This window comes from Diadema setosum, chromosome 3 (assembly GCF_964275005.1).
Source record: "Diadema setosum chromosome 3, eeDiaSeto1, whole genome shotgun sequence".
Lineage (NCBI taxonomy): Eukaryota > Metazoa > Echinodermata > Echinoidea > Diadematoida > Diadematidae > Diadema > Diadema setosum.
This window is the reverse complement of record NC_092687.1, coordinates 25,919,074-25,976,707: the sequence shown is the minus strand read 5'-3', so window position 1 is coordinate 25,976,707 and position 57,634 is coordinate 25,919,074. Positions and strand designations below refer to the sequence as shown.

Sequence of the window (57,634 nt, the reverse complement as noted above, 5' to 3'; positions counted from 1 at the left end):
AGAAAAAAAATAAAGAAAAAAATAAATAAAAATAATTAAAAAAAAAGGTCAACAAGTGTTCCAGATCAAAATCTCGAAATTATGCTCTTTGAAAGAGAAGAAAGACAAAGGAAAAAGAAGAAGAAGAAAAAGAAGGAGAAGAAGAAGAAGAAGAAGAAGAAGAAGAAAAAGAAGAAGAAGAAGAAGAAGAAGCTAGAAAAAGAAGAAGAAGAAGAAAAAGGAAAAGAAGAAGAAGAAAAAAAGGAAAAGAAGAAGGAGGAGGAGAAAAAAGAAGAAAAAGAAAAAGAAGAGGAAGAAGAAGAAGGAGAAGAAGAAGAGCACATAACCCTCATGATTCGCTAACCCCACTTTTTTATGCTTTCTCTTTTTTGTTGTTGTTGTTGCATAATATCACCTACATAGGTTGGGTCGCATTACTTGGGCCCCCACTGATTTGTTTGCTTGTTTCGTAGGGAAATGGCACCAGAAACAAAAAAAAGTTAAGCCTTTTTTAAATTTCTTATCTATTTATCTATCAATTTATCATTTTGGTTTTGGTTCTTTTCTTTTTTTGTCAGCCAACATCTGGACACAATAAGCTGTCATCCCAAACGTCTCAATCCCTAAATCCTCGAAATGATCTGACGTCTCTATTCCCATAACCTCTCCTCCCCCCCCCCCCCCCCCATCACTTAGCGTCGGCGATGTTACAAATGTATTATCATTCAATAATTATACCATTGTCATGTTTGCAGGCTTCGATTTCGGTAAACTCTCTCTATTGCGAAGCGTTTGAACGCAACAGGACTTCATTCCATTCTTTAATTTAAGATATTTGTGATAAAAGTTGCAAACACACGCACGGGCACACACACACACACACACACACACACACAATCACAGAGAGAGAGAAAGTGATAAGAAAAATAAGTGGGATTTTTCTATGACTTTTAAAACATTGATTTATATACAAGTTGTAGAAGGTTTAAATCCTGCGCTATGTGATGATTTACTTAGTAATGTTTGAAAATGGCGTTTAACCCGGTTTGTGATCAAACTCTTCTTAATGATTGAATAAATGTGTGATAATGGAGTGGTATATATTATTTACTCCTCTATTTTTACACATTTATTCAATCATCTGCTTGTTTGTTGTTCTTCACATGATAATGCTACAGAACAGGACAGATATAACCATAACATTTAGACTTTGTAGTTCTATTTGTGATTTATAAATTAGTATTTGAAGTTTAGATTAGGCAGGTGTCATGTTAATATTTGCTGCCAATAATTATTCATTCACACAATCCGCATGTCCCAGTGCGCATTTCAGATTTTTTTTTTTTTTTAGTTTTTGACTGTTTTCCATCCAATGTTGTCTTTGTTGTTGTTTCTCTCTTTGTTTTGCTTTTTCTTTCACACTATATCTACGCAGGTAAGGAAACCTTTTCTGTTCGGGCATGATTCAGTCAAGAGCATTTTCACACTCATTTAAGACACGGAAAAAAAGCAGCAAATGATAGAAGTTTTTTTTTTTAGTAATTCGTCACTGAGTAAGAAATCTAAGGAATTTTACACCTCACGTATTTTCACAGACAAGAAGTTGGGAGATGTTGTTGTTGTCATTGCTGTTGCTGTTGCTGTTGCTGTTGTTTTAATTCATCAAACAACCATCAAGTTGGGCAATTAATACACTGTAAAAACATCGGTGTTAGATTTAACACCATGGGTGTTAAATCTAACACCGATCAAACTTCAATAGAGGACCACACCCACAGGTGTAGAAAATGTATTGTGACGGTGTTAAAAAGTGTTCGCCTGGCACTTCGTGGTGTTAATTTGATACTGTGGCTGGTGATATTTTTGACACTGCGCTAGAGTTAATTCAACAATGACACCGCATGGTGTTGATTTGATATTGGTGGTGTTAATTTCAATGGTATAACGCCCGTCCAACTTCAATAGGGGACCACACCAACTGATGTTACTGTGGTGTAAATGTATTTACAGATTTTTTCAGAAATCAAGTACTTTATCGGAAAATTCTTTATCGTCTTGTTGAAGTTCAAAATTAACAAGAAATGCAGTAACTAAGAAACTATTCAAAAAACAATTTTGAATTTTGAAATGACACCCGAAACACCATGAATGAGCACCGGAAATTTAACACCAGCTCAGTGTTTCATATTTAACACCGGACTTTTTGCAGTGTACCCATAGAAAAGTGCTGAATGTTTTTGGTCCCTTGCTGGTTGATGATTTAGCAATTACAGTGTCCTCTTTCCTCCGATAATTCATTGTTACTACATTGGGTATGTTAATCTTCCACAATCATTCGACACAAAATGTCCATTCATTTTCATATACATGTATTGATTGAAAAGATGTTCAAAAATGTTTTTTGAACAGCTTGAGGTACTTGTGAAGTCACAACACATTAATATTTATAGCTGTATGACAACTCAAGTACCTATAGGACCCTTGCCTTGTTGCCACTAATACTACAGGTCTGTTATATATATAAAATATACATAATACAGTGGAAACTCAGTATAACGAGATCCTTGGGACCAAGATTATTTGTTCTATGTCTGATATTTTGTTATACAAATGAACAATAAACAATACAAATCGAAGGAAATAAATTCATTGGGACCGGAGAAAACAATTTGTTATATCCAGTATTTTGTTACGCTGGACCTTTTTATATCGGGTTTCCACTGTAATAAAACAGTCTAAAAGCACACGCAAAAATCAAGAACTCCACAACAGCCATCCAATAATAATCGAGCTGTATATAGTGACTGTCAAACATTTCAGGAAAGAAACTGCAGACACAATTTCAATGAGAATGTATACATCTGCATTTATTACTGTTGCACGGATATATACATTTAAAAAATGTGTTTGTTATTTTTTTCTTTTCATAGAAACAATTGAAAACATATACAGAATATGTACATAATCTTTCAAAGTAGCTGGAATATTCTTGCAGTGCCATATGCAAGCTTCATTTTTTTTCCCCTTATACAACATGATAAAATATATCACACATGATCAGAAGAGAAATAGAAAAAGAAAAATATAAGAACACATATAATGGCAGAACATGGATTGCCTTTAGCAAAAACGAAAACAACAAAACACAGTTGTTGCTGCAAAACAAATAAGCAAACACACTTCTTAATCAATTTTTTTAGAGCTGTTTAGGAGAGGCAAAAAAAGAGAGGACTGTCCAAAGTTCCCTCCTCCTTCTGTCCCTCTCTCATTGTCTTTCTTTCTTTCTCTCTCTCTCTCTCTCTCTCTCTCTCTCTCTATCTATCTTTCTCTCTCTGTTAATAACTTTCATGTTATTATGACCATTGGACTAAAGGATGGCATCACCAAGTTTGTCAAAGATGGTCTGCACATGAACAATCACGTGGGAAAAACGTAATGTAAAAGGATAAGAAATCTGAAAGTGAAACTCAGGTGACAAAAACAATACATCAAGAATGACAGAAAAATAAAACAGTTCTCAAACATGGATTGGAAATGGCAACACACAAACAAAATAAGCCAAAACACATACATACACACACACAGTTTTGCAAACATGTACAGGAAACCCCATGTGAGTCAACATGCACTGGACAGCAGAAAATCTCTCAACTTACATGAATGTTGACATACACAAATGTCAACTTACTGTACTTGGATGTCAAGAAAATAACAAAAGAAAAATAAACGTTTAAAATTGTGACCCTATGTTGACTCATGTGAGGTTTACTATACACTGTACATGCACGCATGTGATTTTGAGTGTGACCGAAGGTTCTAAACCCTACAAAATTCTAGGAAGCCCGAAATACAATGTCTCATTAATATAAATCACTAAATGACAGAAACTGCCAATTCAATGTTTCAGCCGCTTGATCATGCTCAGTACATCTGTTTCCCAACTTCGACATGCAAAATCAAAACCTGCAATAAGACTTAATGGTACACGCAGGTGCTCATGATAAAGATAATACCATTACAAAAGAAAATATTTGGCTTTAGAGTTTCTCTGATTTTTTTTTTCCCCCTTCCTTCCAATTTTCAACTGCAGCTTTCATTCATGTCTAGCCATCTCTGCAGAGAATATTGTCTGATGCGGCTGGGGACAGAGGTTTTGTCTCCGTCTGAGAGAAGTAAGAGTTGAAAAGAAACAAAAGCAAAACAGCTCGACCTAAACATGGTACAATACAACTCAGCAATCTTCCCTCCCCCCCCCCCCCCTCCCTTTCACCTCAAGGCTTGTGCAAGAAGCAGGATCATCATACAGTGGACTTTTGTTATAAGCATTTGCTCTATTGCAGTCTGTGAAAAAATAAAGATATATGTTGAAGAGAAAACTTTAATTTCAGAAAAGAGACAATACTTTACAACAATGAGTGTTTCTTGTAGGGGCGTTCTTTAAAACAAGAGACTAGTGTACGTTGAATTAATTTACACCCGATATTCCAAGGATGGAATTTAATGGATCCAGCTAAACTTTGTTTGTTAATTAGTCACACAGTATTAGTACTTACATGTACCCATTTCAAATAAAAGTAATATTTCTCATTTGAAGACAACCAGGGGCAAATCAGGCTAACAAACAAAAAAACAAGCAAGCAATATGTGAATTGATGCAGTTTGTACTCTAGGGTCTGCTTTCTCAAACCTCACGATCCATGTATATTAACAGTCCATTATACATGAGCAGTACTACATTGTAACTCCCCAGATACACACATTCACATCTTTCATGTTTGCTATAAGCTACCTAATACATCACAGTGATTATTGATGTTTGAAAAAAATGGAAAAATATAAAAAATAATTTCATCTAAGTGATTATAGAAAGTATAATCAATGTCCATATCTTGATCAGTAATCAGTATTTGAACAACCATATTTCCAAGATGAATACCAAATGACTGAAACTCAATTCATTCTCATCTTTTTTATTTCAACATTTCAATGCAGTAAAGGAGGGCAACTGTTGAAAAAAAACAAAAAAACAAAACAAAAAACAATTTGTGTGAATTCAAAGCATTTATCTCAACTTCCTGAATGAAGAGCAGTAGCAGAAGATTGACTTAAAACCAGAAACGAGAACAAACAACGGAATCATGTATGAGAGCATTGCTCAATGCCATATCAACTTCAGAGGAAAAGAGAGGACATTACAAAACAAAGAAAATTATTATTAAAAAAAAAAAAAAACCCTGTGGCCAAAGATAACAACCAACACCTGGCTGCGACTGCACCTATCATTTTAATTAATCCAACTAGACTGAACCTGATGGTAGACAAAGTCAAAGATATATTCAAGAGTCCAAAGAAGAGAGGACGGAATACATTGACTTCCTGCTGTCAGATGGGAAGGCAGTTTTAGCAAAGGGAGTAAAAGAGAATAAGAATGAGAGAGATAAAAATATGGGTTACGCTTGTGCAGTAAATTCTCAATGAATGAGACATGCCTTTCAAATGCCTTTCAAAACAGTTTATCTTTGTATCACTTCATGATTGCTAGTTAAGTTTTCCGATGGCTAGGATAGACTTTGGGCACCAGGAAAAGACAAGGGGAAAGGAGGATATTATGAAACTGCAGGAAGATTCAAAGTTCGGGTTTGTTTCTCTCTTTTGCCTTCAGACTAAAAATATAAGTTCGGTTGGCAGAAGAAGAAAAAAAAAATGGAGTAATTGCCTTTTTAATGTCTTCAATGGGGTCTGGCTCTATGGTAAGTGAAGTATTAAAGTTAGAAATAATACATTGTACTATGTCTACTGTTAATATTTTTGTGCCACTGTGACAGTTGAAAGCATATATAAAGAGACCTGAAGAAATAATTTCTAATGACCACTGGCTCTGTCTGTGGAAAAACACAAAAATTATATATGTAGGTGAAAGTAATACACTTGTAACATATACATGGCTTACTATACAATGGATGGTACGTTTGATAGCTTGATATTGTTAATGATGATGGGGCTTAATAATTACATCCTACACTCTCAGGAGCTCATATAAAGCGCTGTACTCCGCACAACTGGAACAGTGCCATACAGTTTGTGGCACAGGGTCACATGAAACATGGTCGGAGTTCAAGCACAGCGTCCAAATTTGTGAGAAGAAGGGACATAGAAAATAGCACCATCAGAGCGTTGCGTGGCATTTTTCAAAAATGCTCCACCAAAAGATGGTGAGAATAAGTTCCAACGCTTGCTCCAAGTATTATGATTACCATCCAATACTGCAAACAAGTATCAGACTGCAATGGCAGCGAACTGCCTGTCGAGTGGAAGGCAGCAGGCGCAACTTTCTGTGCATCAGTTCATGACGGTTCTGGCATACAGAATCGGGACAGCTGCCAAACTCTCACAAACAAATCTCCATCGGAGTTAATATGTCTTCATTTTTTGTTGTCTTTTCAGAGTATATAAACAAGAGGAAGAAATGCCCAAATAGATTGTTGCAGACGCGGCGTTCGCTAACTGACTGAGTCGTAGAGTTCTGAAAACTGCTTCTTCGGCTCGCGCTGCCTGTTCGACTTGCGGATGCTACTCCTCATGTCCCTGCACTGGGCGCAGACGAAGACGTCGGGGACGTTGGACTTGCGGATCTTGGCACACGAGAGGTGGACCCACGTCTCGCACTCGGAGCACTCGATCATCGGCCGACCAGCGAACGGCTTGTTGCAGTAGCAGGTGATAAGGTTCCAGTCTTCATCTGTATCGCCTTTTGTGGGTGACAGAAAAAATAAAAAATAAATTTCATACATATCTAACGGAACAAAGTAACTGATAATACAATAACATTTGGTTTACAAGTGGCCTGTGGCTTTCATGAATATCAAATGTTACAGCGATGTATGTACAGTAATTGCTTTATAGCTGTGGGCTTGTTTATGTTCACCCAAAGAAAGAAAAGAAAAGAAAATCCTATCATGGTCATGCTTATTTTTCTCCATTCTATCCACACTTAGCCCTGCATTGTGTCTGTATTTTAGATACATGCAATGGATTTCATGGGGGGGTGGGGGGGGGGGGGAAGGGTGATATTTGAATGGCAAAGTTCTCTATACAACATACTTTGTCCACGCTCATCCTGGTAAGGTCATTTTCAGAGACAATTTCTGTAAGGTTGTGGAAGATGCAAACTTAAATTGTGACATCTGTCAAAAATAGTGCTGCAACACACACGTCATGACTTATATTCTTTCACAATTTGCCACAAGTTCTTTTGTTTGTTTGTTTGTTTGTTTGTATCTTTAAAAGGACTTCATCCCTGCATGCAGCTCAATATGATTGATACATATGGATTACTGTTTGATATCTGTATTGCCGCAAAAAAAAAAAAAAAAGAGCGTCGAATGAGTCAAGATTGCTCTCACATCAAAACAGAAAAACAAACAAACAGACAAAATCATATGGATCCACAAGCAAACCTGTTTCGGAACTGTTTTAGATTTCCAGATGTACATCCTGTAATTTTATCGCATAAACAATGTATGGAACTGGCAAGTGGGATACTTACTGTGTGATTTGTTGCTTGGATGCTGGTACGTTGGCCTCGGACTGATGTCAGAGTCTGCCCCACTGCCAACACTGTTCCCTTCACTATCCAGTGGACTGGCACTTCTCTTTTTCACTCTCTCCTGGACATTCCATTTTTTTTTTTTTTTTTTTTTGGGGGGGGAGGGGTTGGGTTGGGGGAGAGAGGGGAGGGAAATATAACAAAAATTAGATGAATAAATGAATAATCAAATAATATGAAGGTGATAGATTGCATGATACATGAGATTTCTTGTGTCTTACTAGTACAGTGCACTCCCGTTATAGTTATAACGAAATTCTGGTTACAACGAAATAAACATTTAGGCCACAACACTATACCCTCTATGTTTTATTTTTTATTTTTTTATTATTTATTTGTTCGGTTAGAAGAAAATTTCAATATAATGACAGAAAATCGCCGGTCCCAAGGATTTCACTATAACAGGAGTCAACTGTATTCGAGATTATTATTGAAATCTCATTACAGCCTGCTGCAAAGTGATCTCAATTTTCAAATCAAACATTGACCAGATCCTGGAATTATTTAGCATTAGAAATAGAATGTCAGTCATGAAGTTGGTTCTGATCCGCACATGTGGAGGCGAGTTCCATTAACTATATACAAAATTGTATTCCTTGAAAATACAAGTATATCCCCAACTTTTTTTAATAATGAATTAATGAATTTACGAGGAAAAACCACAAAGTACCAACATTTCAAGAACTTTCAAATGTAATCAAGGAAATGATCTTCAGTCAACTTTTATGAATTTACATGTACTATTAAGTAATTTATAATAACATTGATATCCAAATGCACAATTTATTACGTTTGAATACATTCTGCCAGTGATAAAATAATGCATGAATTAAAATAAAATAAGATAAAGGTAATTAACAAAAATATTAAAGCCACAAATTCCCTTCTCTTTTGTGTGTGTTTACATTATAGTTTTGTTGTTTTTGGGGTTGTTTTTTTTTTTTTTTTTTTGTTCCTCGCCCAAAATTATCCACTGGCTTTTTTATTAATCACCAGATTTGTAACCTAGCACAGCAATACATTCAGAACAGTAAAGTACTATAACCCGCCAATACAAAACTGGACAAAACGTGGTTACACATGGATCACAATAATCAATTCAACTACAAATCCCCCAACACGGTGAACATTATGCATAGCCCAACACTGCGGAAGGGCACATTACACTCGTCCTGATGAAACCCCCCTACTGCCGAAATGGAATCATCCAAACACAACGATGACATCACGACCCCATTTCCAAATACGGACGCAGTGACCCTGTGCGTGGGTGAGAGAGCTATGTACACATGAGAGTGGTGTCAACACCAACCATCGCACTGATCCCATTCAATCTGGCACACCGTGATCACACAATCGGTTCACCAGTCTCCGGTGATGCTCCAGGCGGGTGAACTTATTATCATAACCATTGATTCTTGCTTGCGCGATTGGTCCAGTAGTATGTTAATAACTGTGATGTTTATGAAAAAAGCTCATGAATATTCACAAGTTCCTGTGAACTCGCTGGAATTAGAGAGCAAAGGAAACATCGCTGTTGTGTGCCTACTGTATGTATTGTACACAACGGTAGCAGCTAAAAAGCAATACCTAAGGGGATTATTGCACTCGTTTGATGAGTAATCAGAGTTAGATTTTTTTCTCTCTCTCTTTTGACGACCCTTCTAAGAAACACAACTCGTCCTGAACCCTTACACATTTACAAACATTTTGCTTTTGTTAAATACAATCTGTAAAGTGATGTGGCAGCTTTCTGGGAGCTGTGATAACCAAAGATCTTTGGTGATTAAACTCAGTTCAGCTTCAAAGTCAAAATCTCCGGTAGCAGACGGCTCAGATGAGATGTAAAAATCAATGTCACATGTTTTGAGCTCAATATTACCACACTGAATGTTACAGCTGAATGAAACTAGCAACCTGCAACAGTACAATTTCCATCGAACAGATATCTAGTTCTATAAGGGCATAACTGTTTTGAGGACTACATACACATGGCCAAAACTGTTAAATTCCTTCCCTACATGGTTGTTTTTTTTTATTTGTTTTGTTTTTTGCTTTTTTGTGTTTTTGTTTGTTTTTTTTTGGGGGGGGGGGTTGGTTGTTTTTTTACTTTTTTTTTTTACTGTTTTTACAGAAAACCATAGACATAAAAAAGGCAGTATTGCTTAAAATTTAACGTGACAGAGGTGAATGGAATTTGAAAAGACACAAGTCACAATTTTTCCTCACCAGCAAAAGCAGGGGGTTTTTCTTGAAAGATTCTATGAATCGTTGAAATGTACTTTTAAAAAGCACTGATCTGCACATTAGATCCTGTAGCCTATGGGTTTATGCAGATTGGAATGCTGCTTGTGTCTATGATACGGGGTCACTTTTGACGGAATTATTCATATATTTATGCATGATTGGTGTATTAAAGATCACCTAGTTATGAAAGAATAATCTAAGAGAAATTATAAGTACAGCTAGACTGTGAATGATAGGCCTATCGTTACAAGTCACACTGACCAGTCTCGCAGCCTATGTTCAGATGGCAAAAATTCCAAATTCCACAGCTCAGATTAAAGTGTTTTGATGGCATATTTCACATGCTTAAGTCTTTCATAAACAATAATTCAGCAGAGGGAAATCAATAAGAGTCACTTACAGGTGTTTTGGGGACATAGGGGATTTCGCCGTTATGGAGCGAGGCTTCGTAGTCCAGCACCCACGTACAGAATGTGCTGAAGTCAGTCATAACTGTTCTCTTACTTGGCAGCTCCTGCAAGAGGGTAGAAGGAAACAATCACACACTATCACAAACATGATTTGCAATGGATGGGACTGTTGTAGAGAGATCTCCACAACTGGACCCATCGTTGAGACCACACTCTGATACTGTACGAGCTGAAATTTTCGCGTACAGATATTTTCGCGAATTGGTACTGCGAGGACTTTTTCGCGTGTTGTTAATTTCGCGGTTGCGAGGGTCTAACTGAACTTATTTATTTGCGCGTTGTAATTTTCGCGTGTTGTTATTTTCGCGATTCAAAGGCGATTCGCGAAATTCGCGAAAATTTCAACTCGTACAGTAGGTCATTTTGCAGAGTGAAGGAGGGAAATATTTAGACGGAATATCATTGGTTAGCTCTTTCTCGAATGACTGGCAGAAATATCAATGCAAGAAAGTCAAAGTATCGCTTCACTGTTTTTTTTTTTTTTTTTTCTGTGGGCACCTGGATCCAGGTAGCATCGAAGTTGAAATCATAAAGTCAGAAAATTAAACATTTCTCTGAATACTCATCCTGATTTGCCCATACCTTACTTACGTTTGATTATCTGACCTACATGTATGTTTGGTTACATCATTTTATGCAACAGGAGCATGGTGTACGCACACTTTGTAACGTTCCATTTGAACGTGCCGCTCTCCAGTATTTGAACTACAAGTATGTATGACAATTCATAGCTGTTTGAGGCACTGCTGTTTTATCTGGTGCTTCTATTGAAAAAAAAAAAAAAAAAATAAGTGATAGCACCACTACAACATACTTGTAGTTGTGCATTTTGACTATTACCCCCAAATTCTCTTTTACCAAAATATCACAATTGATACTTACCTCCTTCTCTGATTTCTGCCTTTTCAGTCCTCTGGCAGGCATAGGGGCTGTGGGAAGCACAAGAAGGGATTAAAATTCATTTTGAGTTGATACTAACATGTAACAAGTTAGCACTAACAATATTTAGCACAACTACGATAGGGGGGAAAGTAATGATAAAGCTGTGGTTACATTTCTATTCCCACCGCAAACAAAAAAAGAAAAAGAAGTCATTCCTCAATCACAATTTTGCAATGAGGAAAAAAAAGAAAAGAAAAGTATAACAATGCAAGCTACCTAAGTTCAACCGTAAAGAAAAGGTACAGCTGCTGAGATTCATATCTTGCAACCGCATTTACCAATCAGCATTCCATATTACACATTGCCACAAGCGGATTATAATCATCACAGTATCAACTAAATTCATCGACACATTCAACAACCAAATTTCACTCAGTCAGCGCTTTATCCTATTTTGATGAGGTTTGAGCAAGATGGCTAAAAATTTAATTGATGGAAACAATGACGCATTTTAGTAAATTACGTCATCAGCTAACCTTAGAAAATTCAGTAGGGATGAGGTTAGCCAGCCCTTTTTTATCAATTACAGTTGTACAGTGAAGCAAAAATTAAGCACTTTACAAGCTAGCATACGGCATGCACTGTGATGTAGGTTCATGTGCATGTACAATGTAACTTTTATCAGTTAAATTTCTTGTTTTGTTTCATCCTGGCTCAGGTCCCAAGCGTTCAGACCTGTTGATTCTTAACCGTCACTCTATTATAAAAGTGCTCTAGCACATTGCTGGACCATTATCCGACACTACAATTTGTACTCAATTGCAAGTAGCTAGTAGTAGAATGGTGTCTTGCATCCAACTAGTAGTAGAATTTACAAACTGAAATCATGACATGGATCGTGTGAGCATGAAAAACTGCTTGGGAAATCTAATAGAATTGTGTCATCGACATCGATCTCGTGTCTGACATCCACGCACGCTGCACACAAAGTTAAAGTTTATTTTTTCGAGACGACATCTGCATCAAAGCCGTTCGATCGGGAGAACTACAGCTCACACTACAGGACACCCTAAACTACCGTACAGATGATGATGATGTCATTGATGATCATGGCGGTGGTTGGAATCAACTTTGTCCTGCTTCACACTAATCACAGAATCACAGTTCAGTTTACAGATCTAGCCGAGGCCTAACTAGATCTAGTGCAATTTTACTTGAATATGCATTCTGTAGGAATCTACTCCTGTGAATTTACTGCTTTTATGGTAGGGATGGGGATGCGGATGGTGGTCGGTATAGTGACAAATAGTATAATGAAGAAAATGTAATTTCTGTTTAATTTGTGTTGTTTTAGTTCTGTGGTGTCATTCTGACTCTGCCGTCTGCATGCATGTTTTAATGTATTACTGTAATAGCATTTTATTACGATGCCTACATTGTACAAATGTAAGTAAAATTAGGTCCTAAATTTAAAATGCAACTTGGACACGACACCGCACCGCAACTGTCTAGACCGACCGTACACGTACCGTCGCCGTCCTGAGAAATGCTGACCGCGTCAGACTAGACCAATTTTAAACCTAGAAAAACGTCTTCAGAAGGAAGTGGGACACATAGTTTTACATGCCGTTTTAAAACTGTTTACAGTCAAATATACGGCAGTTGATAAAAATAATGCATTTGGAAACATGATGGGTAGCTTGCTTTGGAGAATGATTATCACCATGACCACTTGTCACATTAAAAATCCTCGTTCAATTTCGGCTTTGATGCAACGTTTCCTAATCGCGTCGACGCCAACCACAAACCGCCGCATTGAATCTTCGTCCGACACAGATCACAGATAAAAACACGCTGCAGGTAGGAATTTGGCGAAATCTAGTCGAAAAGTAGTTCATGATTCTGAATATCAACAAATGCGCTCGTCTTTTTGTGATGACAGAATGTCAGTTGAATATCAATTTGTACCAGAAAAGACGAAATTTATGTTCATATTCACTTCAGAAATGAAAAGAGAGCCGGAGTTACGCTCCCATTGGCATTGTACAGTGCGTGCCGCGGGTGGCTAAATTTCCTTGGATTCTAGGTCAACAGTGCGAACGAAAACACTGTTTTCAAAGTAACCCAATTCAGAAAACCGACAAACTCACCGGTGAACAAATCTGCAGACATCCTCAGTCCTGTTTTCAACGGCAGATCCTATAATTAATCATCTGTTTTCAATTTAGCAGTGATTTTAGACACAGGTTAAGTTCAGCTCACAACCAAAACTGACAGCGAGAAAGCTCACAAATACGCGTTGAGAGTCAATTGCTCGAGTTCAAAGGGCGCGACCTGATCTAATTTGCATGCATAATTGAGCTCACCCATTCCATTCATCTCGAAGGGGATTTCAATTTGGTTTCCCTCAGGATGGAAGTCGCTGGCAGTAAAAAAGTTAGCACCAATTCACACTTTTGCACCTTAACAATTTTATCGTCGCTGATGCATTCTTGACTGAACAAAAATCAATGTTCAGTGGTATCTACTGTAAAACGAGGAATGTTCGCGTGGATTTTAATTTCGCGAATTTCGCGAGCGCAAAGATTCGCGAAATTAAAATGCACGCGAAAGTTCTTGTCTGCACTATGCATTGAATGCCAGTGGCAGTTCGCGAAAATTTCATGCCGCAAAAACGACAGCCGGCTCCAATTCGCGAAAAATTCATGCCGCGAATATATCATGTTTTACAGTATACAGTGGCGTATCGGGTGGTGGGGGAGGGGGGGGGGGCAAGGGGGACACGTGCCCCGGGCGCGTTTTTTTTTTTTTTTTTTTTTTTAAGACGGCACAGATTGGGGCATGGCGCGTGTTAAACCTATGGGAAAAACGTTGGGTTAGGGTTTTTGGTTAGGGTTAGGGTTAGGGTTAGGGTTGGGGTTAGGGTTAGGGTTAGGGTTTGATGGTTAGGGTTAGGATTAGGATTAGGGTTAGGTTTAGGAATAGGGACCCACTAGATTTTTAGTTTCCCCAATCTGTGCCGTCTAAAAAAAAAACCATGCGCCCCGGGCACTACTCCTTGGGGCGCCAAAACCGAAAAAAAAAAAAAAAAAAAAAAAAAAAAACGAAGAAGAAGAAGAGAAAAAAAAAAACGAAGAAGAAGAAGAGAAAAAAAAAAGAAGAAGAAGGAGAAGAAGAAGAAGAAGAAAGAAGATAAGAACAAAACGTGATGATGACGCGGACAAAATGACAATGTCTATTGTGTTCACAATGTTATTTCATATTTAGCAGGCAAAATGTTACACGGAGCAGCGGCTGCAATTTCATTCGTTCTGAAGCGATCGCCGATTGGATCTAAAGAGGGTGCCGACGGTTTATAACATACGGGGGGGGGGGGGTGCGCAAAAACCCCCAAATCAAACAAGATAAGAACAAAACGTAATGATGACGCGGAAGTATACAAATTTCGGCTCACTCGCTCGTACTAATTTAGAGTATTTTTTTTTTTCAAATCCTCATGTTGTTGGTATAAATCGTTATCTATAAGGCCGTCACTATATTATTGTAAGATTTAATAACAAAAAAATGACAAGAATTCCATGTTTTGTAAGCTGAAATACAAAAAAAAAAAAAAAATCTGTTCGCTCGCTGCGCTCCTCGCCAAAATTTACCAAAATTTATTACATTTAAATCACCCTCAAAAGCATATCATGTGGACTTTTTTAAAGGTCCCTACCGGGATGGGGTTGGGGTTGAACACTTTTTCCGAAATTAGGGGCGCAATTTTCGCGCCTCCCCCGGGCGCCGTTTTCCTTAGATATACGCCACTTTTATATGCATTCTAGATGAAGGAGTTATGTTGTATGATGATGTTCAGTATTCATTGCTGTATTCTCAGGCAGAGAAGACACTGAACGCCCTATAGGTTGATGTAATTTTACTTTGTTTCTTCATGAATTCATAAGAAAAAGAAATCAGCATACAGTCACACTGATATCATTTTCATAGGCCTTGAAATATTTCTAGTACGTGGATCATCATTTTTCCTTTGTTTTTAACTTTAGTTTTAATGCAATACAATCTGAGGTTTTTTGAAAGCCTATGGGGAAAAAGTAGTGAGTGAATAATAGAATGATCAATTCATGAATTCATTTATGCATATGAATTATGTAAATGTATAAAGATTGATTCTACCACATTTGATTCATAAGGATTAAAATAATGGATAGAAATAGAAGCCTACTAGGGCCTACAGTCTTCAGGTAACAAACGTCAAGTAATTGAGTAGAACTATGATAATGGATTAATATTTCCAATAAGAATTTGCTCTCCTTAAATAAATTTCTGTCTTTCTTAGCGGGCATCCATAGTAGTTCGATCCATTTTCTAACATCATAATAGTATTAGACCCATGCATTTTCATAATCATTATTGTTCAAATTCTGCAACTTGCATCTGCACCCCAACAAACAAAACAAAAAAGAATGTAGAAGACAATAGAAACAAAATACATTTCAGGATACAGCACATGTCGTTGAAGGAATGAGATCTTGAATGTCTACAATTTTATTCACTCACAAGATAAACAGAGTAAAATGACTACTAAGTATGATTATATAATAATAAAATAGGTAGTATGGATGGAAAGAAGTTATCTTCAATTTGGCGTAGAGGGCGTCCGACTAACTTGCATCGTGGACCGCCAAGTCAAACAAGTAGCGGAGGTCCGACCGTTACCTGACTGCAGCAGAGCAGCTCAGCTGGTGGCAGGGCGAGGAACTGTTCAAACCCAGTCCCTATGAGACGTATCATAATTATACTAGTATTACGTATCAAGACTATTACCCCCCTCCCCCCGCCCGGACATTATAACCCCCCCCCCCCCCCGGCTAAATACTGGTTTTAATTGTTAGAGCAAGGAGATGAGCTCTTAGAGTTAGGCGTACATAGGTTAGTTGGGTTAGGGTTTATAGGGTTAGGATTAGGTTAAGGATTAGGATTAGGGTTAGGTTCAGCGTCTGGGGTTATTGTCCAGGGGGTAATTGTCCAGGTGATAATTGCCCTAGACCCATCTTATTATCATTCTCTAGTGTTCAGACCTGGCGTCTATACTAAGTACATTATCACACACAACATACTGTCATTTAAAAAAAGAATAGATAAATAAAATGCCTTGAGCTCGGCTGATATTACAGAATTCATTTTTTTTTTTTTTTTTAGTTAGTGTCAATAGGAGCACAAAATACATCATAACAGGTTCATTGAAAATTATTGTTTCCTATCATCTGATGTTTGCAAATTGAGGGTAGATTGGATGTGACGTCACTTAAAGAGGAAATCCAGTCCAAAATTAATGTAAGTTAGTCTGATAAAAAAAAGAGTAAAAATTTACGAGTTAAACAGTAAAAAAAAAAAAAAAAAAAAAAAAAAAAAAAAATGACTGAAATCAAATGAAAAATAAGGAAGTTATGAAATTATGCAGTTTTGATGATGGACCTCCCAAACAGTTCTTGCACAGTGGGTATTGATATGCAAATGAGTGAGCAAACCATGTCATACTCTCACAATTTTCATTGATCGTGAAAAAAAAATAATAATGACGAAAACTAAATGTTTCTGTCATTGAAGTTCTGAAATATGACGTCATTTCTGGTTGAATAACTTCAGAATAGTGATCAGTTAGAATTGAGGATTTGAGCCTCGGGTATAATGGCGTTTGTCATGAATGAAAAACAGGAAATTTTAAAATTTTATGTGCAAACTATTTATATATGGTAACTTGTTAGGGAATGGCATGCTCATTTGCCATTTGCATTATTGATATTATTGACTGTCCAAGAACTGTTTCCCCCCCCCCATAAAAGCAAAACTTCAAAATGTCTTAACTTCTTTATTTTTCATCCGATTTCGATGAAATTTATACTGTTGAACTCTTAATAATTATCTTACTCTTTCTTATCAGACTAACTTATATTTTGGACTGGGTTTTTCCCTTTAATACCAACTGTAATGCGAGCTGGGCTTTGCGAATGACTAACGCTAACGCTCCAGTGAAATTCCCGTAAACCTATCTCCCCCCCCCCCCACCTCCTTCGCTCTCCCTCTCCACCCCCTCCCCCCCCCCCCTCTCTCTCTCTCTCTCTCTCTCTCTCTCTCTCTCTCTCTATCTAGCTGTTTCTCTTGTTCATAGTTGTTCAAGCATCGTTTATGTGTGATGATGAAATACATGTAGGTCAGATTTATTTGTTATTTACGCATTTCTCATTGAAAATGCATATAGCAAGTCATTAATTGATACAATATCCAGCCTAGATGTACCAGAAGATATTACCAAGACAGATCATACTGGCCACTGATCATGCAAATAATAGGCCCCTAATACCAGACTTTCAATCTTAGTCAGTTGTTAGTAAAAAATGCTATAGAGAAATGCGATGGAATCTGTTTAAAGCAAGCTTGTTAAGCGTTTGATTTAGCTCCCAATAGAAGTCTAATGTGTTGAACAAGTAAAGGAGCACAGTACTGCACAGATACAACTTGGGAGCAAACTAAGGAAAAACATGTGGACACAAGCCTTCAGGCATTGTCGAGGTCATCGCCAAGTTGTGAGGCAAAAAACAAGACAAAAATTAAAATGTAACAAAAACAAAAATGTAATGTTTGAACTTAAGGATGTAGAGAATGTGAGATGAAAATACCAAGCAAAATTGCTTGTTTCTTCATTGTTTATTTGTTTGTCTTTTTAATAAAACGTACCCAATTTTCGACGTCAGTTTAATTGTAATGCTACTCTGCTTACCTTGGAGGTAGGAAATAACAGGAGTTTAATCAAAATGTCTTGGATTATGACAGAAAAAAAAAAGAAGAAAACAATGGATTATACGCCCCGGTATTATACACATGATCATGATGATTGTGAACATGAAGCTGTATGCATTCGATGTTGTAAAAGATAGAATAATGCTTGCCCATTGCTGAGCGTTTTCATTCATGAGTTCGCATTTTCTCTTTCCTTTGGTTCAAAATATCATTGATGTGCATGATGCTAATTTGAAATGAACAACAACCAGTTGCCTTCTTAAGGGCATTATTCGTGATTTGCAGGTGAAACAAAAACCCAGTTTTAGTGCTTTAAAACAGGTCTAAATGAGAGTCAGGGATGATAAAAAAAAAAACAAAACAACCAATGTAGGCGAAAAAAAAAGTAAATCAGCATTAAATACGAAACGTGAACAGTAGTTTTAATAAAATTGTTCCTAGAATAAATCGTCTTCAGTTATGATTTATTGAGTAAAATAGTAATATCTCCTAATATATCTTAGGCTTTATTGCGAAAATCATTATGTTTAGTATGTTTTGTGATACACTTGACCTACATACATATGCATGGATTAAATGTGTTGACCAGAACATTTTTAATCACTGCTTCCTTTGGTATACAATACCTTTAAATGAATAGTAAATAACAAAAAAAAAAAAAGAAGATAAGACCACTCATCACTGGAGAATCCAAGAGAGGGCGCACTAGGCGCCAGCGTCCGCGCACTAGGCGCCAGCGTCCCCCCCCCCCAAGTTTGTTTTCTGTTTGATGAATGTATGTGTGTTTGTTTGTTTGTTTGTTTTAAAAAATGAAGGAGAGTAGGAAAAATGTACTGTTAAGGTTTTTTTTTTTTTTTTTTTTTTTTGCTTGTTAGCTGAATAAACCCGGAAGTGACACCAGAAACTGTCGCTTTCCGCCCCCCCCCCTTTACGGAATTCCTTGATCCGCCCCTGCTCATCAACACGAGAGTATAACATATCGTGCGAGCGCCTTGATTTCCCTTTTCATTAGATGTTTTATTCATGGTCATCGGGCTTTTTTTTTTTTTGTATCTCACTGCGTTGCAACATGTGCACCCTCTTAACAGTCCTCCAACATAATGACTGTTAATATCGTTGCCATGGTGATAACAAGTGCAATCCATGGCGGGATACAGTCAGACCGCAACACCCTGAAAAGCCTTCTCATTTATCGTACGCGTATGCATGGACCTTGCGGACATGAATACGTAATGAGCTGGAAGACCATATTTTTAGAGTCCCTGTAAATCTAAACGACATTACCAATCTTCCTGATTAATACATCGATAAAAAGCTGAAAAGTTGTACTTTGATGACATCCGACTACTTGAAAGGTTGTGACATATAAAACATACTGAACAAGGAAATTTTAAAACATAAAATTTGCATATTTTTCATTTTTCTTAGGGGGTACATTAGAACAATGAAATAAACGTGGACCAAAATCGAAGAGGTATGAAATGAAAGAGGAAATATCATACCATGGAAATATGATGACTTCATGTGGACTGATTATTGGAACGGGTCAGGTGATCGAATAAATCATTGCGTCGTACAGTTAATTTTTGACGAGATTTCAGTTTGCCGCGAATACGCGTTTCTGATTGGTTAATTCCCTCCGAGTGGAGAGTTGAAACAGTTGGTCAGCGCGGAAGGACAGTAAACGTGTGCTGTACATACAGTAATACTCTGTGTGTAGATAAAAGTGTAGGACCCTGTGAGTGTGTGTGTGTGTGCGCGCGCACGATGTATGTATACGCGCTCGGGCTAAGATCTCCACGTCAACAACAAGAACAACGCTCCACTCTGATCGACAGCTCAACTTTGGCTTGGACTTTGTTAACTCAGATAGCAGTAACTGTCGCATTAATGAATGGCTCATTATTAATCAATAATAAAAGATCAAAAACTTATTGTGCACACATAGTTCTTTGGGGATCTCTATTGTGAATTACAATAATTATTCCATCTAATTCCACTGTATACATCGCTGAGTAATTTAACTAATGATACCCTGGGAGCGCATGATTATGCATGTATCTCAAATTGCCACTCCACGATTTTCACTCGACGAGACTTTCAATTTTCATAGTTTTCTAAGCGAGGGACCAATTCAGTTCTTACTGTGCTATTATAACAAGAATCTCTAGAACGTTGGATATCAGTAATGAGTTGATTCAACTTTGGAACGGGTCGGGTGATCAATAAATAGAAAGCCTTGTCATAATATGTTCTAGGATCGTTTTAAAAAATGTCAGCAGGATGCGGTGATAAGAATAGCGGTATCATAAGTTCATTTCACATGATATAAGCATTAAAAAGTCTGATTAATATCAAACATTCACAAATCATGTCAATTAGTCACGGAGAGTAGATCTTCATGTCGTCAATAAATGAATCTCGTAGACCATGCACTTTGTCTCTGAATTATCTCGCAAAATCTCGGGTGTTGAGAAGGACATGCGCAAAAACCTGCGCGTACGATAAATGTTTGATTTGAGCTCATTAACAGCAGCGTTGCGGTCTGACTGGATAAACAGCACCGCTGCGTACCAGCATGGCTCAATCATAACAAGGCAAAGGCTTGATGAATTTTGTCCACCATTGTTCTTCTTCTATTGTGTCCAATGTTTATCTCACACCTGAAATTGGCTGCCAATATTAAGAAAAATGCATTGTGTGTGTGTGTGTGTGTGTGTGTGTGTGTGTGTGTGTGTGTGTGTGTGTGTGCGTGAGTGTGTGTGCTTGTATTTCTCATTAATGCCGAGATTCTGAAAAATGCCGTAGGTCGATCCCTATCATACTCGCGTCATATTGCGAATATTATAGGCTACATAGGAAACACGGTTGTGAATCCTTGGCTCCTTTTTTTTTTTCTCCCGCCATGATAGCAAACCAAATTGCATTCATTCCATGAAAAAATGAATTTGCGTCTTTGAAGTGATTTTTTTTTGTCCTTTTGTTTTTTGTTTTTGTCTCGTCGAACGTAATATAGGAAATTCAGAAAGTGCAACTTAAGTTCAAGGAGATTTTTTTTTTTCGTGTTTATGTGTTGGGATATTGCAATCTGCACATTCGTCTTGCCAATCAGGTGCGCCAATGCGGTCTGCGTTCGTATTTGCGTGTGCCAAATCATCATTAGACCTACTATTGCTTTGGTTACTATCTTTATCATGACTGCCATCGATCACATTGATTTCAGCGGTATCGACAATACCATCGTTTCATATTTCATTAATGGTGATGATGATGAGGAGGAGGAGGATGATAATGATATTGAATAGTAATATGGAATTGTAGTAGTAGTAGTAGTAGTAGTAGTAGTGGTAATAATAATAATAATAATGATAATACTAATAATAATAATAATAACAATAATATTAATGATAATGATAATAATAATAATAATAACACTAATAATAATAATAATAACAATAATATTAATGATAATGATAATAATAATAATAATAACACTAATAATAATAAGAAGAAGAAGACGAAGAAGAAGAAGAAGAAGTATAGGGGTATTTATATATTGCCACTAAACACTCAGTCCGAGTGCTCAAAGGGTATGAAAAATCACTCACATACCATGAAAGAGAGAAAGAAGTAAAGAAAAGAAACAAAGAAGAAATCACAGTAATAATTGACCGATCATTTGCTATATACCGTGAGATAGGTTTGTTTTCAATTGAAAAGTTAGTACGAATGTGTAAAGGAAGCTTGTTCCAGAGAGCAGATCCTGTTTGAACAAAAGAACTGTCGCCCAACATGGTTTTTTTTTTTTTTTTTTTTTTTTTTTTTGTCTGGGGAACTGTGAGGAGGCCGTATTACCATGATTACTACAACGGAATGATCTTGAGGGAGGGTATACTGATGAAACAGATAAGTATTATACTGTGAGGCAGATCTACTGTATTCAAACAATGATATACAAAAAAAAATAACAACTTAAATTGAATGCGGTACAGATCGGGTAATACCAGTGGTACTGATTTAAGTGCCGGAGTAGTATGAGTCTACTAGTCAGTATTTTGATTTCAAAGTGATAATTCTGACTGCATGATATCAGTAATTACTTCTTGTCCAGGTGTCATTTTCTGATGTGGTTTAGTGCTGTATTCCAACAACCTCATTTTTTTTTAATAATTATCTAACGTGTCATTATAGGTAGAGTAAGTATTCTCCTTGTCACATTGTCACATATTTTATCCATATCAAAATTGATCGTTTTTATAGCATTGTTTTCGAAATCTTTTCTAACATACATTACTCCTAACAAGTCAATGAATTGCTAAGGCAATTTTAAAAGATAATAATTTGATTGTCTGTCTCTCTTTTTCTCTTATTACAACTGCTGGAGTATCCTATCTAAACCAGCTCCATGGTATGAAATCGAAAAGCGATTTCTTTTTTTTTTTGATCGTTGACGACGTAATAAAACATAATTCAATGTACTCTATACAGTGAATTCGGTGACACAACATTGAATTTGCTCCTGCGTCAGTTGGTACGGTCTAATTCTCCAAGGACTTAGGGTTATGGTTATGGTTATGGTTGTGGTAGGATTTAGGGTTTATTTTAATGTGAGGATCAGGATTAGGGCTGGGGGATGTGTTTGTTTATGTTTGACTTAGCCTGCAGATATTTCATTAGAGCGATTGCCGCAGGAGCAAACGTCATGGAACAAGTGAATTCACGAACCACTTCAATTTTCGTGACAATGCTGTTCATTTCAAAGGTCACCCGAATAACCACAGTGAGTGTGAAAGGACTCACGATGCAATCTGTGTGCATCCAGTGTTTGAAGGCCGTTGATTGGCATACTTTAATCTTTTTCTTTTTTTCATCATCACGCTGTCTCCATCATAAATATAATTTACTATTATTATCTTTACTGATATCATGCATTAGAATATAAAACAATAAAACATAATGCATTGCACAATACAGTGCACTCCTGTTTGATACAAGAAACACGATTATAAAGAAATTTTGGTTACAACGAAGTAAGAATTAAGGCCGCAAAATTATCCGCTCTTTGTTTGTTTTTTTCTTCTTGTTTATTTGATCGGTTATAACGAAATTTCGATGTAACATAACGAAGGAAAACTGTCGTTCCCGAGGACTTTATAAAGGAAGTCCACTGTAGAATGTTACGGTCTCTTTTCCCATTCTGAAAAAAAAAAAAAAAAATGTATATAAAACATGCTCCTTCCCCGGGCTGTGACGTCCCTCGGGTAGGTAGTCTGTTCAAGTAACCGCTTAGAGGCAATCCTGAAGAATAATTTCTTATAATTATAGTTGATTATCTGTTTAATAGATATTCATATCTATAATGTACACATTTATTTACTTTCTTCCGATTCAAATTCAAATATTATTTCATTTACATTATAAAGTAATACAGACTCCTGAGTAATATACATAAGGCTTACGTGGGCAAAGAATTTCAATTCACACAAGCTTCAATAATACATATAATACAATCATAGTAATATCATCTCTGCATTTCGATAAATTAACAAGTAATCAACTACAATGTTACTCTCTACAAAAGAAGCATAGCTTTTAAATGCTGTCACCGGCGGATCCAGAGGGAGCCCACCGTGCGAGCCCCCCCCCCCCCTCCCCCTTATTTTTTGTTAAAACAAAAGAATCGAAAAGAAAAAAAATGCGGGGGAGGTGGGCGCACGCCCCCTTTAATTTTGTAAATGCCTCCAACTCCACCCCTTCCCCTTTACGGAATTACTGGATCCGCCCCTGATTGTGAATTACTCTTACACGGCAGCAGATGTCAAGAGCATCTCATGACAAGATTCTTCTTCAAAGTACATTGTAATCCGTATACCAAAAAGAAATTTGGTTTACGTATGAAATGATCGTGTTAAAGAAAAGAAATTCAAACAAACAAACAAACAAACAAACAAACATCAGTTGAAGAACATCGATACCATAGATTTGATTCGTTAGATCATCCGCGTTCCATGTAAATGACTTGACACTATTTCATGGTGTACTTCCAGAAAGGCATGATGATGATAAGAAAGGCCTTATTTGTATGTTTATTATAATTCATTCTTGTATGTGTATTATTGTGTGATGCATACATTGCATATCAAAACTCACCATATTTGTTGTGCGTTTGCTTGTGTCATATACAGAGACATACTGAAATATGTATTATTCTAATTATATCGGTAGACAAAATAAGAAGAGAAATCTTATCGATTGGACATTTATATTTTTCTTTTTTAATGCTATAATTATGCACCAGGTACTCCAAATGCATTTAACCTGTTAATTTGCATTACTACCCCAGAGTCCAGCCTTTTAGCTGCCATGACAGATTTTTTTTTTTTAATAAATCGGATAGAATAAATTTAATGAATGAATTGAATGAACTATAGGAACATACTAAATAGATGAGAGGCAGACAGACAGACAGACAGACAGAGATAGTAAACAATAGATAGAATCAAAGCAGTAATATTGTAATAATGATGATAATACTACTAATAATAACAATACAATCTATGTAGCGTATTTTCCGTTATACACACATGTTCAAATACGCTTTATGATCATTATCATAATCAATGAAACAAGGGATATGACTATGCAATAACTATGTTTAGAAATATACATACATGCATGTGAAAAAGAAAAAAACAAAAGTCCGAGGCACTAAAGTTGGTATCGTGTTTAGGTCACGCACCCGCAGCTACTATTGCAACGACAGTAAGAAGTGGGGCTGTGACGAGGGGTGAGACACCTATGGCATTGTTGTGCTCCTTGTTGTTGCAAAGGTCCGTCTGGCAGCAGAAGGAGCAGCCCTCTTTGTAGAAGACCTTGGTGCAGATAGTCTCCTGCGCACAGGATAGTGGTTGGCACCCCCGTGCGTAGCTGGTCAAGGTCCCGTCGTGTATCGAAAACTCTGTCTGTGAAGTATAGGGGCAAAGTTTGTGGAAGATTTGATATATTTTTTTTTTTTTTGTAATTTGTAAAGGGGGGGGGGGAGTAGGGGACTCTACCCCAGTTGGAAGCTAGTTTGGAAAGAATGAATAACATTTTCGAAGCGCAACAATGACAATTTGATCAAAGTCGGACGGAAATGGAGGAGGATATAAAATTGTAAAGTTTCTCTCGAAACGGTTCTTGGACAATGAAAAAAAAATGTATGATAATAGTGATTTGATGATGCGATCCCTTCATATCCTGCCATAAAGTTTTAACGTTACCTTTTCTTCAATACGTATGAGCTTGTTCAATAGCAGTCATGCCTTGGATAGTCGTAAATCCTGCTATATCTAGACATACATTGTAATAGTAATTGTTGAAGCTTTTTTTTTTCTGGGAATAACATTACGCATTATAAATATGCTTGTATAGTAGAATCATTGAATTTTATTTTCTTACACAATACATGATGAATTGTGAGGTGATGACATTATTAATCCACTTATTTACACATTAGTATAAACTGTTCAAAAACTATTTTGCAGAGCCTAGCGAATCTTGAAATTTCATAGCTTTCTTTGAGTATACTGATGTTGATCTAATTCTGACACAATTTTCCTTGTTGAGCTTGTTACATTTTATCTCTTTCTTTCCAGCTGAGTTGTACTAGTCCGTAATTCGTATTTAAATGAAAGAATCACTCTCACTGGAAATAATGATTTTTATGATAGTAGTTACGACCGAGAATATGCTTCATAAGAGGATTTCGTTCATGTTTCGTATCCAAATGAGAAAATTATCTTACCCCATTCCAAGAATGTTCATGCGAGTCATTTAACTCGACGTAGGCACGTCTTTTGGTACTCCGCACAGAAACAAGCCAGGGTGCAACCTCTCTTAATCCATTGGAAAAGTTTTATCATTACAAAATTTTAAGTCAGTCAGGTAGCACCTACAACTGCAAAGATATATCCTCATCAATGATAGTTCATTACATTTACCGTTTTGTCGAAACATTTATGAATTCTACCCATGATTTGTCTGAAATACTGTTATTGTTAAGTCTGACAAAGTAATGCGGCCTAGAATAGTCCCAAAATTCTCATCTTGCGCGGCACAGGTCTATCCATAAATGTATTACAAAATTACAACCAGCAAGTTCGGAGATCCAGCTTGCAAATGAACAGGAAAAAAAATGGTTGTACTGACAAACATGTCGGGTTTCAATTTCACTTTAATAGATAAATGCATCTGTGATATTGTGATTATGTATGCATTCTTCATAAAACGGTGGCTGCCAGTACAGTCACTAAACAACAGACCTTGTACATATTGGCTTTGTACACTTACAAAATTTTGCTTAGTCCCGTACCAACGGTGGGGCTGGGGGGGGGGGGGGGGGTCTTAGCCCCACCGTTGGTACCGGACTTTCCTTAGTCCACTTTATGTTTACACTTGTTTTTGCCAAAGTGGGCTAGCCCCACCGATAATCCCGCACTATTTGGCCCTGGAAAAAAAATGCAATTGCGGTGCCAAGCAAGCGAGTGTAAACAGAACGAAGAAATAACCCGGGGTTAAGCTACGGAGACGAAGCCCGAACCCCACTGACCAATCAGAAACGAGGTAATCAAGACAATAGTGCTTCCGGTGAGTGCGTGTAAGTACAGTGCACAGCGTAATCATGAATATTCATGTGGTTTAGAAAGTACGGGACTAAGAAATGTAAAAGAAGTGTAAAAAGGTCAGTTTTCTCTTTAGCCCGGGACAAGAGCTTAGTACGGGATTTATTGGCGAGTGTAAAAAGCTGGAAAAAAAATGGTACGAGATTAATGATAGTCCTGGGTCAGAGAAAGTACGGGGTTAAGGAATACAAGTGTAAACAGGGCTAATATATTAAAAAAAAAAAATGGATACTTAACCAAATGCTGACTGACGGATCATTCTGGTCTTCTTTGCTCGAACAGGAATTCCATAAAAACGTCAGATCGGGCAACTTTTGATATTCATAATGTCGCATTGAAAACTAGTGAAGTGCTTAACAACTGAAGAAATAAATAAACAATATTGGCTTTAATACAGATAAAGAAGAGGCAGGGCGCCCTCAACGGCTTACCACGCATGATCCGGTGCAATTGACAACATCGATCGCTGTTGCATTGAAGTTGGACTCCAAGCAACCTATTCGTGGGTTAGCTGCGGGTCCCCAGTGGTCTGTTAACTCGGAACACTGGTAGCATTGCAGAGCAAGAACCTGAACTGATGTAACCGATTGAAAAAAAAAATGATAGGAATATGATAGTCAACTCAGTTTGTGAATAATATTACCATCTTAAATTCATTGTTGCCACTACCGCATTCATTTTGTTTGTCATTCCGGTTAAAGGACAAGTTCACCTTCATTAACATAAGGATTGAGAGAATGTAGCAATATTAGTATAACACATCATTGAAAGTTCGAGGAAAATCGGACAATCCATTCAAAAGTTATGAATTTTTGAAATTTTTGTGCAGTCACCGCTGGATGAGAAGACTACTGCAGTGTATGATGTCACATGCGTACAACAATATAAGGAAACTATAAAGAGAATTTCACAAAATTTCATCTTTTGAAAAAAGTACACATTCCCTTGACTCGTTACTGACATATTATGTTATGGGTCATATTATTCCCCTTGCCTTTAGAAAAGGGCAAGTCAATTGCCCTTTTATTATGCGAAAAAAAGTGAAAATATGTTAAATTTTCTTTACATTTTCTTTATACTGTTGTACTCATATGACATCACGAGCCTTAGTAGTCTCCTCATCCAGCGGTTCCAACACAAAAATTTTAAAAATTCATAACTTTTGCATCGATTGTACAATTTTCCTCACTTTCACTGATTGTGTTCTACTAATATTGCCGCATTCTCTTAATCCTTATGTTTATGAAGGTGGACTTGTCCTTTAATTTTAATGCTTTCATAATTTTTTATCGACTTCACGTTGTTTTCCAAATCACCTTACATTCTGCTGATGTTTTTGTTACACACTATATCTTATTATTGAAGAAATTTAAACAAACCAATAAACAAGATAATGGTATAGACCTGCTTAATATGTCATCGCTATAGTCACGATTTTATTGCCACTTCCCTAAAACCTTACAGCATCAGTTTCATTAACCCTATCACCATTATGAAACATTACTCTATTATAGTCACTGAAAGTAAACAAGTCGTATTACTACCGTCATTGTTACTGAAAGAAAGGAAGGAGAATTGTGTTGGTGTTAAGAGGAACAGAGAGAGAGAGAGAGAAGAAAGAGGATTAAGAATGATTTATACCAGGAGGAAAGAAGGATGAAGAAAAAGAGGAAGAAGAAAGAGAGAAGGAGAGAAATAAAGGAAGATGTATCGTGAATAATATTAGGGAGCTTTAGATTTTAGACGCGCGGACGTTCAAAGGAAAAAAAAAAACATGGTCTGAGTGTGCGCAGTAGCGCACGTCAAGTTACTGCGCACGCTCAGACCATGTTTTTTTCCCTTTGAACGTCCGCGCGTCTAAAATCTAAAGCTCCCTATTGATGGCGCAGAGAATTAAGAAGATAAACAGGGAAGAAGGGAAAAGGTGGAGAATTATTATTAGAGAATGTTAAAGGCGGAAGAGAAGAAAACGACGAATTGGGGAAAAAAGGAAATAAATACAAAAATAATGCGTATGCCTCATGTTACCATCGATGTAATGAAAAGTGTGACATACTTCCGATGATTAACTTGTACGGTAGATGTATTGAAGTTTTGTAAGCTACATGTATTAATGTATATGAAGTAATGTATATGAAGTAATGTAACGTGAGTAAGTGAGGGGACTGCACTATACAAGTTCGCTTTTTAGGAGCCCCTCAATTTTTCATCTCCACCAAGTCTGTAATGAAACAAGATGATTTATATGTTATAAATTGTTATCATTTGATGTTTGTATTACCTATGTATATTGATTGGAAATGGAAATAAAACATGAATGAAATGAAAAAAAAATGAAGATGAACAGAAGAATAAGAATAGGAGGAAGAGGAAAAATAGAAGGAAAACGGGGAAAAACAAAAGAAGAATAGGAGGAAAGTCTGAGAAGGAAGGGGAAGGGAAATGAGTGAAGGTAGAATGAAACGATAGGGATGAGAGTGAATACGAAGAGTAATTGAGAATAAGATTCTTACCGATCAGAAAGAGTAAAACGCAGGCCGCCAGCGAGAGGGTGTTACGTGCCATAGCTCATCCCACCGCTGCACGAGGTCTGTCCGAGGCGCTGTACATTACACGAGATCACGAGTCCCCGCGTGAGGTGGATGTCTGGCCAGCATGTGAAGAAATAAAACACTGAAAAGAAATGAAAATCAAAGTAATGACAAAAAAGGAACGAAGAATCTAATATACCGTTATGCAATATCATTCCCTGTGCCGCCTTGATCGTAGCCTTTAAACCAGGCGACTCGCTCTGCGTGCCCCCGTATAGCGCGTTTACCCCACAAACCTGTTGGCCGGCGAGCGGAGCGAGCCGCCCTTTATCCACTCGTTCAGGGATGTGTACGCAGAAAATACACACGGCACCAAGGCAAGCCTCGTTAATATTAAGTAGTGTGCCGTGTGTGCCGTAGTATGCCGTGTGTATTTTCTGCGTCAAATTTGTACGCAAATTTGTCAAAGAATATAAAGCAACAACAACGACAAAAGTACACATCCCTGGACGAGTGGATAAAGGCGGCTCGCTCCGCTCGCCGGCCAACAGGTTTGTTGGGTAAACGCGCTATACGGGGGCACGCAGAGCGAGCGCTCGGCTCGCCGGCCAACAGGTTTGTGGGGTAAACGCGCTATCCGGGGCACGCAGAGCGAGTCGCCTTGTTTAAAGGCTACCTTGATCACCGCTTGCAGTCAACTAAGACGAAATTTATAAGCTGGATGAAAAAGCTACTTCGTCTCGTCAATTTGCTGAGTTCCATGATTATCACGTAAACATGTCAAGATATTTATATCACGTGTACTCGGCCGGAGATCTTGTCCCATGACAACATATTCTTGTCATGAAGTTGATTTGGCAAGATAATGTATGCCGCCATGGAGACATATATACACTTTGTTTATTGGAAATTGACTTGCCAAGGTATACAGTATAGGCTACATATCGCCACGTTGACTACACATTTCTCTCCTTTTTTAAACTCAACTTGGTAAGATAATATGCGTCGGCATGTCGACTTATAAAAGTTGATAAGTAATAATCTTAACATGTCGATATGATATGGACATCAAGTCGACTTGACAAGATGAAGAATCTCGCCATATCGTCAAATAGAATGGCACTTAAATATTGTTAACACTTCCATCTTTATAATTGGTATCTCACAGGGAAGTGCACATGAAAGGTATAAACGTCTATCAATCAGAACTACTTCCAGTGCGATATCATTAGAAGCGTTCTCTACATATTCTTTGGTATAGGCCCTATACTTAAGCAAGTACGCGGCTATTAAGAACTTCAAACAGGCAAGAAATTACCGTCCAATAACGTTACTGAAATATCCCCACACACATGTTCATTCCTATGATCGCGATCGTAAATAATAGATCATTTCGCCCCGACCTTTTTCGTTCGCTCGCGCTATCAATGTGCTCTGCTCACCTAATCCTGATATTGTGGGGGGGGGGGGGGGGGGGCGACATCTTTATGCCTTCGAGTGCTCTAAAAAGCTTTATACACTGTAATTTGTTTATCCACACAATGTGACTTGCTTTTTTAAAATGTTGATAAAGAGATCAAGCCGCGCTGAATGCGTCGTATCCCTGCATGACTAGAAAACTCGGCAGCTATGTTAATCCCGAGTGAACATTTCTGAATACCAACGGTATTAGTGAAAATGTGGCGATCTGTCCAATCGACCATGTAGGGTTATACAGTATGAAAGGCATTGCTCGTGTCAATGTCATACGCTGTGATGCGTGGCGTATATACAGCGTCCCCCACTTTGTGCCATTTCATAAATTAGATTGAGCTTATACATGCTGTATGATACACCTTTCACGTGGAAAGCATGATGAAAGGCACGTGTGTTGCCTGGTGTATTCATTTCGTAAAGTCATCGGCAGCTTCAGACATGCACGTTGCACTGTGCATTTACATAGGTACTATTATGAACATGCAGGAAGGCAATCTGCATAATCTTCCTAAATTCAGATAAGAGTGCTTATAATTGGTCTTAAGTGAAAGTTTACAAAATCGCGTTTGCGAAAATACTGTTGGTAATCATACATCCCTTTTATAGTATGACAAACTCAAACTAGATGTGGATATATATATATATATATATATATATATTATATATATGACAGACAGATGGATAAACAGATAGAGGTGAGGGGGTGGGGGGGGGAATGAAAGTCATCATGACACTGCCTAACAGGATGTTGTGTGTGTGAATACCAGCAATGCTCGTTGCCATGGAGACGTAGATGAAGCAACAGAAATACCAATCTAACACAACTATAGTCATGAACACAAGATGTGGTTTGTATCGGGCCTTTGACAACGGGCAAGGAAATGAGACACTGGAAAAGAGCAAAAGAAATTTAATACCAATTAGATTAGCGCGAGCAATATCGTGTCCCCCTTTTACATGGGCCCCAAAACAAGCTGCAATTTGATTTAATTAAAAGCTTGCAAGCAGAGCAATTGTACAGCGTCGCATCTCCTGCTCTTATTCAGCCGGCGTATGGATCGTTAGACTGATTAAGATATACTTTAATGGTGACAGAGAGATGAGCGAAAGGAGAAATTGTATGAATGTTAGAATAGAGAAAAAGATGATGTTTTGCCTTTGGTACAACTCATCTCACAAATAATCAGAAAAGAGAAATGAAAAGACCGTGAGGGAAATAGCTAGCATTCAGATGATAAAGAACCACAAAAAATATCCATGTATTATGTTATACATACATGTATACCATGGTGCCCAATACGAAGTAACGGCTGTGAATGCTTTCTTGAATCAATGGAACATAGAGACTGTAAGTATAACCTGGACTGACTAAAACTATATTGGGTTATAAACGTGACATGAACTCATTCACTTAATGTCTGCACAGTCCATGTGTGGTTGTCATCAATGTTTTTCACATCAATTATAAGATGGATCGCCTGTCCTTGAGATTGAGTAGCGTGTCTATACAGACCTCTTTTTTTCCTTTCCTGTTCTTTTCCTTCTCCATTACTCATCTTTCCTCGTTTCCATTGTCCAGTAATTGCGTATGGGTACTTTTTCTTCATTTCTTTTATTTTTATGCCCTTTGCTGTTGTTGCTGTTGTTGATGATGATGTTGTTGTTGTTGTTGTTGTTGTTGATGTTTTTCGTGACCGCGTGTATGTCTTCAGGAATCTATTTTAGTTACATTTTCGTGGTATATACACGGACAAAAAGTCTGTCCCATAATATTGCTATGTTACAATCACATTCTGAAAACAAATGTTGTCGATAATCTTGTAATATCGAGTACATACATGAATTTAACATAAATACATCTTATTGGTATATTGGTGCTGCTGGGTTTGTTTATTTGTTTGTTTGTTTGTTTTTTTATTTCAGGGTTCCACGTTCTACAAACTTAGCTTTTTAGTGGAACACTCTTTTCCATCGTTATGGTTAATTCTTCTTTTTAGTTACTATAACAAAGTGTGAATTGTTGTTGTTACAGTACTATTCGTGCATAACATGTATTCAAAGAATTTTCCTTCCCAGCTGGATGAAAGTCAAATTGACGCACGAACTATACCATACCTATTTTGAATCGAATTGATTTAGTGTAAGTAGCAAACTGAAACGTCATACCGAAGAATGTTTCCCAAGCTAATTACCTTCGTGATGGAGATCGTGACATGAAAATCTGTATTTCGTAGAGAAAATATAGGTTTTCCCGGCCAATTTCGCACTTTTTTCAGTCCAATTCCTAATTTGTGCATTCAATTTAGCAGAATTTAGCCTAGATGATGGCATGTTCGGTATTTCAATTTTATAATCTTTTCATTCAAATTCATTTTGGAGCATTCAAATTACATTTAACATCATTCGAATCAGCACTTTTTCAGTTCAAATTCGTAAGACAAGCACCAATTCGCAAATTGTTCATTCAATTTAGCATGATGTAGTCACGTGATCACGTATATGCTGCGCTCGTTCATTCGAATTCATTCTTGGGCATCCAATTTCGCATTTACTGCAGTCAATTTAGCAGACACGTTAAGCATTTATTCCTTTTTTTTTTCCATTTTCATTCATCATAGGTAGTGTTTGCAAGCATCTTAACATTTCATTTTTCGTATTCATTCTTTATTCTGATATCTGATTCAAAATATGTGTATGCGTTTAAAATGTTGGATAACATTATTTCATTCACAGATACATTAATCTTGTTTTGTTTTGACATTAATTGGGAGAAGGAGGTTTCTTACATCTTGATTATTTCTTTCATCCACATGTTTCATTATTTTCATCTGGTGGGTGCTATATTGCGTTAATCATCATTAAGAATAAAGTTCTTGGATCGGCTCTAGCCATCAATTTGTCAAGGTTGTTACCCTCAAATGATTCTATGATTGTTTCCCTGTCTTCTTGAGAGATACGCCTGTATCTTACTCGTACTGCCATGACTGGACATAAGAAAGCGAAGTGATCTATGGTACTGGTGCATGTATAGTTCTGATAACATGTATAAAAGAAGAGGGGCGTTACAGAACAACAAACTTGAATTATTTAGGGTCAAAGATACCTTTGCTATATACTTAACAGTGTGTGGATGAAACAAAAATTCACCTTTAAATACGTATAAACCACGGTTCTCACCTTTTCTAAATAGAATTAACATTACGCCAATTTGAATGAACATGTTTGGAATTTGACTGCCCATACGCGAAATTAAATGACTGAAATACCATTTTCCGCCAGTGCTGGCGAATTTGAATGACTGAAGAGCACGTGCCAATTTGAATGCCCGTTTTACGAATTCGAAAGGCACATGTGCGAATTTCATTGATCGAAATGCTAAATTGAATGAACAAGTTGCAATTTTGAACGACAGAATGTGCAGTGACGAGGATTTTCGCTAAATTGAATGAACCTTTTAGCAAATAGACTGACAAAAGTGCGAAATTGGCCGGGAAAACCTATAATTTCTTACGTATAAATGGAATACTAATAATCAAAGGAAAACATACAAACATGTCAATCGCTGCACACACTGATTCACCGTGGTTACATGAAATAAGATACACAATCGCAACTGATTAACAAATTGCCCTATATACATCGACGTAAATAAGCACTGAATTGATCAGTGTTTTAGTAGTAGCCATGATTAAAAAAATCATGGGCGTACATACTCGAGCAGGATTTGAACCTACGACCTCCTGATCTCCATACAGGCGTTTTATCATGGCTACTACTAAAACACTGATCAACTCAGTGCTTATTTACGTCAATGTAGGGCAATTTGTTGATCAGTTGCAATGAAACCCATCTCGACGAAAGAAATTTACGAATTTGAATACACAATCGTGCGGACATAGTTACAACCAGAGGCGCTGTGACGGGGTGCCTAGACGATCGTCTAAACAAAATGGAACTATAATTTCAGCCTTTTTTATTATTTTTTTTTATTGTTTTGAAAGAATGTTGTTCCCATAAATCATTCTGCTGTAATTGGTTTACAATCTCATTAGAAAACGAAACGAATATTGCCATGATAGCCGTCTTTACTGACCTGTGTACAATACCACCACAGAACAAACGTCGTTTCAATCCCATACAACATACAGTCATGACATGATGTGACTGCGAATTTATACGACTGTCTTATCATTAGGCACCAATTTCACCTTTTTTTTTATTGTTTTGAGAATATTGTTGATGCCACGAATCGCTTTGCTGTAAATGGTTCACAAACTCATTTAATTTGACACAAATATTGTCATGATAACAATCTGTAGCGAGACGTCTACAATATCACGACGAAAAAAGAAATATCATTTCAATCTCTATAAAAATATTGACAACCATCGTATCAAATAAGGAAAGGCCCGGTGACATATTGTATATTGGAATCCAAATATCCTGGAACATCTATCTTTCAATGTCTTGTGTTCTCTCTCTCTCTCTCTCTCTCTCTCTCTCTCTCTCCCCGTACATGTATTTGTTTTATATTGTATTTTATGCATGCATCATATGAAATTAATCATCTTAGGATTATCTTTAATCATCACAACAATTGTTATGAATGTATCTACGCTGTGTGTCGATGACACGATATTTGTTCCTGCGACAATATTGTTCACGTCTTATTTTCTCCAAGGACTTACAGGATTAGGGTTAGGATTATAGGTTTGGTTAGATGCGAGGATTAGGATTAGAGCTGGGTTAAAGTTTGTGGGCAGTTTTTTTTTATGCTTGGCTTAGCGTGCAGATATTCAATTGGAGCAATCATTGTCGCAGGAGCAAATTATGTCATGGAACCATTAGATAAGTCAGCCTTAGCCTAGATAAGTTCTGTAGAAAGAGTTTTCTCATGTATTAACATCCAAGCTTGTTACTGCGAAACGTACCTATCACCCAATGACTCTCATGATACAGTAACGTGAAGTGCTATTGTACTTGAGCATGATTTGACATGTACAATACATGCTGATTTTAAGATTAATGATATATCCTCCTAGTTCAAACATTATCATGATTATTGAAACGAAACGAAAATCGATCCTACATTCCTAGGCAATACAAAAAGAGAAGAAAAAAGCAGCGTCAAAAATTCATCTCATAACAGGTGTATCCTTGGGGGGTGGGGGGGGGGTCTAAAGCATCACTACATTAAAAAATCAAACACAAAATCAAACAACAAACATTTCTTTTCTTGAAGGGGGAGGGGTAACACCCTCAGAGCTTGAATAAAAGAGTTTGAGTACATACCCCTGGCTGTATAGCTACCCGTAACAACGGAGCGGATGGAGTACGGCGAGTTCCCTTGGTTTAAGTGGTATCGCGACAACTACTGAAAGGGCTCGACTTACTTTAGCTATATAGCAAGCCTTGGCACCTATCATACCACCAGCTGCTACCGGCAGCTAGATTCCAGTGATGCGATCCACATCACTTCGTCTGATTCCTCATGCTGGCGAGCTTCTCATGCTGGCGAGCTCTCTAGAGCCTCTACACATCCTCTTCTCCTGCCTACGGTTTTACGATGAAAAAAACAAACAAAACAAAACAAATGTTGTTCCTATCTCCTATATTTAGGTCCCCTTTACTTTCTCCGCCTTCATATGAATCTCCCCTCCCTCTCTCTCTCTCCCTCTCTCTCTCTCTCTCTCTCTCTCTCTGTGTTTGTCTCTTTGGTTCCCCCCCCCATCTTATTTTTCTGTTGCATCACTCGCAGCCCGTAACCAAGGTAACGCGTAGAAACAATTATGGTTTCTCTCCACCTAAAGATAAAAGTCCTCAGCGCCAGACCGATTTCTCTCCTGTATGACCTTTGGTATTTAATATCGATATAGTAGTCTTCAATCGATTATTGATCGACGGCATTAATGATAAAGTGGATCGGTCCGCAATTACCACGTAGCGATTGGGAGAAGGATAATAATTTATGTACTCATTTATCAGCTATCGATATCCAAGCGATGGGAATCGCAAAGTGTGGTACACGCGTTCACCCGTGAGCAGTTTGTAATTAATGAATTGTATTATTCATCCCATCCGTACACCTCCATACAGTGACATGCATCGTGTTGCTCGTCTATTCCCAGATATGATTACATCTGCATGTCGATTCAAGGTGTAACAACCTTCTACGATCAGCAAGGAAAAACAGATGGTAGTAGGCACATTCGTATATATAAAACAAATGATGTCAGGGCAAATTCAATTTAAATGTTTCCTTATATAACTTTACACAAAAAAAATATACACCGACATGTTTACAAATCTCCAATATGAAATGCTATTATTTAATACCCAAGTAGCCAATCTTCCTTATTATTAGCACGTTTAACGGAAAAGTCTGATTTCATTCTTTGATTCAGTCTTGTTCAAGTTCAACTTCAAATTTGTGCGAGGTTCCAATTTGGTGTTGCTGCTAGTATACAGACTGACCTCAGTAGTCCCTGTGAATACTGAAGTGCCTCAGAAACAATAAGAGACTACGAGATAAAAAATGGACGTTCAGCCTGTGAGATATGATAATATATTATCTAAAATGGGTTTGACGCTTCCCATATGATTGGAATGGTGTGGGTTGACGTAAGAACGAATATCATACGGAAACCAGACTTTTACCTTTTCTCATTTAACACCTTTAATCCCGCCTATACCCGTTTTAGAACTATAGCTTCTAAAAACGTCCATTCAGACATTAAAGACAGGTTTGACAATGATAATTCACAATGAGCTAGAGACACAACAATCTACATTTTCCTTGATACACATTCACCTTTTTGATTATTGGTGTTTTTTTTTTTCGTGTTTTTCACGGCCTTAATTTCAATCAGGAGCAATTGTGTTACTCCCAGTTCTGGGTTTGGGCATACATGGAGAACACCCCTATAGACTCATTTGGAGTGGTACAGATGAATTAGGTGTATTTCGTGCATCCTCATGGCAAATTACTTATAAACATAATAGGCCTATTTTGTGTAACAGAAATTTAATGCATTTCTTTCTCTATCAATCCCCCCCCCTTCTCTCTCCATCTCTCTTTCACAATGAGGAACATCATGCTTTGATACAAGCTCGAGAGGTCAGCTGTGTTTCCATGACAACACTAATTGAATAGCTCGGGGTTAGAAACTCTGCTCTCTCGCAGAATGGCTGGGGTGAATAAAGTGACGAAGCTTTCACCTTGTAATTTTTCTAATCAATTTACCCTCGCTTTAGCGTTATGAAGTAGACGGGGTTTTTAACCCTCTTCGTTTATTTTCTTCCTTCTTTTCTTATTCCTATACCAACTATATTATACGATTTTTATGCGAGACGCAACAACACTGCGGACAATCATCTCCTTTTTTTTCTATCCAATGCGCTTGAATTCATTAATTCGTACTACGTGTGAGTTTCTATGATGATACGCTCAAAGTGTAGATATATCCCCCTCCTCTCTCCCTCGGTCCCTCTCTCTCTCCCTCGATATTTCTCTGCTCTCCCATCCTCTCTCTATTTTCCTGCCTCTCAGTCCTCTTCCTCTCAGTCCTCTTCCTCTTTTAGGATCTTTTCGTTCATGTTCTTCTCCAGAGGGACCCACATACTACAAGCTCTGTCTTTTTAGTGGGTCCCTCCATTTTTCGCATTTAAAACAACGGTATACATGTATTTCGCTTTGACCACTTATGTTTCTTTCTTGCAATTCAATGCATGATTACTTTGTCCTCAATTGTTATAATCTTTTTATTTCACTATGTTCTACTTACCTTATTTTCTGTTACAAAAAAAAAATGAAATGAAACATATGTTTTTTGTTGAAAAATGAAATAAACTTTGAACTCTTCAATTTCTTCTTTCACCATCAGAAGCCATGCAGGCAACAAAATGATGATAAACTACACGGAGTTGCCCAGAGAATGAACTAATTAACGAAAATATGCATTGCGCCATCTCATAATAACTTCGGAGAAGCTACGCGTCTATTGTACAATCGACAGGTATATACCGGAAAGACGCTCTGTGCGTTGCAGTAATATGTATCCTTGAAGTCATGTTTTTCTACTCCCTCGGCTCGGTATAACTGTTGTCCGCTCACGTGGATACACGCTGACAATCTTGCGTTCACACTAATTTTGATCCTTCATGTTGTCTTAATTATATTACAGTTTATATTCTTTTCCATTCTTTTGCATCTGAAGAAGTTGAAGTTGTTTGCGCCATCGGAACCTATATAAAGGACTTATTAGCTAAAATGTTTCTTCGATTGTATTTTGGAGAGGGGGTGAGGGGCGGGGGGGGGGGGGAGATATCGATGAGGCGGACATTAAGAATTTGATGCATGTATCATAAGTCGATTATATGCTCTGAACCGAGATGAACTCCTGTGCTCTATTCAAATCTGATGGAAATATCTTGTCAGTGCAGAAATGAGAATTGGTATTCAGAGGAGATACACAGAAGATTGTCCCATGATTAATAAAAAAGGAACGACTCCCACCCTGCCTTGTTTCTATAAGCAGTTGATAAGAGGTTACTCTTGAACACGTAAGCCTGTATGAGTGCCACCGAGAACTCGGGATAATTCCTCGCTTTCTTTAATTCTAGACTTTTTTTTTTGGGGGGGGGGACGGTCTGAGAAGCCGAGAGAGCGACATCGCGGATCTCGTTTCTTGAATTTTTGAGTCCGAAAAGACCGACATTTCCTCATCTTGACCTCTTTTGCATATTAAGAAAGAAAGATTATTCGTATTCTTCTCCACTTCCTGGATCCGTGAAGGCCAGTTTCAGATCGTGTCTTCTCGACATCTCGGCCCTTCTCCGTTAAAGGGAACCCAAACCCAAAGAGCAGTGTGGATTGCGTGAAAGCAGCAACATTAGTAGAACACATCAATTTTCTAATAATGGAAGAGCACTTGACTATTAAACCGCTTTCAGAAAGCAGAGGGAATAATTGCTACCAATAACATAATATCAGTATCAAGTTGATGGAATGTGTATATTTTCGTGAAACACGAATTTTTGTCGAATTCTCTTTATCATTTTCTATTGTTGTCCACACCAATGACGCAGTAACCTCTATTAGTCTCCTCACATCTAGCGGTTGACTTTTAGAATTCTTAACCTTTGCATCGATTGTCCGATTTTCCTCAAACTTGCACTGATGTATTCTGCGAAAGTTGCTGCTTTCACTCAATCCACATTGCTCTTTGGGTTTGGGTTCCCTTTAAACAAGTCCACCTTCATATACATGTGGATTGGGTGAATGCAGCTATATTAGTACAACACAATCAGTGATAGCTTGAAGGAAATCAGAGAGTCCGTTCAAAAGTCATGAATTTTTGAAGTTTCTGCTCAGGTACTGCTGGATGAGAAGGCTATACTACAGCTCTGTGATGTCACATGTGTACAATGTTAAAAGAAAATATAAAGAAAATTCAACACATTTTCACTTTTCTCGCATAACCAAAAAATACTCAGCTTCTCTCTTTCAGAAGGCAGGGGGATGATATCACCCTTAACATACGTTAGTAACAAGTCGAAGTAATGTGCACTTTATTCAAAAAGTAAAGTTTTGTGAAATTCTCTTTTCATTTTCCTTTATATATCATTGTACGCTTGTGACATCATACACTGTAGTAGTCTTCTCATCCAGCAGTGACTTGCCTCTTTCAGAGGCAGGAGGAATGATATTACCCTTAACATACGTCAGAGACAAGTCGGGGAAATGTGCATGCACTTTTTTTTTCTCAAAAATTTCGTGAAATTCTCTTAATATTTTCCTTATATCGTTCTACTCATGTGACATCATACACGTTAGTAGTCTTCTCATCCAGCAGTAACTGCCCAGATACTTTTAAAATTCACAACTTTTAAACGAACTGTCCGATTTTCCCCCAAACTCTCACTGATGTATTCTACTATAATTGCTGCTTTCACTCAATCCACTGGGTATGTGAAGATGAACTTGTCCTCTAAGTCGAAAGGGGCAAGATTGAAAACCCCGTTTTCTCAACTTGAGTTGGTTCGAGAAGGCAAGATTTTGCGGAGTTTCGTTGGCATATGATACACATCACTCATTGACTTCCCAGACTCGAGCAGACGACGAAACGCGATCTGACATTACAGGCTTCGGTTCTTGAATGTCGTCAGCCTGAATGAACCTTCCACATGTTTTTAGACAGGAGTGACTCTGACAACTAGAAAACTCTGGTACCTTTGAGACAGAAATAATTTACACAAGCGTATGACTTCGATCATACACCATAAAATAGTTTAAGGGCAATTGTTTTTTTTTTCTTTTTATCTCAACAAACTCAATAGCACATGCATACAAAATAAAAGGAAAAAGATGTCGACATAATTAGGCCTCATAAATGTGAGGTCTTCAACCCTCCCGCCGACGGGAACGGCGTAAATATACTCCGGTGCATGAGTAAGCAGGTGATATCTGTTTTCCCCTATGTTAAATACTGTCCACTTTATTTCCTGTCAGTAAAAGATGATCTTTTATTGAATGAAAATCGGTTTGAAATGGCTGAAGTATCGAGCCAAATCAACGCGGTCCTGATAAAAGGTTGGTACTTTGTACCACCTTTCATTACACCTCTTTGTTTTGGGATATCTCGGTCATTTCAAAAGCGATTTGCATCAAACAACTTTTAATTCCTCTTACAATAATGTTCTTCAATATTTCATATTAGTGGTTTTTATACTCCTTACAAAAGGTTACAACCTGAATCTCCATCTCAACCTAAACTATACAATCCCTCAAATGGTGGGAATAAAGAAACTTTGCATTTAAAGGAAGCTAATAATACTGCAAGTTTTAGTGAAATGTTCGGTAATAGTGCTTGCGCACGTGAAGTTCAGAGAAGTCCACCTTGAACGTTTTACACGAGAACACAGTAACATGAAACATCATTGTATACATTATTACCCTTCATTTGAACCGGAAAAAGGGGGAGCGTTTATGGCGTTATTGATAATGGTCAAAGGTCGTAGTCTATATAAAAGTATTTGAATATAACAAACGTGTTCCGCGCTTTATCTTGAGAACAATAAACGTGGACCCAACACATACGATTTTAATCACTACACTATCACTACGCGTCGAGAACTCTCATTGATTCAAGTAGGCCCCATCCCGGAGAAATTAGATACCAGTCCAAATATCATAAGGGAAATAGACGTTTTGTCTTTGTTAATTTCAAATATTGCCTTTGATGATGGAAGGGAGCGAGGACGTGAGGCAGCTAGTGGACCGCAAGATGGTCGCGGGGCAGGTGAGCGGAACTGCCACCAACTCGAAGGCCTCGGCAGTGACCGAGGAAGGAAAGGGGACGCGCGTGTTCCTCTGGTGTATTCCCCGGTCTGTCTCCACGGCGTTGACGAAATGTTTGAGCTTCATCGACGGCATGGAGGTCTGGCTCGCTCCCTACCTCTACTGTAAACTGACAATGGTGGAGGTGAAGCACGCAACGGGACGAGATATTCCCATGGAGCTAGACGAAAACGAGGAGATCTTCGGGAAGGCGACAGAACTAATGCGGCGGTTGTTAGGCACCAATGTTCAGACTGACCGGATCGTGTAAGAACTTAAGTGATATCTTATACAAGAAATTACGGATGTCTATATGAACACGCACAAATATATTGATTATTAAACTGTGTGTATTTGGCACAAAGTATATACGAATTAATTTCTTATATTTCAGAACATTAATTGTCATTGTTATATCTGCATTCGTCGCTTAGTACCGGGCTCACAGTGACTGTGATTATAGTTAGGCTGTAAATCATAGCTTATTAAGCAGTGTTTCGAGATAATAGGTTTATAGCTATAGGGAGGAATCTTGTTGACGTTATTCTATGCGTAATAGAGGTTAAATGCATGAATTCAGTCATCAAATTGAAATAAATGAAAAAAGAAAAACAGTTAGTGGGACATGACAGCCGAAATTCCATGTGCCACATCAACCTGTTTTGAATCAGCAGAAAGAGCAGCTGTATCGAGTAAACGAAAGAGAACTTCAAAGCAGTTCTCTTCAAAACCTTTATTACTGAAATATATAATAATACATAAGCATTAATTTATCCTTAGTTTCTTTTCTATAATATTGATTGTCAGATATTCGAATGTGAAGGAGCAACTAGAATCATCGCGAGGGAAGCACGTATTCGTCAAGGACGTAGCCTTTGATATGAACGAGAAAACGCGAAGCTATCTACCCAGGGGATACCGCCACACCTTCCTCATCAGGTCGCCCGAACGCACCATTTACTCCTTTCGAAACACCTACTTAAACCACCTCCGCGAGCAAGGTATTCTATCGGAGAGTGCCACGACCTCATTCAATCTCAAACGGGACTGCTTTCACATGAGCCGGGGCTACTACGTCAAAGATATCTACGACATGTGGAGCTACGTCCGCGACGAAATCGATCCGAATCCCATCGTGATCGACACCGACGATCTCCTGACCAAACCCCGGGAAGTTCTCCAGAAGTACTGCGAGCTCGTCGGTCTGCCGTTCAGTGAGTCCCTGCTACAGTGGGACGCCTCGCTGGACATCATTAAATCGTGGAGGCAGTGTGCCGACGACCAGATCGTACACATGACCGACTTCTACGGACGCGCTATGCACAGCTCTTCCTTCATGCCACCCAGCGACCCTGTACCTCGAGAGAAGATGACACCCGACGTCATTGACGGTATCGAGGAGACAATGAAGTACTATCTGGAGATGTACGAACATCGCATTAAACCATAATGATTATTCAGCTTCAAGAAGTATCATGACCGTTTACACATTATTATAAGAAAGTGTGAAAAGAAATTCGATACAGTGCACTCCCGTTTAACGAACACAGTAAGTTCTGACAAAATTCCGGTTACGACGAAGTATAAATTCAGACCCAGGCATTACCCGCTCTACGTTTCTTATTGTTTATTTATTCAGATATTACGAAATTTCGATAAAACGAAGGAAAACTGCCGGCCCCGAGGACTTCAATATGATGGGAGTCGACAACACTGTATACGAATCATGTGATGTTAGGATAGACGTGTAGTCAATCACTGGATTGGCTGCCTTGCATAGAAAAAAAAAATCGTTTAATTAGCATTCTTCTTTAATAAGCATGAAACCATATTGACGGGATATTGACAGGAGAGTTGAAGTTGTTGGGATATACATGTAGGTCTACTGATTAGACAGTGTTTTGCAATATTATGCGGTGGGAGGGTGACGAGATTTTGCTCTATGGTCTCTTTGTCAACACATCCCCGTGGCAGAGGTTCAAAAGGGGCATTTCTTCTTTTTTTATGTGTCTTATCTTTATGGTTATTGTTACGTTTAGGCCTACATACAGCCCTACCTTTTCAGAACATCGAGATATGCATAATACATTTAAAGATGCGTGGCACGTAGCCTTTTAAGTGCACAGCAGATATCTGCCTGTTTTAATAGTACTTGACCTGGATACAAGGACGGTAATACGAATTATGCAATGGATGATCAAATATTATGTCTTCCCAATGCTCCGTTATGGGATGGTTGCACTGATGCTTCATATCAAGGAGCAAAGGTTCATGACTTGTTGACTAGTTCCACCGAGGAGGCCGTACTACAGTATGTCCCCCCCCCCACCCAAAAAAAAAAAATACAATCAGATTTTCGCATTGATAACACCGAATATGATTAAACTGTCTAAATGCTACTTCAGGGTCTTAAAATGTAACATGTTAGCTCTATTTTGCAGAAAACCCCATCCGATTTGGTTAAGCGGTCATAGAGAAATGTGGATTGTTGTAAAGCATGTCATGAGTCTGATTCTTTCAAGTTTAGCACTTCGATGATCTTGTGTGTGAATACAATAGACAGAACTTGGAGGGAAGAGATTCCTGACATCCTCTACAAAATTCCTCATTTCTCTTTGACCATGGAAGCAAATCGAATGGGATTTTCTGTAAGATGTTGGCAATGAGTTATAGTTTCATACCCTGAAATTGTATGTGGATTGATTCACTATTCTTAAAGGTATCATTATGGAGGGTACCGTTGCAATTTTTTTTTTTTTTTTGGACATACGGTATATTAGGCGAGTTCGCTGGCTCGCTAATGTACCTCCTTGTCTCAGACTTAGACATGGCCAACGCAGTGAATTTACACCACCATTGTACCTGGTCGACACTGGCATACCTCGCACAGAGAAGACACACAGACAGATAAACTGATTAGTATTTTCTACAAAGAATAAAAAAAAAAACAAATGAAAGGCGGATGTAAAACTGTTGTATCTTGGTCTTGAAACGGGGAGCGGAATGAAGGTGTATTAGATTTAGGAGAGTAAAGAAGTCATGATAATTATATGGACACAAAAATGAGGCCGAGGAAGAGACACTGAGGCCCGAATTCACGAAGGTGGTACAAATGAAACCATAGTTTAAACCATGGACAAAAACCATGGAACGCCGAAATTGGTCATTTCGTCAACAAAATGACCGTTTCGTTAACGAAATTATCATTTCGTGGCCGAAATGTTCATTTAGTTACAAAATGTTGTCATTTCGTTACAAAATGATCATTTCGTCGAGGAAATGACTGATCTCGTAATGAAATATTCCATGCGACACTTGGCGCTACATGGTTTTTTTTCCATGGTTTAAACGATGGTTTGTACCACATTCGTGAATTCGGGCATGAGAGAAGGAATCTCGCCAGTATGATCCTCTAGTGTACTTCGCGGACCTTATACTACTGTAGTGGATTAACGAAATTCTGAATTTTCAACCGACGACGTAGGGAAATCTGGCCAGACCGGTCCCCTTTGTCTACCTTTTCTGACAATATTAAAAGGTTGGATGGCCGGTTACCGTTCGATATTCCTAACGTTCGTTATCCGAAAAAACCTAACAAGGTACTTTATTCTGAAGGTTCGTTTATACGCGCCTTCTTTTCGTTTTGGGATCAACGAACCTTATCCATTTTTTTGTTTTTGTTTTGACAAATGAACATTTTTATTTTACAATACAAACAGCTGGGTTTTTTTCAAGATTTTGCAACCGAATCAAAGAGTAATCCGTGAACAACAAAGACAATAATTTTTTTAGTTATCCAATGAGAACGGATTTCTATGACAAACGAACGATACATACAGTAAAATTTTAAAAATAGATAACAAACACACACACACACACACATACACACACACACACACACACACACACACATCACATCACATCATAAAGAAAAATCACACCAACTCACACACACCATAATTCAACGGTCTCTGAGACTTAATTGGTTGAAAATTCAACATTAAAAAACAGGGGGAGAGGGGAATCAATTTACTCAAAAGTTACATGAATATACCCTGTACATAGCTTCGAGGAGACCATTAAAGTGGGAAGTTCGCCTGGGGGATTCGGATATAATATTGGGAAATCCTCGAAACAAATAATCTGTAGCATTGATCTCTAAGTATGAGGCACCCAAAGGCGAAGAATCTCGACGAAAGTCGAGAGTTTCATGAGAGTACGCTTTGATTTACATGAGATACTATCATTACCATTCGTTGACTGGACGGACACGTAGGCCTATAACAGCACAGGTTGTGGTTTTCGGATGTAACCCTGGTGGGCTGCAGCGAATAAAGATCGATTAAATGGAGACAAAAAAAAAATAGTAATCAGAGATTATGTCGATCTTCCCCCTCCCTCGAAAAAACAAACAAACAAGTGTTTTTCAGTGCGCCATGCGAAGCATGCCAGTTTTTGCTGTATCACACTATTTCATTTCCGAAATTTGGACCTATCTTGGTTGCAATCTGTAGCAATTCAATAATGGAAGGGCGCCACCTGTTGGTTGAGTTCCAATTAACGTGATAGATATCGAAACAAACAAGAGCGACAATTTACACTCTCCTTGTTCTCTTACTCCTTAGAACATTATGATTGTTTTTCGTTGGCTTGTGATGTATTGTTTTTTTTTTATATTCATTCAAGAGTTCGCAAGAACAAATTAGGCAAACGATGCCATAAGATTTAATCATGTGCTTTAAATACTAAATGGAAGTGGGTTTATATTTTTGAATAATTAACACCTTTGGTATAATGTTTATAGTAAAACATGTACAGGGAATTAAAAACAAGAGTTTTTCAGTGCGCCATGCGAAACATGCCAGTTTTTGCTGTATCACACTATTTCATTTCCGAAATTTGGAGTAAAGGTACCCTTTAAGAATCAAACGCGGATAAGATCATCAATCACATTCTGCCCTGGAAACAAGACTACAGGGCGCTGCGAGTGGTAGTTAGTTCAGCGGTGACCGCCCCCGTTCCGTCCCCGCTGGTGACCGCTAAAATGATATGTCGTGTCAGTTGCTGCCTCATTTTCACTCCATTACAATATTACCGACCAGCTCTCCAGCCTGACCACAGTTTGGATAATATTCGGAGCCTCGGCTTCAACGCCGAACCAACAGGAAAAGACGGAAACAAACTGAACCCTACAGACTTGAAATCTTCACAATGTGAGGCTACGTGTTTGGAAATATAGGGGCAACTGCATAAAAACGATCAACGTGCTGACTTCGAAATTCTGTGTAGAGAGCAGACGACGAACACGAATTTCAAAAGCAGGCGGAAGCGATCGAGGCGAGCCAACCGGCGGGAAAACAAGTCTTGCAGCGCGCTGGTCACGTACAGAGACGAGCGCTTTACCAGATGACGGAGGGACTTCTTTCGATCTATTGTCTCGTACGCTCCATTGATACGGATAAAGTTTATGATTAAACCGCCGATGATACTTACTTGTAAGTATGATTTGTATGGCACCCTTGCTGTATACGTGTATCTCTTATTGTTGGCAATGTGCATGATTTATTTAATAGAACCAACACAATAACTATTTTGAAAGGAGATGGGTTAGTCATCAGCTGTCGACACGAAGAACTTAATAGGAAACAATCATTAATGTGACAAACACTAATTAAGCTATGTGAATTATGGGGGAAGTGGAATTTTCATTTCATTTTCGCTTCTTTCAATTGAACAGCAGCAACAACAGCAACAACTAAAACACCTACAAAATAATTAATTCCAACTATATTCAAAAGATACTCTGATAGGTATGAATACTTTTATTAATCAGCAAAGCAATGTCAATTTGATGGTCAAAATCTGATAGACTATTTAAGGAAGTTATGAAATATTGTGTGAAGTTTCAGTAATATCCAAAAAGATAAAAATGCATGAAATACAGCCAATATGAACTGAACAGGAGTGTGTAGACGACGTCATCACCTCATAATTTGCATATTGTTTACAATAACAATAATAGTAATAATAATAAAAAACAACAACTTTAAACTGCATGGTAACAATATTACAAGTAAACTCTGATGCAAAAATCCGACACCAAATTGCATTGTAATCATGATAATGGCTCCTGGGACTATAGGTTGATTAACGCTTCGATCATAATTATACCCAATTCGATTTCGATGCGGTGTCAATTTTGCGAGCGTGGGAAACAGAATCGTTAGAAGCAGCGAAGCTTTAATGCGCTTATCCTCTTGCGAACTTTCCCACAAAAATCATCGTTAGGCTGCCCTTGACTGACTGCAGTGGAAAGAAAATGTCATACCGAGAGTGTTGTTTACGAGAGAGTTCACGGCAGGCTTGCTATTATTGTCACCAGTGTATAAATCGTAATGGAAATCGTTGCGCGTGCAACGATGGTTGTTGACCCAAGTGTACTCTCTTGAATACAATGGTGTGATAACTACATAATGAATGTGCAAAGGGATGTGGAAGAAATCGGGCGTTTAGAGTGAGATAAGTTACAGAGACTTTGTTTGAATCTCTCCAGGTTGTGGTCGGCCCCACTGTCTGTTTTTTGACAGGGATGCCTTTCCGTTTCTAGATAATATGAGTAACACGTATAGATCACTGCATGGGGGTTGGGGGGGGGGAGGGGTAGTTATTGTATGGGGGCATGATTATTGTATGAGGGCATAATGATATTATGTTGTACCCTATTAGCTTTATTTATTTTTCGTCTTTTTTTTTTCTTTCTCTAACTGTCACACGAAGAGGAAGAGAAAGATTGAATTTGTAGGGAAAATGAGATTCTATTCAGTGGTTTATGATAATTAAAGGAAAGAACGGAGTTTTGGCATTTATATCAGATTTTTCAAGGCTGTGACAAGTCCGTGACCACATGATTTCTAAAGCATGAGACAGGAGGTGGTTTTAGGATGGAACTAAAGGAAGCCATAGACGTCCCTCCTGCAACCCGCGCCCGCCGCATCTCCTTTTGCCACTGACGCCTGCGCACTTCAAGTGCACTTCCGATGTATAGTTATGCGCTCATGGCATTAAGGTCAAGATATCAACATTGAGTAGCAGTAAATCTTTTAAAAGGGAAGGTGATTGTCACTTTGGGATAGGTGGTGTTAGCTTGTATATTTTCCTCTTGTTGATACCGATGCCAGTATCCTACCCACTATTTCCATGAAGAACCCTGTTAGATAAACGGTTCAGACGGTTGGTGGTGCTATGATACATACCGCAAAGGGAAATCCGTGGATTAAAAGCTTAGCCGGTGAAACGCTTCAAACGCGGGAAGCCGTAAGACGGTGTCAATCTCAAGTCCTTCAAGTGTAAGTTCTGCAAGTTAAGAATACTTCGTGCTACATTATCACGTGTCACGCAAAATGCTTGCAATATATCCCATGTATTTCTATATATGCATTGCTGTTACTTGTGTATTTTGCTTAATCGTCACTTTGATAATAATAAGATATTTCCATTTAACCCAATCTGTACCAGGGACTTTGGACAGGGTGTACAGTGCTGGGAAATTTTCTGTGTGAAACAGCACTCGAATCACACACAAATTATTTCATTATATACGTCACAGCAAAGTCCGCTTTTGGCCTAGCTGTCAAATTGCATAATAGTGACTACATAAAACAATGATATATGCACATTGATGTTTCTATAGCAACGGTAATACTTCTTTCTTGTCTAATTAAGGCTCATTATGCTTCAGTGTTTGGGTGAAGAATAAATAACGGCCATTGTTGCAAATAGCGTATTACAATAGCGTATCACAAGGACAAAATTTCATTATATTGACGAATAAAACAAAGTACGACTGAATTCCTGATAAAATGTGTATGGTAAATCGATGACAGCTCTCGAGGGATTCATGCGCATGGTGTAATGAGTAGGTTACATAGTTTATCATTAAAGGCATTTAAAACTGTAACCGTATTGTCACAAGACACATATGGCGAAGTCTATCGACTTCCATAAGTGAGACAAATAAATTACTTTGATATTGTGCAAACCTGTAGCCTCCTTCTCGTCAAGGGGTGCATGCTGTCATTAGTTTCGCAATGATGTTAAGAATTGTTTTAAAGGACAAGTCCACTTTCATAGACATGTGGAATGAGTGAATGCAGCAATATTAGTAGAACACATCATTGAGTATTTGAGGAAAATTGGACGACCCGCTAAAAAGTTATGAATTTTTGAAGTTTCTGCTCAATCACTGCTTGGTGAGAAGGCTAGTACAGGCTGTGATGTCGTTAAGTGTACAACAATAAAGAAAACATAAAGAAAATTCAACATATTTTCACTTTTCTCGCATACTAAGGGAACGCTTTACTTGCCTCTTTCAGAGGGCAGGGGGAATAATATTTTCCTTAACATACGTCAGCGACAAGTCGAGGAAATGTGCACTTTTTCCAAAAAATAAAATTTATTTGAAATTCTCTATATTTTCCTTACATCGTTGTACGCATGTGACATCATACATTGTAGTAGTCTTCTCATCCAGCAGTGACTGCGCAGACACTTTAACAATTCAGAACTTGTGAATGGATTGTCCGATTTTCCCCAAACTTTCACTGTTGTGTTCTAATAATATTGTTGTATTCACTCATTCCACATTTATATGATATTTATTATATCATATTATATATTATATGAAGGTGAACTTGTCCTTTAAGTATTTCACAACGGGAAGCAAACTTTGCGTGGAGGCGAAACGGCGCCGGCGGTATCATACACCAGTGCTCATTATTATTTCCCCTTTGTTTCGCGTAATGGGGTGTCATAGATACCCAGTAACAAAATGAAAAAAAAAACAACAACAAACAAACACAAAAAACAAACAAACAAAGAAACAAAAACTAAAACATGAAATGACTCTTAACAGATATTTTGGTGAATGAATGGGTGTAGGCGAATGGTAGCATCGGGATATCGGACAATAAAAATCCAAATTTGGCAACCATAATGACACGCGAGAATTAAAAGGCCACGCGGGACAAGAATGATAAGTGTAGATATCTATTCTAAAGATTATTCATATTTTATCCCATGAATATTGACAAGCTTTCGTTTTCTCTCGTCGGTGCAAAATGAGTGAGTGCTTTGTGAAGCTGATGAGGGCTAATGGGTGTCTTCGGCCTTTAAACCAAGGGGCCTGATATCTAACTCTGAATGCGTCCCTCTAACGATCGTAATCGAATTTTCCTGTCGAGAAGGCAAAGAGGGGGTTAATTCGACTCGGTTACTTGGCTGCAGCAGTCGACATACCACAGACTGTTAGCTAATTTATCGCGACACGTTCTTCCGCGTGCAAAGATCCCGTATAGTTGGTTGTGGGTAAAGAGACTTACACGATTTGAAATCTGTGCACAACTACAATGTCATCGCAAAAATGGTATGTCACCTGTTTATCTGTTTTTGTGGTCACCGGATATCTCCTAACCTTTTTGACAGAAAAATAGGGATGGTTCTTCTCGAAATTAAAAGAAAGAAATAGCAGTTCTCATGAGATTGTGGATTAAAATTATATAAAATAAATAGGAACTCCTGCTGAAACAAGGTAAAGATGGTATTGCTCAAAATTCATATTTATTCCCTCCAAATTCAGAATGTTTGGGAGGTCTGTCGCCGATTATGCGCAATTGGCATTAAATTTGCTGAGATAATTGGGCAGGACTTCGCCAATCTGAGATGTAGGCTCTTAAATGGAGTGTAGAAATTTAGTTGAGACCTATAGCTGCAGGTTTCTAACGTTTTTGGTGAGATGATAAGAAACATCTTGTAAAATATGAAAGAGCATGTAATTTCATGAGAAATTCAACGTGTTTTTGATGAAAATTGGTTTTGATGGCTGAGATATCCAAAAGAGAGCGATCCTAATAAAAGGTGGGACCCGCCTTTTGAACATACGATCGCTTCGTTTTACTTTGGTTTTGAATGTTTCAGCAATTTTAAAACCAATTTTCATCAAATAAACTTTGAATTCCTCTTAGAATGGTATGCTCTGTACAATTTCATACGTGTTTTCTTGGTATCGCAAAAAGTTAAAAGCCCAATTCTCATCTCCACCAATACAATACAATCCCAGTGAGTTCCATCTATATAAGAAAGGGCAGGAAAAAGAACACGATGCGATCAGGCAGTACCTCCATGTGGATTAGCAAACTGGGGCCTTTTGCAATCAGCCCCATAAATGAAAATAAAAAAAATGTGCGTTTTTTTTTTTCGTGAAAAGTATTAAGGTCCTTCACCCATACAGAGGCAATTAAACTGGAATGTTGTCCTGCAACGAGTAATAGGCCTACATACGAAATAGAGTGCATATTGATGTTGGCTGGTTACACACAAGTAAGAGAAAAAACAAACAAACAAACAAGCAAAAAAAAAAACCCACAAACACCCAAATATAACAATACAAAGAGAACACAGCAGCAACAACAACAAACACAACGACAGCACACGCACACACACAAACACAAACAAAAACAAAAACAAAAGCGAAATGCCTGAGGACATGAAAAGCACACAGTCACGACTCTTTTAAATATTATCATAACTCGGTGAAGAAGAGCTCCGAGAGGGTAATGATGAGCGTGTATTGCGTTTGTATGTGTATGTGTGTGTGTGTGTGTGTGTGTGTGTGTGTGTGTGTATGTGTGTAGTGTTGTAGGGCTATGTGCGTGAAATAATGAAAGAAAAAGGTAGAGGGAGAGAGGGAGAGAGACTGATGGATATAGAGGGATTCTCCAGCTGGCAGCTTTGCAGGGAAATAAACTGTACCGCGGGACCCCGCCCTCTGACCTCACCCGTGACCTTTCCCCGGCGGTGAGGGAGGTCATGGATGCGTCCGCAATCATAATATTGATATATCGAGCACGTGACTACAGTGGACGCAAAACTAACCCTATAATGATTGACCTTGTTTAACGAGCAGAATGAGGTATGTGGAAGGGGACGAGTGAATATAAATAAAATAATGATAATATACTTTTCACATGATCCTGGTTACCAATGCAGGAACCGTTACCTAAAATATGAGCTTGATAGACGATTGTTTGCTTTGATAAAGCTTGCATGCAATCATTATTTCAACTTGTGAAGATGCATGGAACCAGAGATAATGCCTGAAGTTGGAAATGTGCTTTGAGGTAAAACGTATGGACATGGATATCTAATATAAAGTTGTAAAATTGGTATTTCAAAAACAGCACCCTTCCACCACTGGGTGCAAAAATTGCTTCCTGTTCTTTATACATTGTTAACCTAATTTCATAATGTTACCATCTCCTCAAAACGCCACTTAGCGTTCTACGCCTGAACACTGGCATAGCTGCCCACACCGAATGGCGAATTATACATGTTTTGTTTCGTTTTGTTTTATTTCGTTTACAATTGAAGGGGTCGGTGCAATGTAGTGCCAACCCACACATGCATGCATTCATGTGTTATTAATGTACAATGTATTGGCTTTCCAAACATTCAACAGCGATTATCTCAAAATGACCATTGTGTGGGTTAGCACTACAGTATATTGCACCGACCCCTTCAATTGTATGTTCATTTACAAATGTATGTTTGAGAAGGTATACGCATTTCACACTTTCTTTAACGGATGAAAAGTACCCGGAAAAAGAAAAAAATGCAAGCCGTTGAGAATCAAGGTTATAAGATCCCTTGGCGCAGATTTCTGGATCTAATCAGAATGTTACAGTTAAAAGTGCCTTCTCATGTACTGTATATCGTTTGTCTTTATCATTGTCATGTTTTATTTTACTGATTTTTGGCTATATTCCTATTTTTTCTTCTTCTCCCTTTTCTCCAAACGAAATCTCTCTTCGTACACGCCTCTACGAAGAATTAGTCACAGGTGTGAAATCTATCTGGTAACTTTAGAACTCTGTGGAGAACAATGGATGCCCGCCGGAAGTCGGAAAGGAAGTTTTTAAAACCTGTGACAGTTTAGTTACGCAAGGTCGATAGGAGTCACGGTAAAAGACTGGGGTGTCTGAGGGTGCATCTGGCTACAAAATAGATGCAGCTTGAAAATATACGACATAAAAACAGATAAACTTAGTTAAATTTAAGGTTTATTCACATATTCCTGTGAACCAATATCTGCGATTTTTATTTGTCAATAATAGGGTGCTTGAAATGACACGAAGTGGAATATAGAGAAGCATTTTGAGGGAGGAATAGTCATTGCACAAAATGTGCAGTTTATCATGGTTGTCCAAATGGTGACCAGTAAAAAAAAACCAAAAAACAAATAAGAAACCCCAAAACTACTAAAAATTCAAACGTAACAGAGAAACCCCCCCCCCAAAAAAAAAAACACTCTCTAAAAAATCGAGTGAAAATATTAACTCTTGAAGGGGTGAATAACAGAAAAAAAGTGAGTTTAGAGTGAAATTGAAGTGAATTTGAGTAAAAATTTTCATTTTCACTCATTTTGGAGTGACCTCAGGGATCTCTCCAAAGTGTTCGAGTGATCCCAGAGGTCACTCCAAAATTAGGGTTTATAGTAATCTCGTCTACAGCCACTATGTCTATTTTCCAATTGGTCTACTGGCATATCGTCTATTACCGATTAGTCTAATACCCATTTGGTCTACAACTCGTTTTGTCCAGTACCCATATTGTCTAATAGTCACTTTGCCCACTACCCGTATTGTCTAATACCCAACTCGTCTAAGGAGCATTTCGTCTACAAAACAATTGATCTAATAGCCAAATCGTCTACACTCACAATGTCTATTTGCCATGTCGTCTAATATCTATTTTGTCTACTACTAGTTAGTCTACTCCCACCTCGTCTACAAGTCATTCAGTCTACATTCACTTTGTCTAGTTATCATATCGTCCAACCCTTAGTTTGTCCATACCCAATATGGTCTATACCCATCTGGTCTACTCCCAACTGGTCTACTACCAACTGGTCTACTCCCAACTCGTCTACTCCCAATTGGTCTACTCCCAATTGGTCTACTCCCAATTGGTCTACTCGCAATTGGTCTACTCCCAATTGGTCTACTCCTAACTGGTCTACTACCAACTGGTCTACTCCCAACTGGTCTACTCCCAATATACTCGTCTATACCCAATTGGTGTACTCCCAACTGATATAGTTTTACTCTCAACAATTTACCCAAAATGATCATTTCCATCTGGTCATGCTAATAATGAATATACCACTTTGTCTAGTGTCTAGTCCGTCTCACTGCCATGAACTATTCATATCAAACCCTGCCCTTGATTAGCACAAAAATCAATATTAGACTATTCTAGTTGTTACGATGTGGGCGTGTAGTTGGATGGATTATTATTCTTATGATTGTGTATCAAAGTTGAATGGATGGAGTGTTGAAGTTTGGACATATAAATGCTTATTTAGGGTTCCTCGCGAAACGTGTATTGAGTACATTGCAGGCAAGTAAATTATTCATCTGTATAGTAGTAGCTATAAATTGTACATGAATCATATTTTTGTGTATATGTTTCAACCTTTTTTGTGCATTTAACCGTTTACATACATCAGTACGTGGCACACAGAATAAAGAATACTGATAATGTACTTCTAATGTGTTCCTTTTCACTTTTACCATACTTATGATTGTGTATCAAAGTTGAATGGATGGAGTGTTGAAGTTTGGACATATAAATGCTGCATGATTGCTTCTGATATAAATTACACATCCAACACAAGAATAACACAGCAAGTTTTTCACACTGTGACATTATCTTTTTTTCCTAAAAAATTGTCATAATTAGAACATAAAAATTTAAACCAAATGGGGCACCAAAAGTGTTCAACCTATTTAACTGGGAAAAAAGAAAATGGATGAAGTAAACTTAAATAACAAATATATATATATATATATATATATATATATATATATATATATATATATATATAACTAGTAGTAGACCAGTTGGGAGTAGACTAGTTGGCAGTAGACGAGTTGGCAGTAGATATGGGTTGGCAGTAGACGAGTTGGGTGTAGACCAATTGGGAGTAGACGAGTTGGGAGTAGACGAGTTGGCAGTAGACAAGTTGGGTGTAGACTAGTTGGGAGTAGACGAGTTGGGAGTAGACCACTTGGGTGTAGACGAGTGGAGTAGATGAGTTGGGAGTAGACCAATTGGGTGTAGACCAATTGGGAGTAGACGAGTTGGGAGTAGACCAGTTGGCAGTAGACTAGTTGACAGTAGACTGACTGGTTATTAGACTAATTGACTATTAGACAATGAGTTGTAGACCAATTGGGTATTAGACAAAATGAGCTGTAGACTATTCTATTCATAGACCTTATGATTACTAGACGAAATGGTCAATAGACATAATGGGTGTTAGACGAAATGTGACTTAGACAAATTGGACATTAGATAAAATGGATAGTAGACAAAATGACAATTAGACTGATTGGCATGTAGACAAAATGGTTGGTAGACGAGTTGGTAGTAGACGAAGTGGGTTTAGACGAGATGGCATTAGACTAGGTGGACAGTGGACAGGGTGGGTGTAGACGAGGTGCCAATTTACCAAAATTAGTGAAAATGAACATTAATTTTTTTTTTTTTTTTAATAAAAAGTCACTCCAATGTCACTCTAAACTCACTCTTTTCTATCACTCCTTCAAGTAACAGCAGACATCCCCCACGTTCTTTTTGCGTTCCATTATAGGAATTTACTAAACTTCCATTGCCAGGTATATATGTATAACCAAAAATTAAATGCTGTAGCTTTTGCATCGAAGTAGGCCTATACTGTTTGTAAAAAAAAAAAAAAAAAGAAGGAAAATTAACACTCTTATACTATATAAGGATGAAGCTAATACAAAAATGGAAAATTTTCAGTTTTGTCATAAAACCGGTGATGTGCTACAGCGGTGAATGTCGCGAGCAAGCAGTTAATACTGTTCCGTGAAAAGAGGTTCACAACTTCAAAGTCCTCTTACTTTCTTATTTCCATTGAGATAAAATCTCAATCACGTTGCATTTGTGTATACAATGATTTATGTTAGAATGTCATTATTTCACTGGAGTAAAACTGCACTTTTGTACTTACATGGTCTAAAAAAAAAAGGTTCTAAGAAGTAAGTTCGACAAGGTAGTTGATTTGGCACTGTGTTACTTGAAAAAGTTTGTTTGTTTGTTTGTTTTTGTTGCACCTATTCTGCATCTTAAGTTCAAACAAAGTACAGTCACATTGTTGGAGAGGATGAAACCCAGCGGTGAGGAAATAATAGCAATCGTTGAAATGTCGAGGTACCAATGTCATGATGCCCGGAACTACTCCACGACATTTCTTACTGTTTGTCGCGGCGTGCCATATAAGGTCGTGCAGACCTTTCGTAGCATGTACGGCAGTACTACAGCAAATACCATATGGATTTACAATATACCAATACCACCAACACCAACTTTTTGTTCGTCTCACCTGCCTTTAACAACAGGAGCGCCAAGTATATATCAAAAGTAAATATACAATCTACACTATAACATAAGTGACTACACAAAATACCCAATATTGACATTAATACCAAAGAAAAAAAAAAAGTAGTTTGGTAGAAAGTAGATGTGAATGTGTGTACACGTAGTGGTAGAGTAGTTAAACGTCT

General features: G+C 37.9%; 2 protein-coding genes across 2 annotated transcripts; one reads left to right on the top strand and one right to left on the bottom strand.

The window, feature by feature from the left end:
- Positions 1-6,061: 6,061 nt before the first annotated feature.
- On the bottom strand, positions 6,062-13,457 carry LOC140226306 (PHD finger protein 23-like). The gene is made up of 5 exons (XM_072306802.1): positions 13,335-13,457; positions 11,185-11,231; positions 10,233-10,346; positions 7,526-7,646; positions 6,062-6,727 (listed from the first exon to the last, which is right to left on the bottom strand). The coding sequence occupies exons 1-5, from the start codon at positions 13,354-13,356 to the stop codon at positions 6,480-6,482; spliced, it is 552 nt and encodes a 183-aa protein (XP_072162903.1). The 5' UTR covers positions 13,357-13,457; the 3' UTR covers positions 6,062-6,479.
- Positions 13,458-41,880: 28,423 nt separating this feature from the next.
- Positions 41,881-43,440, top strand: LOC140226305 (uncharacterized; the record flags this gene model as incomplete). Its single annotated transcript, XM_072306801.1, has 2 exons — positions 41,881-42,257; positions 42,798-43,440. Coding segments are annotated over 2 exons (1,020 nt in total), but the record flags the coding sequence as incomplete, so codon positions are not given.
- Between the last annotated feature and the right edge of the window lie 14,194 nt (positions 43,441-57,634).

Coding starts and splice junctions, on each gene's coding strand:
- LOC140226306 (XM_072306802.1), bottom strand. CDS start 13,356: ATGTCTGCAGATTTGTTCACCG. Junction 10,347..11,184: donor GGCAGAAATCAGAGAAGGAG/GTAAGTATCAAT, acceptor ACCCTCTTGCAG/GAGCTGCCAAGTAAGAGAAC. Junction 6,728..7,525: donor TCCAAGCAACAAATCACACA/GTAAGTATCCCA, acceptor CACCCACAAAAG/GCGATACAGATGAAGACTGG.